Source organism: Salmo salar, chromosome ssa04 (genome assembly GCF_905237065.1).
Source record: "Salmo salar chromosome ssa04, Ssal_v3.1, whole genome shotgun sequence".
Taxonomy (NCBI): Eukaryota; Metazoa; Chordata; class Actinopteri; order Salmoniformes; family Salmonidae; genus Salmo; species Salmo salar.
This window is the reverse complement of record NC_059445.1, coordinates 35,230,365-35,302,453: the sequence shown is the minus strand read 5'-3', so window position 1 is coordinate 35,302,453 and position 72,089 is coordinate 35,230,365. Positions and strand designations below refer to the sequence as shown.

The 72,089-nt window shown below is 41.5% G+C and overlaps 1 long non-coding RNA gene across 2 annotated transcripts; it reads left to right on the top strand.

Moving 5' to 3' along the window:
• Positions 1-35,295: 35,295 nt before the first annotated feature.
• Positions 35,296-67,157, top strand: LOC106602998 (uncharacterized). Of its 2 annotated transcripts, XR_001328337.1 has the most exons (5): positions 35,296-35,783; positions 37,051-37,193; positions 38,402-38,540; positions 41,330-41,401; positions 41,536-41,937. It is a non-coding gene; the product is annotated as an uncharacterized lncRNA (long non-coding RNA). The 2 variants fall into 2 exon arrangements; XR_001328338.2 differs by lacking the exons at positions 41,330-41,401; positions 41,536-41,937 and adding an exon at positions 66,686-67,157.
• The last annotated feature ends 4,932 nt before the right edge of the window (positions 67,158-72,089 follow it).

Genomic DNA, 72,089 nt, shown 5'->3' with positions numbered 1-72,089 from the left:
AGTTAAATCTTATTTAGAAATTATATTAAATAAAAATAAATTGTTTCATGGGCTTTTTCCAAATAATAATCTTTACAATTACTGAATTTAAGCAGGAATACGATATTTTACTTCTGAAGAGAGCCAACAACTAAGGTTCATCTCAAATAAACCATACTTCTAAATGGCAAATAAACCTGGTAAATACCTTGCATCTCTCACAAAACGAATACATGCTAAACCAGTTATAATTTTAAAAGATGAAGATACAAAAGTGGTAATTAGAAACAACAATGTGATGAATTACAATTTTAAACATTGCCATGAATATGTCTATAAATCAGAATTAAACAGTAAGTGGGACAGATCCTATAACCTTCTTAGACATAACTCTGAAGCAACTATCAGCAGACAAAAAATACAAATAAAAAACAGAGATCACCCAAGAATAAATTTGAAATACTGTTAAAAAATTCTCACTGAGAATTAGACAGGACTAGGGCTGTTACGGTGACCATATTACTGCCACACCAGCAGTCATGAGTCATGATGGCAGTCAAATTCCACGTGACTGTTTAGTCACAGTAATTAGGATTCTCCAAGCTCTGATGCTGCTGATGGTCATTAGTAGCCTAGAAGACTTGCTAACTGCCTGGTACTCAGCACTCTATTGTCCCTCTAATCACTGTGACACCAATGCAAATGTAATTGAAAATCTAATCAAACACTTCATGAGAGCCCATGAGCTCATGTTGGGGAACATTTCTATAGACTATGCAATTGCTCGAGAAAACAGTGATGGCCTCTTAAAAAGAGAAGGATCCCATTAAAAAGAGAAGGATCCCATCAAATTTCCATCGGCTAGGGCTACTATATTTATTTAACAACTTTCCTAATATGAATCACATTTCTTCTCTTTACAACAGGAGTATAGCCTCCCTGGCTGGCATGAAAATGAACCACGGGAAAAGCGTCCTCCATTCGCTATTTAAGTGAATAGACTTTTTTCTCCCCCAGCCCCGATTCTGACAGGTGGATGATAATGGTCCATTCTAAATAAAAAATTATTTCACACATATTATTTAGGATATTTAAAAACAAGATTAAATCAAGAATAGTCTGATGGGTGACAATTTTAGCCTAACTGGCATACATACACAGGAAGTTGGTTTCTTTGTTAACTGCTCAAAACAGAATAGCCGCCGCCCGCATGTGTGCACTCACTCAAATCGTTTGGAGAAAATATCCTTTCTATTTTATTCAGCTATGTTCAATTGTATTCTTCATTCTATAAAATAATGCCACGGAATTCTAAGCAAATCTTGTCTGCTAAATGAACTAGTGTAGTTCACAGCCATATAGCATAGCCAGATCAGGGCCTAATATGAGGACAACTCAGAATATAATGTTCTGTTCTTCTGAAATAGACTACATTTTCTTCATATCATGTTTCTTTAGACCTGTCTAAAATAAATAATGGCTTCATTGTGATAGTGTAGGCAATATTACATGGATTTATTAGACTTTTAAAACGTAGATGTTCCAAAGGTCTGCATCAGTGGCTTGTAGGCTATGCGTGGAAGACAGGAGATGCTAAATGTGTTAATGTTAATTAACGGTCAATTACCATGAATTACCATGAGACCGGCAGTTATTTGCTTGACAATCACCGGCAACAGTCCTAGACAAGACCCAAACATGAATATAAACTAAATTTATTTTGCAGATATTCTCCTGATATACCTGACCAATATTGAAAACGTAATGCCCCCTTTTCATAATAATAAAAAATATGTATAAGGATAACTCACAATCTACAGCAATCCTTTAACTTCTATGGGCTATGTGGGACGCCACCTGCGGGACACAGCCAGTGAAATATCAGGGCGGCAAATTCAAAACAACAAAATGTCATAATTCAAATTTCTCAAACATACAACTATTTTACACCATTTTAACTTCTATGGGCTAGGTGGGATGCAAGCGTCCCACCCCTGGTACACCCTATCAACAGCAGGTGAAATATCAAGAGCTCCAAATTTGAAAACAATTAACCTGTTAGGGCTAGGGGGCAGTATTTGCACGGCTGGATAAAAAAAATGTACCCGATTTAATCTGGTTACTAATCCTACCCAGTAACTAGAATATGCATATACTTATTATATATGGATAGAAAACACTCTAAAGTTTCTAAAACTGTTTGAATGGTGTCTGTGAGTATAACAGAACTCATTTGGCAGGCAAAACCCTGAGACATTTTCTGACAGGAAGTGGATACCTGATGTGTTGTATTACCTTTAAACCTATGCCATTGAAAAACACAGGGGCTGAGGAATATTTTGGCACTTCCTATTGCTTCCACTAGATGTCACCAGCCTTTACAAAGTGTTTTGAGTCTTCTGGAGGGAGATCTGACCGAACAAGAGCCATGGAACGATGATGGCCCATTAGACACCTGGCGCGCGGGTTCATGTTGGGTACCCTCGTTCCAATACGTTATAAAAGAGAATGCATTCGTCCACCTTGAATATTATTCATGTTCTGGTTAAAAAGGCCCTAATGATTTATGCTATACAACGTTTGACATGTTTGAACGAACGTAAATATATTTTTTCCCCTCGTTCATGACGAGAAGTCCGGCTGGCTTAGATCATGTGCTAACAAGACGGAGATTTTTGGACATAAATGATGAGCTTTTTTGAACAAAACTACATTCGTTATGGACCTGTGATACCTGGAAGTGACATCTGATGAAGAGAATCAAAGGTAATGGATTATTTACATAGTATTTTCGATTTTAGATCTCCCCAACATGACGTCTAGTCTGTATCGCAACGCGTATTTTTCTGGGCGCAGTGCTCAGATTATTGCAAAGTGTGATTTCCCAGTAAGGTTATTTTTAAATCTGGCAAGTTGATTGCGTTCAAGAGATGTAAATCTATAATTCTTTAAATGACAATATAATATTTTACCAATGTTTTCTAATTTTAATTATTTAATTTGTGGTACTGACTTGACTGCCGGTTATTGGAGGGAAACGATTTCCTCAACATCAATGCCATAGTAAAACGCTGTTTTTGGATATAAATATGAACTTGATAGAACTAAAAATGCATGCATTGTCTAACATAATGTCCTAGGAGTGTCATCTGATGGAGATTGTAAAAGGTTAGTGCATCATCTTAGCTGGTTTTATGGTTTTGGTGACCCTGTCTTTGAATTGACAAAACATTACACACAACTCTTGTAAATGTACTGTCCTAACATACTCTAAATTTATGCTTTCGCCGTAAAACCTTTTTGAAATCGTAAAACGTGGTTAGATTAAGGAGATGTTTATCTTTCAAAGGGTGTAAAATAGTTGTATGTTTGAAAAATTTGAATTTTGACATTTATTTGGATTCAAATTTGCCGCTCTTGAAATGCACCTGCTGTTGATGGAGTGCACCACGGGTGGGACGCTTGCGTCCCACCTAGCCCATAGAGGTTAAATGTCATAGTTATATGTTTGAGAAATTTGAATTATCTTACACCCTTTGAAAGATAAACATCTCCTTAATCTAACCACGTCCGATTTCAAAAAGGCTTTACGGCGAAAGCATAAAGTTAGATTATGTTAGGACAGTACATTGAAAATAGCTGTGTGTAATGTTTTGTCAATGCAAAGACGGGCGTCACCAAAAGCAGAAAACCAGCTAAAATTATGCACTAACCTTTGACAATCTTCATCAGATGACACTCCTAGGACATTATGTTAGACAATACATGCATTTTTTGTTCTATCAAGTTCATATTTATATCCAAAAACAGCATTTTACAATGGCGTTGATGTTGAGGAAATATTTTCCCTCCAATACCGCCAGTCAATCAGCACAACAAATTAAATAATTACTATTCGAAACCATTGGTAAAATATTATATTGTCATTCAAAGAATTATAGATTAACATCTCGTGAACGCAACCGCATTGCCAGATTTAAAAAGAACTTTACTGGGAAATCACACTTTGCAATAAACGAGGTCCTGTCCTCAGAAAAATAGGCTTGGCGATACAGACTAAGCGCCATGTTGGAGAGATCTAAAATCCAAAATACTATGTAAATATTCCCTTACCTTTGATTATCTTCATCAGAAGGCACTTCCAGGAGTACCAGGTCCATAACAAATGTAATTTTGTTCGAAAAAGCTCATAATTTATGTCCAAAAAGCTCCGTGTTGTTAGCGCGTCCTGTAGGCTACTCAAAAACATGAACGTTGCCCGCCGGACTTGTCTTCATCAAAGAGGGAAAAAAAAATATTTACGTTCGTTCAAACATGTCAAACGTTGTATAGCATAAATCATTAGGGCCTTTTTCAATCAGAACTTCAATAATATTCAAGGCGGACGATTGCATTCTCTTTTAAAACGTATTGGAACGAGAGTACCCAAACATGCACTCGCGCGCCAGAGTAGTATTGGCCATCAGCTTATGACCAACATTCCAAGTCTCTTGTTCGGTCAGTTTTCACAGTAGAAGACTCAAACCACTTTGTAAAGACGGGTGACATCTAGTGGATGGCGTAGGAAGTGCTCAATGATTAATATGTCCCTGTGTGTTTCAATGGCATAGGCTTAAAAGCAATTCAACACATCAGATATCCACATCCTGTCAGAATTTGTCTCAGGGTTTTGAATGCCATATGAGTTCTGTTATACTTACAGACACCATTCAAACAGTTTTAGAAAATTCAGTGTTTTCTATCCAAATATGTTAACCTGTTATGGCTAGGGGGCAGTATTTTCACGGCTGGATAAAAAACATACCCGATTTAATCTGGTTACCACTCCTACCCAGTAACTAGAATATGCATATACTTATTACATATGGATAGAAAACACCCTAAAGTTTCTAAAACTGTTTGAATGGTGTCTGTGAGTATAACAGAACTCAAATGGCAGGTCAAAACCTGAGAGATTCCTTTACAGGAAGTGGCCTGTCTGACCATTTCTTGAACTTCTTTTCCATCTCTATCTTTTACTAAGGATCTCTGCTCTAACGTGACACTTCCTACGTCGTCCATAGGCGCTCAGAGCCCGGGAAAAAACAGAATGTCGTCATCCCAGCCCCAGGCTGAAACACATTATCGCCTTTCTCAAGTGGCCGATCAAGGGACTCTGGGCTTAGGCGCGTGACCCGACCGCCCCCGCCTTTGTGATTTTTTCCTCTGTTTGCCGAAAAGGAGATTCCCTGTCGGAATATTATCGCTTTTCTACGAGAAAAATGGCCTAAAAATTGATTTTAAACAGCGGTTGACATGCTTCGAAGTACGGTAATGGAATATTTAGAATTTTTTTGACACGAATTGCGCCATGCGCGCGACCCTTCTTTACCATTTCGGATAGTGTCTGGAACGCACGAACAAAACGCCGCTATTCGGATATAACGATGGATTATTTTGGACCAAACCAACATTTGTTATTGAAGTAGCAGTCCTGGGAGTGCATTCTGACGAAGACAACAAAAGGTAATGAAACTTTTATAATAGTAAAGCTGATATTGGTGAGTGCTAAACTTGCCGGGTGTCTAAATAGCTAGCCCGTGATGCCTGGGCTATGTACTTAGAATATTGCAAAAAGTGCTTTCACCAAAAAGCTATTTTAAAATCGGACATATCGAGTGCATAGAGGAGTTCTGTATCTATAATTCTTAAAATAATTGTTATGCTTTTTGTGAACGTTTATCGTGAGTAATTTAGTAAAATGTTAGCGAATTCCCCGGAAGTTTGCGGGGGGTATGCTAGTTCTGAACGTCACATGCTAATGTAAAAAGCTGTTTTTTGATATAAATATGAACTTGATTGAACAAAACATGCATGTATTGTATAAAATAATGTCCTAGGGTTGTCATCTGATGAAGATCATAAAAGGTTAGTGCTGCATTTAGCTGTCTTCTGGGTTTTTGTGACATTATATGCTAGCTTGAAAAATGGGTGTCTGATTATTTCTGGCTTGGTACTCTGCTGACATAATCTAATGTTTTGCTTTCGTTGTAAAGCCTTTTTGAAATCGGACAGTGTGGTTAGATAAAGGAGAGTCTTATCTTTAAAATGCTGTGAAATAGTCATATGTTTGAAAAATTGAAGTTTTTGTATTTTAGAGGAGTTTGTATTTCGCGCCACGCCCATCATTGGATATTGGAGCAGGTGTTCCGCTAGCGGAACGTCTAGATGTAAGAGGTTAATAATATGCATATCCTAGCTTCTGAGTTAGTGTAGGAGGTAGTTAAAAATGGGCACACATTTTTTTCAAAATTCTCAATACTGCCCCCTAGCCCCAACAGGTCTAGACGTTCCGCTAGCGGAACACCTGCTCCAATATCCAATGATAGGCGTGGCGCGAATTACAAATTCCTCAACAATACAAAAACTTCAATTTTTCAAACATATGACTATTTTAAAGCATTTTAAAGACAAGACTCTCCTTTATCTAACCACACTGTCCGATTTCAAAAAGGCTTTACAGCGAAAGCAAAACATTAGATTATGTCAGCAGAGTACCCAGCCAGAAATAATCAGACACCCATTTTTCAAGCTAGCATATAATGTCACAAAAAACAAAACCACAGCTAAATGCAGCACTAACCTTTGATGATCTTCATCAGATGACACACCTAGGACATTATGTTATACAATACATGCATGTTTTGTTCAATCAAGTTCATATTTATATCAAAAACCAGCTTTTTACATTAGCATGTGACGTTCAGAACTAGCATACCCCCCGCAAACCTCCGGTGAATTTACAAAATTACTCACGATAAACGTTCACATAAAACATAACAATTATTTTAAGAATTATAGATACAGAACTCCTTTGTGCAATCGAGGTCTCCGATTTTAAAATAGCTTTTCGGTGAAAGCACATTTTGCAATATTCTGAGTAGATAGCCCAGCCATCACGGCTAGCTATTTAGACACCCACCAAGTTTAGCCCTGACCAAACTCCGATTTACTATTAGAAAAGTTTGATTACCTTTGGTGTTCTTCGTCAGAATGCACTCCCAGGACTTCTACTTCAATAACAAATGTTGGTTTGGTTCAAAATAATCCATTGTTATATCCAAATAGCGGCGTTTTGTTTGTGCGTTCAAGACACTATCCAAAGTGTAAATAAGGGTCACGAGCATGGCGCATTTCGTGACAAAAGATTTCTAAATATTCCATTACCGTACTTCGAAGCATGTCAACCGCTGTTTAAAATCAACTTTTATGCCATTTTTCTCATAAATATGAACTTGATTGAACAAAACATGCATGTATTGAATAACATAATGGCCTAGGAGTGTCATCTGATGAAGATCATCAAAGGTTAGTGCTGCATTTAGCTGTGGTTTGGGTTTATGTGACATATATGCTTGCTTGAAAAATGGGTGTCTGATTATTTCTGGCTTGGTACTCTGCTGACATAATCTAATGTTTTGCTTTCGCTGCAAAGCCTTTTTGAAATCGGACAGTGTGGTTAGATAAAGGAGAGTCTTGTCTTTAAAATGCTGTGAAATAGTCATATGTTTGAAAAATGGAAGTTTTTGTATTTTTGAGGAATTTGTAATTCGCGCCACGCCTATCATTGGATATTGGAGCAGGTGTTCCGCTAGCGGAACGTCTAGATGTAAGAGGTTATTAACGCAGGGAAACTTAAATCAGTTCTACCAAATTTCCATCAACATGTTAAATGTGCAATCAGAGGGAAGAAAATCTAGATCACCTGTACTCCACACACAGAGATGCGTACAAAGCTCTCCCTCACCCTCCATTTGGTAAATCCGACCACAACTCTATCCTCCTGATTCCTGCTTACAAGCAAAAATGAAAGCAGGAAGCACCAGTGACTCGGTCTATAAAAAAGTGGTCAGATGAAACAGATGCTAAACTACAGGACTGTTTTGCTATCACAGACTGGAACATGTTCTGGGATTCTTCCGATGGCATTGAGGAGTACACCACATCAGTCACTGGCTTTATCAACTCTAACCTGGAAGCTTACAAGAAATCCTGCAACGCCCTGCAACGAACCGTCAAACAGGCAAAGCGTCAATACAGGACTAAGATTGAATCATACTACACCGGCTCCGACGCTCGTCGTATGTGGCAGGGCTTGCAAACTATTACAGACTACAAAGGGAAGCACAGCCGCGAGCTGCCTAGTGACAAAAGCCTACCAGACGAGCTAAATGACTTCTATGCTCGCTTTGAGGCAAGCAACACTGAGGCATGCATGAGAGCATCAGCTGTTCCAGGTGACTGTGTGATCATGCTCTCCATAGCCGACGTGAGTATTAAACAGGTCAACATACACAAGACTGCGGGGCCAGACGGATTACCAGTACGTGTGCTCCGGGCATGTGCTGACCAACTGGCAGGTGTCTTCACTGAAATGTTCAACATGTCCCTGATTAAGTCTGTAATACCAACACGTTTCAAGCAGACCACCATAGTCTCTGTGCCCAAGAACGCAAAGGCAACCTGCCTAAATGACTACAGACCTGTAGCACTCACGTCTGTAGCCATGGAGTGCTTTGAAAGGTTGGTAATGGCTCACATCAACATCATTATCCCAGAAACCCTAGACCCACTCCAATTTGCATACCGCCCAAACATATCCACAGATGATGCAATCTCTATTGCACTCCACACTGCCCTTTCCCACCTGGACAAAAGGAACACTTACGTGAGAATGCTATTCATTGACTACAGCTCAGCGTTCAACACCATAGTACCCTCAAAGCTCATCACTAAGCTAATCCTGGGACTAAACACCTCCCTCTGCAACTGGATCCTGGACTTCCTGACGGGTCGCCCCCAGGTGGTGAGGGTAGGCAGCAACACATCTGCAACACTGGAGCTCCCCAGGGGTGCGTGCTCAGTCCCCTCCTGTACTCCCTGTTCACCCACGACTGCATGGCCAGGCACGACTCCAACACCATCATTAAGTTTGCAGACGACACAACAGTGGTAGGCCTGATCACCGACAACGACGAGACAGCCTATAGGGAGGAAGTCAGAGACCTGGCCGGGTGGTGCCAGAATAACAACCTATCCCTCAACGTAACCAAGACTAAGGAGATCATTGTGGACTACAGGAAAAGGAGCACCGAGCATGTCCCCATTCTCATCGACGGGGCTGTAGTGGAGCAGGTTGAGAGCTTCAAGTTCCTTGGTGTCCACATCAACAACAAACTAGAATGGTCCAAACACACCAAGGCAGTCGTGAAGAGGGCACGACAAAGCCTATTCCACCTCAGGGAACTAAAAAGATTTGGCATGGGTCCTGAGATCCTCAAAAGGTTCTACAGCTGCAACACCGATAGCATCCTGACTGGTTGCATCACTGCCTGGTACGGCAACTGCTCAGCCTCTGACCGCAAGGCACTACAGAGGGTAGTGCGTATGGCCCAGTACATCACTGGGGCTAAGCTGCCTGCCATCCAGGACCTCTACACCAGGCCACCCCAGTCATAGACTGTTCTCTCTACTACCGCATGGCAAGCGGTACCGGAGTGCCAAGTCTAGGAGAAAAAGGCTTCTCAACAGTTTTTACCACCAAGCCTTAAGACTCCTGAACAGGTAATCAAATGGCTACCCGGACTATTCGCATTGTGTGCCCCCCCACCCCAACCCCTCCTTTTACGCTGCTGCTACTCTCTGTTTATCATGTATGCATAGTCACTTTAACTATACATTCATGTACATACTACCTCAATTGGGCCGACCAACCAGTGCTCCTGCACAGTGGCTAACCGGGCTATCTGCATTGTGTCCCACCCACCAACCCCTCTTTTACGCTACTGCTACTCTCTGTTCATCATATATGCATAGCCACTTTAACCATATCTACATTAACATACTACCTCAATCAGCCTGACTAACCAGTGTCAGTATGTAGCCTCGCTACCTTTTTTGCACTATTGGTTAGAGCCTGTAAGTAAGCATTTCACTGTAAAGTTTACACCTGTTGTATTCAATGCACGTGACAAATAAACTTTGATTTGATTTGAAGAAAGACAAGTACAACAACTCCCTCGTATAGTTCAACTCGCTCTGCTCTGTTCTCTCCCAGCGGGCCCAGAGGAGCCACATTAACATTCTCCTCAGTAGCACCACAGGATCTAACTTCAATGCTGTCTGACCCCAAACAAAAGACAGAATGTGTGTGGCACCAAGACAGGCTGGGAGTGTGGGACTGTGTGTGGGACTGAGAGTCAGTGAGAGTGAGAGTGAGAGAGAGAGAGAGAGAGAGAGACGGACAGACGGACGGACAGACAGACAGACAGACAGACAGACAGACGCTCCTGAGTTCTTCTGCAAAAAAAAACGGATTTAGAGTTGGAATAACAAACTCCGCAAAGATCGAAACGTCCTCTCACTGTCAACTGCGTTTATTTTCAGAAAACTTAATATGTGTAAATATTTGTATAAACATAACAAGATTCAACAACTGAGGCATAAATGACTAACAGAAATTGAATAATGTATCCCTGAACAAAGAGGGGGGGTTAAAATCAAAAGTAACAGTCAGGATCTGGTGTGGTCACCAGCTGCATTAAGTACTGCAGTGCATCTCATCCTCATGTACCAGATTAACCAGTTCTTGCTGTAAGATGTTACCCCACTCTTCCACCAAGGCAACTGCAAGTTCCCGGACATTTCTGGGGGGAATGGCCCTAGCCCTCACCCTCCGATCCAACAGGTCCCAGACGTGCTCAATGGGATTGAGATCTGGGCTCTCCTGCCTTGCAGGAAATCACGCACAGAACGAGCAGTATGGCTGGTGGCATTGTCATGCTGGAGGGTCATGTCGGGATGAGCCTGCAGGAAGGATACCAAATGAGGGAAGAGGATGTCTTCCCTGTAACGCACAGCATTGAGATTGCCTGCAATGACAACAAGCTCAGTCCGATGATGCTGTGACACACCGCCCCAGACCATGATGGACCCTCCACCTCCAAATTGATCCCGCTTCAGAGTACCGGCCTCGGTGTAACGCTCAGTCCTGCGACGCAGATGAGCAGGGACCCTGGTCATCTTTCTTTTGCCGTTTTTCAGAGTCAGTAGAAAGGCCTCTTTAGTGTCCTAAGTGTTCATAACTGTGACCTTAATTGCCTACTATCTGTAAGCTGTTAGTGTCTTAACGACCGTTCCACAGGTGCATGTTCATTAATTGTTTATGGTTCATTGAACAAGTATGGGAAACAGTGTTTAAACCCTTTACAATGAAGATCTGTGAAGTTATTTGGATTTTTACAAATTATCTTTGAAAGACAGGGTCCTAAAAAAGGGATGTTTCTTTTGTTGCTGAGTTTAGATCAAAGTGGATTTTTTCACAAGGACTTATACAGGATACTACCCTCTTCATCAAAACTTTCACTCCAAATCCAAATAACAAACCTAAAACCTTGATTTTGGACAAAATTACCTGGAAGGATTCTTACTACCAAGGACTATCAAGAAAAAACTCATAGCAAACCAAAACCTGCATAAGAAACACAGCAGAAACCTGGAAATACCATCCAACCCAAAACGGAGTTGGTAATGTTCAGTCTGAAGCTACTTCTGAATCCAAAAAGTTAAAGGAAATAATCTCTAGGTAATTTTGTTATATATATCAAAGTACAAAATGGCTACTAAGCTACCAAGCTGCAATGACAGAACAGACCTTGCTGCAACTTCAGATTAACCTGTTAGGGCTAGGGGGCAGTATTGACACGGCCGGATAAAAAACGTACCTGATTTAATCTGGTTACTACTCCTGCCCAGTAACTAGAATATGCATATAATTATTGGCTTTGGATAGAAAACACCCTAAAGTTTCTAAAACTGTTTGAATGGTGTCTGTGAGTATAACAGAACTCAATTGGCAGGCCAAAACCTGAGAAGATTCCATGCAGGAAGTGGCCTGTCTGACAAGTTGTGTTTTATCTGGGCTCTTTTTATTGAAGACTGAGGATCTTTGCTCTAACGTGACACTTCCTACGGCTCCCATAGGCTCTCAGAGCCCGGGAAAAAGCTGAACGATATCGAGGCAGCCTCTGGCTGAAACACATTATCGCTTTTGGCAAGTGGCCGATCAGAGTACTATGGGCTTAGGCGCGTGCCCGAGTCGACCGAATGCTTTATTTTCTTTCGTCTGTTTACCTAAACGCAGATTCCCGGGGGGAATATTATCGCTTTTTTACAAGAAAAATGGCATAAAAATTGATTTTAAACAGCGGTTGACATGCTTCGAAGTACGGTAATGGAATATTTAGATTTTCTTTTGTCATGAAATGTGCCGTGCTCGTCACCCTTCTTTACCCTTTCGGATAGTGTCTTGAACGCACGAACAAAACGCCGCTGTTTGGATATAACAATGGATTATTTGGGACCAAACCAACATTTGTTATTGAAGTAGAAGTCCTGGGAGTGCATTCTGACGAAGAACACCAAAGGTAATAACATTTTTCTTATAGTAAATCTGACTTTGGTGAGTGTAAAACTTGCTGGGTGTCTAAATAGCTAGCCCTGTGATGCCGGGCTATCTACTGAGAATATTGCAAAATGTGCTTTCACCGAAAAGCTATTTTAAAATCGGACATATCGAGTGCATAGAGGAGTTCTGTATCTATAATTCTTAAAATAATTGTAATGCTTTTTGTGAACGTTTATCGTGAGTAATTTAGTACATTTTTAGTAAATTCACCGGAAGTTTGCCGTTCTGAACGTCACATGCTAATGTAAAAAGCTGGTTTTTGATATAATTATGAACTTGATTGAACAAAACATGCATGTATTGTATAACATAATGTCCTAGGTGTGTCATCTGATGAAGATCATCAAAGGTTAGTGCTGCATTTAGCTGTCTTCTGGGTTTTTGTGACATTATATGCTAGCTTGAAAAAAGGGTGTCTGATTATTTCTGGCTGGGTACTCTGCTGACATAATCTAATGTTTTGCTTTCGTTGTAAAGCCTTTTTGAAATCGGACAGTGTGGTTAGATTAACGAGAGTCTTGTCTTTAAAATGCTGTAAAATAGTCATATGTTTGAGAAATTGAAGTAATAGCATTTCTAAGGTATTTGAATAAAGCGCCACAGGATTCCACTGGCTGTTACGTAGGTGGGACGATTTCGTCCCGCCGGCCCTAGAGAGGTTAATAATGTTTACATACTGTTTTACTCATTTATTATGTATATACTGTATTCTATTCTACTGTATTTTAGGCAATGCCACTCCGACATTGCTCGTCCTAATATTTATATATTCCATTGTTTTATTTTTAGATTTCTGTGTATTGTTGTGAATTGTTCGATTCTACTGCACTGTTGGAGCTAGGAACACAAGCATTTCGCTACACCCGCAATAACATCTACTAAATATGTGCATATGACCAATAAAATTTGATTTGATTTGACTTAGCACTGAAGTGTGAAGTGAGATGTGTGAAAACTCTTGAGCCCAATTATGGCAGCAGAGTTTCACAGACTCCCCCACCCAAATGCAGAGGCCTTTGAAGCTCCCTACTCCATGGCTTCCTGCTGTGCAGAGGTGACCACAGTACAGTGCCCCATGGATATAAAAAAATAACACTGCATGCAATAAGTACAAAAAAAAGCTCCTCAAAAACAATCCAGAGACACTATTTGCTGGCTGCTACAAAGAGGAGAATGTAAGTAACTTAATTTTCCACAAAGACCATCCCCTGGCATGGCACAGTGCTATAAGAGCACACTACCCCTATGTCAAGAGAGAGGGTATTGGCCCTGGGTGAAAATTCAGAATACTATACACTGAGGAAATTGACACAACCTCTGTCAACATGTACAAGTCTTAGACAGTAATGGTGCAGGGCATCCTCATGCATTTTCAGCAGGACTTTTACGGAATCAAAGAGAGAGCACAGCAGGAAAAGCTCTCTCTCGGTGATGACTCCGCCATCCTGAGTGAGTCTGATCACACCTCATCCTCAAACTGCCCTGCAGATGAGAAGCCACAAGAGGAGAGTCAGCCCCCCAGCACTGAACAGACCCAGGTCCCACAACTGCACTGCTCCTCCATTGTTGAGAGAGACAAATTCACAGAGCTGGAGAGAGAGGTGGTGGAGGTTAAAGAGCTAGTCCACACACTCCAAACAACTTTTGCCAGGACCCTGAAGGACATCACCCTCAACTGCAGCCTAGCACCTCACACAGGAGCAACAGATCAACGGACTCCCTGCCCAGACCAGCAAATCACCCTCCCAGACCTGTGAGACCCCTCCTGAAGGATCTACACTGAGAGAACCCACGCCAAGAGTACCTTCACCCAGACCACAGCATCACCAGCCATATCCCCACCGCAACCAGCCGAGTCCCCCTCACACAAAAAACAAACCCAGGCCACAACCGATATACAATAGGCCCCCCCCAGATCAGAACATTGCCCCTTCTGCCCCCCCACCCATGCTCCCCGCCCATGCAACAAGGACCTCAACATGACAGCCGCACATATTCCCAGACCGTGAGCAGAGCAACAGGCCCAACCCCCACTAAAACACCTGCCCAAGCCCCATCCTGCGACCTAAAAGCTATGTATCAGATTCTCAACATGCTCTGCTCACACCTACTGTAATTGTCTAAACCTAAACCACACAAAAACAACACTGGAAACTATGGAACACAAAGCTTTTACTATCTCATACTAGAATATTCAAGGTCTGAGGTCATCTGCCTTTGGCCTAAAAAGCTGAAACCCAGACTTCATCAAATAAATTGGAAATACAGATATTGTCATCCTACAAGAAACATGGTATAGAGGAGACGGACTCACTGGTTGTCCTCTAGGTTACAGAGAGCTGGTAGTCCCATCCACCAGTCTACCATGTGTGAAACAGGGAAGAGACTCAGAGGGGTATGCTAATTTGATATAGAGCAGTCCTAACCCACTCTATTAAATTAGTCAAAACAGGAACATTTTACATCTGGCTAAACATTTATTAGGAAATTGTCTCAGAGAAAAATGTCCTCATGTGTGCTACCTATATTCCCCCAATAGAATCCACATACTTTAATGATGACAGCTTCTCCATCCTAGAGGGGGAGATCAACCATTTAGAGGCCCATGGACATGTCTGTGGTGACTTAAATGCCAGGACTAGACAAGAACCTGACACTCTCAGCACACAGGGGAACAAACACCTACCTGGAGGTGACAGTATTCCCTCCCAAAATACCCCCGAGACACAACTATGACAAAACAACCAACAAAAACGGGTCACAACTCCTGCAGCTCTGTCCACTCCAAACTGTCAATGCATAAATCATGAATCCAAATGTTGTCAATGTTGCAAAAATGTATTGGAATTTCACATAACCATACCACAAGGTAGCTACCCTACCTGCTTCATTCAAGTCTCAACACACACACATCATACCTGTCTCAAGCGTGACTGCACTCTATAAAGTTCACCCCCACATCGCTCTCACTCCCCCCAACCCACCCATAGTCCATGACGTTACCTCCACCCCATCATCGTCACCAGTCATCTCATCACCTCACACCAAATCATATAACCACGACACCAGGTCAGCTTCTTGTCTTTTCAAGCCTACAGATTATAAAGCCCCATCACTCTGTTGGGAATAAAGGCAGATCTGGACACATCTAGCTCAGTACTCAGTGGCTGTTTGTCTTGTGTGTTTATGTTTTGCCAGCCTCTATGTCTAAGCCTTAAACTCACGGTCACTCAATGTGTCTTATAATCCAGTGTTCTCACAGACGGGTGGATAGACAAATACACGCACGCACACATGCACGGACGGATAAGTACACACAGTGTTCACCCTTCAGTGCTAGTCTTAATCCTTTTGCCATGCAGGTACGTACATCACAGCACCTTTCCACTGGAATACACTTCTTATCTTCTAATCAGAGGACATTTCCATGGAGGTAGGCTCCTCTCCACTAACCCTCTCTTGGCCTTGCCTGATTTCAGAATAAATGAAAGAAGGGACTATGGCATTGCCTTTTGACCAAAAATGTCTGGTAGACACAGAGCTCTGTGCTTATTGGTATGTCAGCCACTATAATATTCCCTGCAGGAGAGAGACGATGATGATTGTAATCATTCTGAACCGTGACACAATTTACACCATGCTGAGAGGATTCATGACTGGTATTTTTGCAAAACATACACAATGTGATGCTTATAAACTGATACCAGGCTGAACTGGAAGAAGCATTAATTCTGCTATCAGTCTGTCATCAATGACATTTGACTGTATTGTAAAAAGTAATTTTGCCTTTTAGTTGTTTCAGCTCATTTTCCAACATCAGCTCAACTGAAAAATTCTGAAGATGTTGGGATGTTGACTGAAGGAGTAATGTTGCCCAGTGAATTAACCAATAATTGTTGACTGAACTTTAATGAAATCTCTGAATATCTTGCGAGTGGATGCTCAAAACTATCCGTATGTGGAATTCAAATTTGAAATTTGAGGTTATCCACCATCTTTGTTTCTCGGGTTCACTGTGGTCTGATTCGGTGGTGATTTAACCATGAATTTCAGCATTTGGTGAGTACATTACCATTAACACACTTTGTGTCATTTTTGTTGTTGTTGTTGAAACAGTTTCCATCAATATATGATTTTAACTGTTTCTTTGCTAACGTTGGCCAAGGCTAGCTAATATTAGCTATCTAAACGTACATCAGTCAGCCACGTTTAGATCGCTAATGTTAGTTAGTTCCAGATTAGTTATATGTTATACCGCCATGTGTGAAAAATATGTTGTTTTAAAACTGTGTATTTATATAGCTTTTATCAAATGAATGTAAACCTAACCAGGACTCAGCAGGCACTAGGATAGTAAAGTCATGGGTCTGGGCTGGACAGTAATATCGAGGCCTGTAACCTTTGAATGAATTTTGACGTTTGATCTCAAGCTTTCCGTGCTGTCTGCCATTGAAAATTAGTTATTCTGCACCGCAGTCATTACTGCATTTTGTGCTCCATAGCGGAGTTTCTGCAGCCCCCAACAGCTGTGTGTGTGTCTTGACCAGTGATGTAGTGGTAAAACAATAGCTGGGTAAACTCTGATCACTGGTTGCGGTGAAAAAAGTAACACTCCCAATACTCCCTAACTTACTCCTCAGCCTGAAATGTCCCCAATTGTGCAATCGGTTAGCTAGCTTTTAGTGTGGCACCGACGAGTAAGACGCTTCAGGAGGGTGGTCACGTGTGCTAGCAAGTACCATGTGCTAAGTAGAGGTCCCGAGTTCGCGCCAGGTATGGGCCGAATCGGGAGGATGTGGTACTCGCTAAGCAAGCAGCGTGACGTCCTTCACACATGCAGAGAGCAAAGCGCCTTTTCTCTGGAAGAGCTTTCCTCCTGTATTTTTTGCTAGTTAGAAAACTTGTCAATTCGGCAAAACTTCAAGAAAAAAAACATTAGAGAAAGGCAGTACACATCCTCTTTTCTATAAACATGGTTTTATAAGCTCCTAATATGGGATGCAAATGAGACAATTTTCAGTAAGACCAACTGTCCATCAAATAATCCAACCATAGCTGCAGGTATAGAGACACGAATTGGTAACATCATAAACCTAACGTTAATGTGTCTGATTTAATGGGTTATCCCTGTATTTCACATGGACAAATGTTGAAAAACAAATAGTAATTAACCATTGTTTTATGATTTTTTTTAATGAAAGAAGTGATTACTAGCAAGTGAATAAATACTGATGTTCAAGCAGTGACATGCAGTCAGTGTAGGCAGGGTAGGCAATGATGACCCTGTGATAATCTAATAATATAAAGCTGTTGTGAAAAGCAAAAAAAAAATTCTCAATAATTCTGGGGGTTTTTATGCTCAAAACCTACAAATCTGCCAAAACTGCCTCAGAACCTCAGGAAAGAGCCCATGGTATTCATGCCTTTCTTTCCATCCATTCCAATCAATTAAAATCTATGATGCGCACTGCCTTTCCTGACTCCAGTCATTGTTAATGGACAGGGTTAGTGTCCCTTCATTGCACTGCTTTGACTAGCTAGAAGTATCTTCATTGCATTGAGACGATTTCATATTTTACGCATTGCGCTTCGCTAAACATGTTGTGTGGGTATTGCCTAGGGTAAGCTTTGCACATTTGGGAATGTCTACATACTTTGGGGCTTGCATCCCTTGAACTAAATAAAGCTAGCTAGCTAGCAAAAACAACTAGACAAATGGACACTACTACTGCACCTCAAAATAAATTCCTAGTCGAAATAATGTAACAAATTTGCTATTTGGACGGTTTGAAGAGTTAATGACAGGTAAGGCAACCATCATCTCCCTCACTGCCAGCTGTCAGGCAGGCTGAACATGATTACTGGACTGTCCACTTGTCTGAAATGTCATTACCAATGAATACTTTTTACCCAGACTTTTACAAATCTTGGATTTACTTTTGCTTTGTGGACGTAATGGGAATGGGGCTTCTCCCGCCACTCAATGCCTTGGCTTCTACAAGATGGAGCTACTAACTACTCTACAACCATTCTACTTTGGTGGCTGCCCTGCTGTGTGCATGCAGAAAAAAATATTCTATGACTTCTACAACGCTGTCACTGAGAAGTTCACCAGACAAATGGAATTCATTTACAAGTAAACGTAGGCCTAAATGTATTTCCCTTTGAAATGTGCGGGTTAGGCTACTGTTGAATCATGAGAATAGACGGCATCCCTTTGAATGCATTTGATGTATCAAGCAAGAATTTTGTTTTGATGAGACACTTTTTAGAAATTTCATTATGACCTTATTTATTATACACTGAGTGTACAAAACATTATTAACACCTGCTTTTGGACCCGGAGAAAGGTCAATCCGGACCGGATAACATAGCATTTTGTTATATAAAAGTTAATTATTTTTAGACAGCTTTAAAAAATCAACCCGGGCGCAGCGGGCTCTTTAACTCAGGAACCTCTCTTTCTTGCGCTCTCTCAAAGCAATGCCCACCTCTACTAGTGCCCCGTCTAATCCAATTGCGTGGTTATATGCAAATACAAGTGGCCGTGCCTTACCCAATCACATCAATCTAAACATCCTCTCCGGAACCTTGGGACAAGAAGGCAGAAAGAAATATAAATATTTGACCGCGGTTCAACTGTTAATATCAGACATAGAAGGAGCTTAGTTAACAATATCTTTGTATGTGACTTTAGATTCAGTCTTAAGTAGCAACATTTTAATATGTTTTTTTACATTGGATAAAGGTAGAGACTCAGAGCTACAAAATGGTATATCATACACTGCATTTGAGGAAATAATGGGAAAGTAATTCTGCTTTGAAAGCTGATCAACTTGTAAACTCACTTTTGAGAAAACTCTTTCAATGTTTTGGAACTACTATTGGGGTACTGCAGAGGGTTGCAAAGGGACGGAAGGGTTGCAAAGGGACGGAATTTTTCCTGAACATTTCCATGGGAAGTTAAGCCCAGGAATTTGGGGAATTTTGCTTAAATTCATCAAAAAAGTTAGCTTATAACAGTGAACCTTCTTTGTGGGATACACATAAGGCAATTCTAGGTCTTGTGGGATAGTTTGGTTAAACTATCCCCAATTCAATGGAATTGCAACCCTCTGCATGCACAGTGCATTCTTTCATCACATATTCAGTGCACTCTTCCATCACTTGTACAGCTGATTCTCAAGATCTTGAGATGCTATTGGGATGCTATTGAGCCCACACTACAACACTGTCTGAGCCAAGGACTACAGGCTTTCTGGTAAGTTTTGATTACAATACTGGGTGGGGTGAATATATTTTATACGACATACAGGATTTTTTGTTAACTAGTAAATAGTAGCCTACAGCAAAGTGTGTTTAAATAATTTCTAACTTGTTAATAACAATTTCTGCTAGCTAGTTTTGCTACCATGCAGGGTTTAGCTTGCTTGAGCCTGCTAACTGAGGAGTGGTAATTCACCTGTTTCCATACATGTTTCATTTTAAAACATTTATCTTACAACGGAGTTGTTTAATCTAACTGCTTAACTATTTATCTGTACAGGGAATTTTATTTTTTATTTTTTTACTCATTTGTTTTCTAATCTTTACAGGAAAATGCCACGGGCACTATCTGATGTGTGGAGACATTTCACTGCAGCTAATGTAGAAGGGAAAGCTTTGTACATTTGCAAATACTGTGCCAAATCATATGTGAAGAATGCAACAAAGATGCAGAATCATCATTTACTATGGTGTTGTCTTGGGTCTCTCTTTATGTAGTGTTGTGTTGTCTCTTTTGTCATGATATGTGTTTTGTCCTATATTTATATGTTATTTTAAATTTTATTTTTAATCCCAGCCCCATCATTGTAAATAATAATTTTTCTTAATTAACTGACTTGCCTAGTTAAATAAAGGTTAATTAAATAAAATAAAAAATTAAAATCTGGCCAAGTTCCCTCAGCACGCACAACCTCTGACAAAAGTCCCTCTACTTCTATTCGAGTTGAAAATGATGGATCAGACACCTTACCGATAGCAACAGCTCATGGTCCTCCTGGAATCAGAAGTTTTTTTGACTCAATGGAGGAACGTAGTCAGAGAAATGCTGATGAATGTCTTGCTCGAGCTGTGTATGTAACTGGTTCACCTCTGATGCTCACAGGTAATGTGTATTGGAATAGATTTCTGAAAGTTCTTCGCCCAGCATACACCCCTCCAACCAGACATGCTTTACCTACTAATTTGCTGGATGCAGAGTTCAAAAGAGTTCAAGTGAATGTCAAGCAAATCATAGAGAAAGCAGACTGTATTGCAATCATCTCTGATGGGTGGTCGAACGTTTGTGGGCAAGGAATTATTAACTACATCATCTCCACCCCTCAACCAGTATTTTACAAGAGCACAGACACCAGGGACAACAGACACACTGGTTTCTACATTCCAGATGAGCTGAAGGCAGTCATCAATGGCCTTGGACCACAGACGGTATGTGCACTGGTGACAGACAATTCTGCGAACATGAAGGCTGCTTGGTCTAAAGTGGAGGAGTCCTACCCTCACATCACACCCATTGGCTGTGCTGCTAATGCATTGAATCTGCTCCTCAATGACATCATGGCACTGAAAACAATGGAAACACTACAAGAGAGCCAAGGAAATGGTTAAGTATGTGAAGGGTCATCAAGTTATATCAGCAATCTACCTCACCAAGCAAAGTGAGAAGAATAAGAGCACCACATTGAAGCTGCCCACCAACACCCATTGGGGTGGTGTTGTCATCATGTTTGACAGTTTCCTGGAGGGGAAGGAGTCTCTCCAGGAAATGGAGATATGGACAGCCCATCAAGAGGATTCTCCTGGATTATGTATTTTGGGAGAGAGTGGTAAGCAGCCTGAAACTCCTGAAACCTATAGCAGTAGCCATTGCACAGATTGAGGGAGACAATGCCATCCTGTCTGATGTTAAGACTCTGCTTGCAGATGTAAGAGAAGAAATCCATACTGCCCTGCCCACTTCACTGTTGCTCCAAGCAGAGGAAACTGCAGTTCTGAAATACATCAAAAAGTGTGAAGACTTCTGCCTGAAGCCCATACATGCCGCAGCATACATGCTGGACCCCAAGTACGCTGGAAAGAGCATCCTGTCTTGTGCAGAGATCAACAAGGCCTATGGTGTTATCACTACCGTGTCTCGTCACTTTGGCCTGGATGAGGGCAAGGTTCTTGGCAGTCTGGCGAAGTACACTTCCAAGCAAGGCCCAAAGCCCTTGGATGGATGGAGATGCAATATGGCAGTCGTGCCAACATATTTCATCAGCCACCTGGTGGAAGGGACTTTGTGGATCTGAGGCTCTTTCCCCTGTTGCCTCCATCATCCTCCAAATCCCACCAACATCAGCTGCCTCAGAGCGCAACTGGTCCTTGTTTGGGAACACACACACCAAAGCATGCAACAGGCTGACCAATACAAGAGTTGAGAAAATGGTGGCCATCCAGGCAAATTTTGGCTTTTTGAGCCTGACAATGAGCCATCCTCAACAAGGTTGGAAGGTGACAGTGAAGGTGAGGCCTCAGAGTCTGATGTTCAAGAGGTGGACATTGAGGAGGTCCAGGGAGAACACATTGAAGCCTGAGAGGAAGACAACCAAAGCTTTAGTTTCTAGATTATCATTTTACAGATGTATGTTGAAAATGTTTTTGGGAGATGCGATGGATCATTGGGGATCTGTCACGACTTCCACCGAGGTCAGTCCCTCTCCTTGTTCAGGCAGCGTTCGGTGGTCGACGTCACCGGTCTTCTAGCCATTGCTGATCCATCTTTCATTTTCCATTGGTTTTGTCTTTATTTTCTAATTCCCTGTTCATGTATTTAACCCTCGGTTTCCCCCATGTTTGTTGCGCGTGATTATTTCTATGCTCAGTTCAGTTCATGATGGCTGGTTTTTCTGTGCTGTGTTCACCCGTGCGTAATGTTTACCGTTGGTTATTGGTCTACTGTATTTGTTTACCTTGTGCCTTTATTTTGTAAGTAAAGTACGTTGCTCACTCATTTTGCTCTCCTGCACCTGACTTCATGCACCAGCTACACTCACCTTCTGACAGGATCATTCAATATTCCCTTTCTTTTGTTGTTCAGCGAAATCATCCCATGTGAAGAGTCAACTCATTTAATTAATGTTCAATTCGTAACTAAATTATATATTTTTTCTATTGGAAGGATTTAATAATTTGCCATTTGTCTACTTATGATAAGGTAAAAGGTTTATTTTTCTGTCTCCATATGATATGGTAAATATATCCAACGCAAAAAACATCTACTTTTAAATGGTATTAACATTCATTTGCATATATTTCCGTGAATTCCCATATATTCCCATTAATTCCCACAAAAGGTTGCCACCTCTGAATATTCCCCAAAATGTGCAAACCTAGCAATAACACAAGGATAACCCTGATGAAAAAGTTTCAAGACAAAGTTTCATACTTCTAAACATCTTGAAGGATGAAACTACATGAGTTTTCATAGCCTACTGTTATATTACACAAAGACAAACCCAGTTGGTCAGATGATCATCATTTTTCTCTGGATGATGCAAAGCACACATTGAGCAGTCTTGCTTCGCATTGAAGACTGTAAAAAAAGAGGACCACATTTTTATGCATTGTTGACACATTTAAAGACGCTTTCTGGAACCCATAGTTCTAAAGGTTGTGTTTCAAAGACAAAATCTGCCCCTCACAGTTGGATACTAAATTGTTCTGTCACTGTCTGTGCTTTTCCCCCTTCCCACATCCTGTAGCAAAGGGTTCCCCAAAAGATCGTCTTTCTGCTTTACATGATCCATTGGAGCCAAATGTTTACCTTGAAAACACTTAGTCAACCTTGTTGTAAGCTAATGTAAGTCTGAGTATTCCCTCCTTTTTTTATGTATTTCCTGTAAGCCTAATGCAGAATAAAAAATAACACCTCCCCCTAATGGCTAAGACATAAAAAGAGCAAGGTTCCATGAGATCACCATGTGGGATTTAGAAATATATGTAACATGAATTACAATAACTACAGTAGGTACATCAAACTTACATCAAAGTACATTAAACCTCCCAAAATGTATTTTCCAGTATCAGTATTTAATTTTTCTGGCTTTTTTCCTGAGGTAATAGATTCAACTGTTCAACACTTACAGCCAAATGTTTAATTACCCAGGTATTCCCAAAACACATTCTGGAAAGTATATAGATAACAGTGGTCACTTTATTAGGTACAACCCCCTTTGCATCTGGAACAGCGTGAATTCAAACCGTTGTTGAAACTGGAAAAGGAGATAGACTGTTCAAGTTTTTAAGTCCAGTTGGTTTATTACAGTCAGTACAAGCTGAGTGTTGGAATTATAAAAATAAAAAACTGTTTTGGAACTTTTCTGAGTTACAAAGACCATCACAGACTGTGCTGTCATTTTGCACATTCTTAAGTTCAAACAAACAGTAACAGAATACCTGAATACCCGAATAAGCATACTCTGCATGCTCTAGTGTCTAGCAAGCCAAGACCACTGGACTTGGTGTATGTAGGAGCAATTTATTTTTGTGAATAGGGTGGTGAACCTAAGAAAGTGGCAACTGAGTGTAGAAATCACAAACAACTCATTTTGAGCAGTGTCTGTTATACGTTTGATCAATGAGTATAATGGTAAATCTGATCCCCAAGGTCCTCATAGGCTCACTTGGATATATAGAGTTGGAGGTAGAGAAAATAATATGAAACTAGGACATTAAAACACTGGCAGAATTCTTTCATCCACATTCATTCACAGACAATATGTCTTTTAATGTATAAATACACTTCTAAAACCACTGTCTTTCTGGACGTTTTAAAAGGTTTGCAAATAGTTTTTTCTGCAAGGAATGTGAATTGGTAAGGGATTTGGTAATACCTATGTAGGTGACGAAGCTTCTACGCTGGTATAATGGGTAAAATGTGTGGTAGTTGCACACATACAGCTGTGAATATGCCTTCTCCACAATGAACTTTATGAAAAACAAATACCGCACCAGTGAACCACTGAACATCTGCACCAGTGTCTCAGAGTGGCCCTCACACCGTTTGCACGACCCACAGTGACGTTCTGTGCATTCAGATTATTATTTTTGTTCAACTCTTCTTTGTTCTCAAGAAAACATGCACTTTATGTTATAATAATAATAAAAACATTTTTATTGAAGGCCCATGTACAATGGTTCATTGTACACTTTTTGCATAGAAAACTATGCGACCACTTTTGTTCTTCAGCAATGTTGATGCAATATTGCACATTTACATTCAAAATAAGTTGTAATTAATTTGAGTTCATAGTCTCATTTAATGTATTTAATGTAAATTTTTTTAATCTGTGTATTCCTCCAAAGCTCCATTGTCCTGAGTCTGCACAACTCTGCCAGGACCTAGGATCAAGGGAAATAGTAAAGTGTTTTAGTACTATATCTCTTGACACAATGAAAATAATCATGGCCTCTAAACCCTCAAGCAGCATACTGGACCCTATTCCAACTAAACTACTGAAAGAGCTGCTTCCTGTGCTCGGCCCTCCTATGTTGAACATAATAAACGGCTCTCTATCCACCGGATGTGTACCAAGCTCACTAAAAGTGGCAGTAATAAAGCCTCTCTTGAAAAAGCCGAATCTTGACCCAGAAATTATAAAAAAAACTATCGGCCTATATCGAATCTTCCATTCCTCTAAAAATTTTTAGAAAAAGCTGTTGCGCAGCAACTCACTGCCTTCCTGAAGACAAACAATGTATACGAAACGCTTCAGTCTGGTTTTAGACCCCATCATAGCACTGAGACTGCACTTGTGAAGGTGGTAAATGACCTTTTAATGACGTCAGACCGAGGCTCTGCACCTGGCCTCGTGCTCCTAGATCTTAGTGCTGCTTTTGATACCATCGATCACCACATTCTTTTGGAGAGATTGGAAACCCAAATTGGTCTACATGGACAAGTTCTGGCCTGGTTTAGATCTTATCTGTCGGAAAGATATCAGTTTGTCTCTGTGAATGGTTTGTCCTCTGACAAATCAATTGTACATTTCGGTGTTCCTCAAGGTTCCGTTTTAGGACCACTATTGTTTTCACTATATATTTTACCTCTTGGGGATGTCATTCGAAAACATAATGTTAACCTCTATGGGCTAGGCGGGATGAATTCGTCCCACCTACGTAACAGCCACTTGAAGCCTGTGGCGCGATTTTCAAAACCTTAAAAATCCTATTACTTCAATTTCTCAAACATATGACTATTTTACAGCTATTTAAAGACAAGACTCTCGTTAATCTAACCACACTGTCCGATTTCAAAAAGGCTTTACAACGAAAGCAAAACATTAGATTATGTCAGCAGAGTACCAAGCCAGAAATAATCAGACACCCTTTTTTCAAGCTAGCATATAATGTCACAAAAACCCAGAAGACAGCTAAATGCAGCACTCACCTTTGATGATCTTCATCAAATGACAACCCTAGGACATTATGTTATACAATACATGCATGTTTTGTTCAATCAAGTTCATATTTATATCAAAAAACAGCTTTTTACATTAGCATGTGACGTTCAGAACCAGCATACCCCCCGCAAACTTCCGGGGAATTCGCTAACATTTTACTAAATTACTCACGATAAACGTTCACAAAAAGCATAACAATTATTTTAAGAATTATAGATACAGACCTCCTCTATGCACTCGATATGTCCGATTTTAAAATAGCTTTTTGGTGAAAGCACATTTTGCAATATTCTAAGTACATAGCCCAGGCATCACGGGCTAGCTATTTAGACACCCGGCAAGTTTAGCACTCACCATAATCATATTTACTATTATAAAAGTTTGATTACCTTTTGTTGTCTTCGTCAGAATGCACTCCCAGAACTGCTACTTCAATAACAAATGTTGGTTTGGTCCAAAATAATCCATTGTTATATCCGAACAGCGGCGTTTTGTTCGTGCGTTCCAGACACTATCCGAAATGGTAAAGAAGGGTCGTGCGCATGGCGCAATTCGTGACAAAAAAATTCTAAGTATTCCATTACCGTACTTCGAAGCATGTCAACCGCTGTTTAAAATCAATTTTTACGCCATTTTTCTCGTAGAAAAGCGATAATATTCCGACAGGGAATCTCCTTTTCGGCAAACAGAGGAAAAAATCACAAAGGCGGGGGCGGTCGGGTCACGCGCCTAAGCCCAGAGTCCCTTGATCGGCAACTTGAGAAAGGCGATAATGTGTTTCAGCCTGGGGCTGGGATGACGACATTCAGGTTTTTCCCGGGCTCTGAGCGCCTATGGACGACGTAGGAAGTGTCACGTTAGAGCAGAAATCCTTAGTAAAAGATAGAGATTGAAAAGAAGTTCAAGAAATGGTCAGACAGGCCACTTCCTGTAAAGGAATCTCTCAGGTTTTGACCTGCCATTTGAGTTCTGTTATACTCACAGACACCATTCAAACAGTTTTAGAAACTTTAGGGTGTTTTCTATCCATATGTAATAAGTATATGCATATTCTAGTTACTGGGTAGGAGTGGTAACCAGATTAAATCGGGTATGTTTTTTATCCAGCCGTGTCAATACTGCCCCCTAGCCATAACAGGTTAAATTTCACTGCTATGCGGACGACACACAGCTGTACATTTCAATGAAACATGGTGAAGCCCCAAAACTGCTCTCGCTAGAAGCCTGTGTTTCAGACATAAAGAAGTGGATGGCTGAAAACTTTCTACTTTTAAACTCGGACAAAACAGAGATGCTTGTTCTAGGTCCCAAGAAACAAAGAGATCTTCTGTTGAATCTGACAATTAATCTGGATGGTTGTACAGTCGTCTCAAATAAAAATGTGAAGGACCTCGGCGTTACTCTGGACCCTGATCTCTCTCGTTTGAAGAACATATCAAGACTGTTTCAAGGACAGCTTTTTTCCATCTACGTAACATTGCAAAAATCAGAAACTTTCTGTCCAAAAATGATGCAGAAAAATTAATCCATGCTTTTGTTACTTCTAGGCTGGACTACTGCAATGCTCTACTTTCCGGCTACCCGGATAAAGCACTAAACAAACTTCAGTTAGTGCTAAATACGGCTGCTAGAATCCTGACTAGAACCAAAAAATGTGATCATATCACTCCAGTGCTAGCCTCCCTACACTGGCTTCCTGTTAAGGCAAGGGCTGATTTCAAAGCATTACATGGGCTTGCTCCTACCTATCTTTCCGATTTGGTCCTGCCGTACATACCTACACGTACGCTACGGTCACAAGACGCAGGCCTCCTAATTGTCCCTAGAATTTCTAAGCAAACGGCTGGAGGTAGGGCTTTCTCCTATAGAGCTCCATTTTTATGGAATGGTCTGCCTACCCATGTGAGAGACGCAGACTCAGTCTCAACCTTTAAGTCTTTACTGAAGACTTATCTCTTCAGTAGGTCATATGATTAAGTATAGTCTGGCCCAGGAGTGTGAAGGTGAACGGAAAGGCTGGAGCAACGAACCGTCTTTGCTGTCTCTGCCTTGCCGGTTCCCCTCTCTCCACTGGGATTCTCTGCCTCTAACACTATTACAGGGGCTGAGTCACTGGCTTACTGGTGTCACTGACGTGGTCTTCCTGTCTGGGTTGGTGCCCCCCCCCCCTTGGGTTGTGCCGTGGTGGAGATCTTTGTGGGCTATACTCGGCCTTGTCTCAGGACGGTAAGTTGGTGGTTGGAGACATCCCTCTAGTGGTGTGGGGGCTGTGCTTTGGCAAAGTGGGTGGGGTTATATCCTGCCTGTTTGGCCCTGTCCGGGGGTATCATCAGATGGGGCCACAGTGTCTTCTGATCCCTCCTGTCTCAGCCTTCAGTATTTATGCTGCAGTAGTTTATGTGTCGGGGGGCTAGGGTCAGTCTGTTACATCTGGAGTATTTCTCTTGTCTTATCCTGTGTCCTGTGTGAATTTAAATATGCTCTCTCTAATTCTCTCTTTCTTTCTTTCTCTCGGAGGACCTGAGCCCTAGGACCATGCCTCAGGACTACCTGGCATGATGACTCCTTGCTGTCACCAGTCCACCTGGCCATGCTGCTGCTCCAGTTTCAACTGTTCTGCCTGCGGCTATGGAACCCTGACCTGTTCACCGGACGTGCTTGCTGCACCCTCGACAACTACTATGATTATTATTATTTGACCATGCTGGTCATTTATGAACATTTTAACATCTTGACCATGTTCTGTTATAATATCCACCCGACACAGCCAGAAGAGGACTGGCCACCCCTCATAGCCTGGTTCCTCTCTAGGTTTCTTCCTAGGTTTTTGGCCTTTCTAGGGAGTTTTTCCTTGGGAGTTTTTCCTAGCCACTGTGCTTCTTTCACATGCATTGCTTGCTGTTTGGGGTTTTAGGCTGGGTTTCTGTACAGCACTTTGAGATATCAGCTGATGTACGAAGGGCTATATAAATACATTTGATTTGATTTGATAACAACATGTTTCCGAAGTCGTAGACAACTATGTTTGTTATTACGTGTCACGTCCTGACCATAGTAAGATGTTATTTTCTATGGTAGAGTAGGTCAGGGCGTGACAGGGGGTGTTTTTCTATGTTTTCTATTTCTATGTTCATGTTCTAGTTTTGTATTTCTATGTTGGTTTTGTTTGGGATGATCTCCAATTAGAGTCAGCTGGTCCTCGTTGTCTCTAATTGGAGATCATACTTAAGTAGGGTTTTTTTCCACCCGAGTTTGTGGGAGATTATCTTTGAGTCAGTGTATGGTTCACTGCTGCATCACGGTTGTTTGTGTCATTCAGTTTATGTATTGCATAGTTTCACAGTGTAAATAAAATGTGGAACGACACACACGCTGCACTTTGGTCCGCACCTTCCTACGACAACCGTGACATTACACTGTACCACAGCGCCAAAAAAGGACGATATCCCTCCAGGCCTTTGCCGCCTAAGAAATCGGTGTCACTGGACCTTCTCAAATAGTAGTTGTGTATCCCTGACAGACTGACCAGGTGAATCCAGGTGAAGGCTATGATCCCTTATTGATGTCACTAATTAAATCCACTTCAATCAGTGTACTGTAGATGAAGGGGAGGAGACGGGTTAAATGATTTTTAAGCCTTGAGACAATTGAGACATGGGATGTGAATGTATGCCATTCAGATGGTGACTTTGAATATTGACTTTGAATGAGGTATGGTAGTAGGTGTCAGGCGCACCGGTTTTAGTCTGTCAAGAACTGCAGCGCTGATGGGTTCTTCACGTGTGCATCAAGAATGGCCCTCCACACAAAGGACACTGAGCCAATTTGACACAACTGTGGGAATCATTGGGGTCAACATGGGCCAGCATCCCTGTGGAACGCTTTTGACACCTTGTAGAGTCTGCCCAGACGAATTGAGGCTGTTCTGAGGGTGAAAATGGAGTGCAACTCAATATTAGGAAGGTGTTCTTAATGTTTTGTACACTCAGTGTATACATTAAATGGGTGCTGTTTTGAAGCCACCACTTCTCCAATAGCAATAGAAATGCATTTATTAATGTCTACATTGTTTTTTTGCCACGTTTATTCTATTACAGACAGCTTAACGCATACTTTCACATTATGCAATGTGAACTAAATATACAAATATAATATAAAATAGTCTAATGTTTTGGAAGTTCTAATGTTACTTTCCCCACTACAACAACAAAATCCTTAAAAACATGTAGTTTTGTCCATGATACAGTTCATTGAAATACTGTAGAATTCAATTAATTCCTATCGAGGACTACTCCTTCTGGGGTGTGCCAATATGGCCAACTAGAGCCTTCAAAGTCTCTCACTGGCCAATACATATCATCAGCAATGCAGTGTTTATATAAATCATTGTATGTACAGTAGCTCTATAGTCAGGTCCAAAATTGAATATTTGTCACCGTTGATAAAGATGAGCAAAAAAGACTGTATAAAATAAATACTACAAATATTGAGCTATATTACTCAAAACTATTGAACAATTATATTATTTTATACTAATGCAATTGATCATAGAAAGAGATTTTGTTAAACAAGAAATCATTTTCTCTCTCAAAAATATAGGTGTAAAATATATTGGCACCCTTAATCCGTAAAGATTCTTATAAATAAAATCAAACAAAATGTAATCTGCGTTAACATTCTTCTTGTTTAATTGATCTCAGATTAAGGAACTGTATTGTGACCTTCCATGGCTTCCTGTTTCACTGGGGTATAAAAATTTGGTAACACACATGTAAAATTCCTATGTCGAAAAGAAAAAAGATGCATGTGGAGAAAAGAACCTCATACCTACTGTAAAATATGGTTGTAGATATTTGATGTTATGGGGCAATTGTGCTTCCACTGGTCTTGGGGCCCTTATTAAGGTCAAAGGCATCATGAACTTGACCAAGTACCATGACATTTTAGCCAAAAAACTTGGCCACAAGTGGATCTTCCAGCAAGACAATAACCCCACAACCAGCCTTGATCGGCAGTCCCAAAGGGCGGAACACAATTAAAATGTATTGGTCACATACACGTGTTTAGCAGATGTTATTGCAGGTGTAGCAAAATGCTTGTGGTGTAGCGAAATGCTTGTAAAAACTGTTTTTGAAGAACATGGTTTCAAGCCGTCAACCTCTGGGTTATGGGCCCAGCACTCTACCACTGCACCACACTGCTTTCAACCACCCCAGATGAGACTTGAACCCACAATCCCTGGCTAAGAAGTCCAGAGCCTTATCCGTTAGGCCACTGTCTAATCAGTATGAACAATTGGCCCAGCGTCGTCCGGGTTAGGCATGTTTTTGTTTTTTTACCTTTATTTAACCAGGTAGGGCAGTTGAGAACAAGTTCTCATTTACAACTGCGACCTGGCCAAGATAAAGCATAGCAGTGCGACAAAAACAACAACATAGTGTTACACATAAACAAACGTACAGTCAATAACACAAAACAAAAGAAAAATAGAAAGAATCTATGTACAGTGTGTGCAAATGTAAAAGAGTAGGGAGGTAGGCAATAAATAGGCCATAGAGGTGAAAATAATTACAACTTAGCATTAATACTGGAGTGATATATGTGCAGATGATAATGTGCAAGAAGAGATACTGGGGTGCAAAAGAGCAAGAGGGTAAGTAATAATATGGGGATGAGGTAGTCGGGTGTGATATTTACAGATTGGCTGTGTACAGGTACAGTGATCGGTAAGCTGCTCTGACAGCTGATGCTTAAAGTTAGAGAGGGAGATAAAAGACTCCAGCTTTATAGAATTTTGCAATTCGTTCCAGTCATTGGCAGCAGAGAACTGGAAGGAAAGGCGGCCAAATTAAGTGTTGGCTTTGGGGATGACCAGTGCAATATACCTGCTGGAGCATGTGCTACGGGTGGGTGTTGCTATGGTAACCAGTGAGCTGAGATAAGGCGGAGCTTTACCTAGCAAAGACTTATAGGTGACCCGGAGCCAGTGGGTTTGGCGACGGATATGTAGTGAGGGCCAGCATAGAGGTTGCAGTGGTGGGTAGTATATGGGGCTTTGGTGATAAAACGGATGGCATTGTGATAGACTACATCCAGTTCGCTGAGTAGAGTGTTGGAGGCTATTTTGTAAATGACATTGCCGAAGTCAAGGATTGGTAGGAGAGTCAGTTTTATGAGGGTATGTTTGGCAGCATGAGTGAAGGAGGCTTTGTTGCGAAATAGGAAGTCGATTCCAGATTTAATTTTGGATTGGAGATGCTTAATGTGAGTCTGGAAGGAGAGTTTACAGTCTAACCAGACACCAAGGTATTTGTAGTTGTCCACACATTCTAAGTCAGAACCGTCCAGAGTAGTGATGCTAGTCAGGCGGGAGGGTGTGGGCAGCAATCGGTTGAAGAGTATGCACTTAGTTTTACTTGCATTTAAGAGCAGTTGGAGGCCACGGAAGGAGAGATGTATGGCATTGAAGCTTTAGTTAACTTTAGTTAACACAGTGTCCAATGAAGGGCCAGAAGTATACAGAATGGTGTGGTCTGTGTAGAGGTGGATCAGAGAATCACCAGCAGCAAAAGCGACATTATTGATATATACAGAGAAAAGAGTCGGCCCGAGATTTGAACTCTGTGGCACCCCCATAGAGACTCCCAGAGGTCCGGACAACAGGCCCTCCGATTTGACACATTGAACTCTTTCTGAGAAGTAGTTGGTGAACCAGGCGAGGCAGTCATTTGAGAAGCCAAGGCTACTGAATCTGCCGATAAGAATGCGGTGATTGACAGAGTCGAAAGTCTTGGCCAGGTCGATGAAGATGGCTGCACAGTACTGTCTTTTATCGATGGCGGTTATGATATCGTTATGGACCTTGAGCGTGGCTGAGGTGCACCCATGACCAGCTCAGAAACCAGTTTGCATTGTGGAGAAGGTACGGTGGGATTCGAAATGGTCGGTGATCTGTTTATTAACTTGGCTTTTGAAGATTTTAGAAAGGCAGGGCAGGATGGATATAGGTCTATAACAGTTCGGGTCTAGAGAGTCTCCCCCTTTGAAGAGGGGGATGACTGTGGCAGCTTTCAAATCTTTGGATAGGCTAGTAATAGGGGTTGCAACAATTTTGGCGGATAATTATAGAAAGAGTCCAGGTTGTCTAGCCCAGCTGATTTGTAGGGATCCAGATTTTGCTGCTCTTTCAGAACATCAGCTGTCTGGATTTGGGTGAAGGTGGGGGGGGGGGGGCTTGGGCAAGTTGCTGCAGGGGGTGCTGAGATGTTGGCCGGGGTAGTGGTAGCCAGGTGGAAAGCATGGCCAGCCGTAGAAAAATGCTTATTGAAAGGATTGATTATCTTACATTTATCGGTGGTGACAATGACGATGTTTTTGTGCTGGTTAAGGGCAGTAAAGTCTGGGGTGAACCAAGGGCTATATCTGTTCTTAGTTCTACATTTTTTGATTGGGGCATTCTTATTTAAGATGGAGAGGAAAGCACTTTTGAAGAGCCACCAGGCATCCTCTACTGACGGGATGAGGTCAATATCCTTCCAGAATACCCAGGCCAGGTCGATTAGAAAGGCCTGCTCGCTGAAGTGTTTTAGGGAGCGTTTGACAGTGATGAGGGGTGGTCGTTTGACCGCGGACCCATTACGCACGCAGGCAATGATTGCTGAGATCCTGGTTGAAGACAGCAGAGGTGTATTTAGAGGGCAAGTTGGTCAGGATGATATCTAAGTGCCCATTGTTACGGATTTAGGGTTGTACCTAGTAGGTTCCTTGATAATTTGTGTGAGATTGAGGGCATCTAGCTTAGAATGTAGGACGGCTGGGGTGTTAAGCATATCAATGAACTTTTTCAGTAGCAGTAGGAATACATCCACATTGATGGAAATAGCAGAACAAAAGCTTTCCAGACAGACATGAAACATCTTGAGTGGTAGACTGCAGGCGAAAGGTTGACCAGAAGACTGTCCAGAGTTGGAATGCAGTCTGGACACAGAGGAGCGCAGGCCCTTGTAGAAAGACTGGAAATCACATATCTCGAGCAGTACATAAACAATTATGAAGGACACTGTCTACTGGAAAGCTTAGAATATTGTCTTCAATGCATGTTCATAGCAAAAATTTTTTAAATGTGTTCTGTCTTTTGAAATAATATATTGGTCAATGTCAGAGGAGGCTGGTGGGAGGACGGGCTCATTGTAATGGCTGGAATAAATTAATGGAACGTTATCAAACATTTACAAACCACTTGTTTAACTCTGTTCCATTAATTCCATTCCAGCCATTACAATGAGTCCGTCCTCCTATAACTCATCCCACCAGCCTCCACTGATTACTGTATATACGCCTAGAACCTATGAGACTAGCTAACTAGGCTACATACCAGCTCAAGATGAAAGTTTCATTCACTGTACATTTACATATTCAAACATTTCTTACAGTACTCCTCATTTCAAACTTTTCCAAAGTTCTCTAGACCAATCAATACCAGTTGTAACCAGTGGTGACCCGTCATTCAGGGCAGGTGGGGTAGAGCTCCACCTGTTTTGAGCCCCACATTTCCCAAAGCTTTAAATGATAACCATTCAACATTGTCCATGCTGTCAATTCAGCATGATTTCTGTCACGCTCAAAACATCTGTTAACTCTGAACTGGGAAATCTGACTTCAGTGAGTTCAAGACAACTGGGAACTCTGGAAAAAATGAGCTCCGACTGGGAAAATACGCTTTGAACGGTCATCCTACTCGGAATTGTAAGTCTGGAACTCGGGCTTCTTTCTAGAGCACCGACCTGAAGATCACTGACGTCATCATGATTCAACCATGTTTTTTTTCCAGAGTTCCCAGTTGTCATGAAAGCACTATTCATCCAGAGAATGCCAGACTTTGATAATAAAGTTAATGACAAAATTTGCCCACGAAGGACCGCCGCACCACCTTCATGTTCAAGTGAGCAAAGCACAAGGTGAGTCCAAACATGTCTTGTATGCTTCTGCATAAATTATGTAATATGCCAGGGAGATATGTATACTGTAGCTAAGAAAGTAATACTTAGTGTATGTTGTGTAGTAAGCTGTTAGTAGCCCATGTGCCCCACCCTAATAATTTGGTCTATTTTCTTCTCTTAACTTTGCCTACTGTTCTGACTTGGTGGTGCACATGTAGCCTATAACCTGTTTTAGAGAAATGTCATCATCAAATATTGTAAGAGCTTTCATTGTCTGCTTATATGCCCCCTTTATTTATCCTATGGTTCAGACTTGGTTTACAGGGAGAACACTGTAAGAACGGCCCATGTTCTGAATTCTGTCGCTGTACTGTTGGGACTCTGCTGTTGGGACAACTTTGTGTAGGCCCTAACAGTTTGTGGGCAACGTTTGTCACCATTTTAGTGAAATTAATCTATTGTTTAGTGTTGTGTTGTTGCTTTTCCGGCATTCATCCCTCTTTTTTTGGTTTATCCCACCAAGCTTTACATGCTAAAATCGTCACGGGTTGTAATATTAACTTACCATATGTATCCATCTTTGCACACATGCCAGTACATTTTCTGATAGGACACCTTGAGCAGGCCTTTCTTCTGGAGGTATTTCACCTTTTAAGCTGTTTTTTTGGCTACAATATATGACTTAGCACACGAGCTATTTTCAATTAAAAATCCTTGGGTCAGGTATTGGATTTGGGTGCGCACTTTAAGAGTAAAAATTTGTATCCAGCTGGAAATTGGACCAAAAAAAAGAGAGTTCACTTGTTCACATGTTGTTTAACGTCATCGAGGACAAAACGCAGTGACAGTCAACGCTGACCAAGGCCAACCATGGTAAGTAAATAGTAAGATATTATTGTAGTTACGATTTTGAATTGAATTTGTCTTGATAATCGGTGGATTTCATGTGACAACTCAGTGCAAATGAGGCGCCTTTTGTGGGACCATCTCGTTCTCGGTCCCAGTCTGTCTTTAGCAACATAGCTAGCTAGCTAACGTTAGCTAAGGACTAAGTGACAGCTGGAATTTAGCTGGTTTACACAAACAGTAGCTAGCTAGTTGTATTTTGCAAATTATATTATCTAGCTAACAATGTAACAGACGCAAAAGGCATGTTAATCGTTGCCATAGCAGGATAAGCCAGTTTGCTGACAGTTGTTAGGCAAGCCAGCTTACATTGGTTACCCAACTGTCAGTTAACTTTTTGATGGCTAGCTAACTACAGTAGGTAGCTAGCTAAATACAATATAATAGTATTAGCTAGGAGCCTGGCTATAGCTTTTTCATGTGTAGCCGAATAGAAGCCCACTCAAATAGTCCGGATCTAATTTAGATGTTCTTCATAAGCAAATGTAAAGTCACTAGCCTAACAACCTCAGTTAATAAGCTAACTAAGGTTAATATTAATAGCTTAGCCAAACCATTTGCTGGGAGTTACTGTTAGCTAGACAAGCTGGCTGCTTTAGCTTGCTATCTAGTTGTATGCAAGGGCTCTAGCCAGCTCATTATGTGACCTTTATTTAACTAGGCAAGTCAGTTAAGAACAAATTCTTATTTACAATGACAGCCTACACTGGAAGACGCTTTGCCAATTGTGCCCCACCCTATGGGACTCCCAATCACAGCCAGATGTGATGCAGCCTGGATTCAAACCAGGTACTGCAGTAATGCCTCTTGCACTGAGAAGCAGTGTCTTAGACCACTGCACCACTTGGGAGCCAATAGAAATTGTTACCAACATTGGAGTTACTTAAGAAGTGATAACCTAATACAACCAAAATGATATACAATGTAGACAAATAGTAATAGCTCCTATGTGATAATATCTGTAATTACATTTGCATTCCTACAATAATACCTGATGCATTAATTTATTATACAGTGTTGCACTTGTAATAGCCATAGCGGGAATGAACACCTGCAATTAGATAAACGTACATTTTAGTACCATTTTAGATGAGAGCTCACTAGACCCTTAGTGATTCTGAAAACCATGTTTGTATGTCCCACACATTTATAATGGGTTCCTTTTGGAGTGCAAGAGACATTTTTCAACAGCACTTTGGTTTACACTGAAAATGTGTTCTTTGTTCATCCATAGAATGTCTTACAAACAATGTAAGAAGATGGCCTCATCAGCAGAGATTGATGCCATAACTGAATTGGTAGATGTCGAGATCCCTAAGTAAGATGTATGGGAACCAACTGTGGTTGCTGTAGATGATTATGTACCTCCCATAGATGGTAAGTATTGCTTGATTCATCATCATTTTTGGTTCCAGTAGAAACAACAATACAATTATTTGGGGGAGAATGTTAAATATCTGACCTGACAAAAGTACCAGACTCTGCTGGCTTTTTGATATTGTTTATGTGACGAATCTGTAATGTTGACACTGCAAAGTGCTAGCTAGTAGGTAGAACCTTGGTAAGTAAGCTTCAAATTAGGCAAATATGACTATGTGTATGCGACATGAGCACAGCTAGTCATGAATGTGTCATTTCACATCACAAAAGGGGTAGGCCCAAGTACGCAAACTCATTCATTCATGATAACATTTTGGCAGAAATGTGCTGCCTGTGTAGACTACTGCCTGATTGGCTTGGCTGCATCCATGCACAAAGGAAATTAGTTAATATAATGGAGGTATTATGATAAGCGTGCTTGCTGAGAGCAAGAACACTCTTGTTATTCCGCATTCTTAATTTTATTATTCCTCTTCCGTCCACTTTCTTGTGCTCCCTATCTACTTTAAAAACCGTTTAAAGTATTATCACCACTGTATTCAGTCCAGGGTTACATGCTATTTCTAGCTATGACTTTTCTTCTTCATACTACTTTTACTTTTTATGCTACAGACCTTTTAATACCCCAAAGCTCCCATAGACTCCTATTCAATTTCCTCAACATTCCAAACTGGCCATTGTTAAGTCTGCTGAATTCGATCTCTTGTAATTTCAAATTCAAGCAGATGCTGAGTACTTTAAGGGCTGCTTAACACCCACTTTGATACCATTTATTTTATTTCTATCTTTCACTACCCTAAATACCCCAACTACCAATGAATGGAATTCTATGGGAGATATGCGTTTACATCGGCACATGCTCATTGTTTAAGCTAGATACTCCATTTATCTTTCCAGAGCCTTTAAGAGTCTTTAAATAAAAAATAACCGTTAACAATCCAATTCCTCAATGATTCTGTTAAGTATAGGAATCAATTCAATCTTATCAATACAAAACCATAGCATGTGTGTGAGTGCCAGTGAGTGGGAAATGGAGGGATTCAAGTCAATGCCTTGATAGCTCTATTGTTTAATTACCTTAACACAAACCATGTGGGGAAAAAATGACTTGTCTAACTGCACAGTCAGGTTCAGTATAATTATCTTCATGTGTAACTGGAAAAGGTTTGTTCTGTAACATATGACTAACTCCTTTTATGTTTCAGGGGACAACGTTGACAAGATGTGTGAGTCGGACAATAGCTCAGATTTTTCAAGCTCAGACGGCTCGTCATCCACTGACAGTGAATATGAAAAAAAGAAGAAGAAGAAGAAGGGGAAAAAAGGAAACAGCTAAATCCAGAGGTGTGTCATGACACTGCACACATTTAAATAATATATTCCTTGAAATCAACGAACATTAGACACTTTTTGTGTGTTTAAAGGCAAGCTAGCATACTTAAGCTGTCATATGGCATGTATATTCATGGAACACAAATGAAAAAAAGTTTCAATTTAAAGTTCTTTCAATACTACAATAGAGTGGAAATTCAACAATAATTGCCCACACCCACGGAAAATCCCAATGTCAGGTCGGAAAGGCCCGACGATTGAAAAGGGGGAAAAAATGGCCAGCTCCCCCTCTCTTCCAGAAAAATTACTATGTTTTACAACTAAGGTCGTACAGTTGAAGTTGGAAGTTTACATACACCTTAGCAAATTACATTTAAATTCAGTTTTTCACAATTCCTGACATTTAGTCCTAGTAAAAATTCCCTGTCTTAGGTCAGTTAGGATCACCACATTATTTTAAGACTGTGAAATGTCAGAACATTATTATTTATTTCAGCTTTTATTTCTTTCATCACATTCCCAGTGGGTCAGAAGTTTACATACTGTACACTCAATTACTATTTGGTAGCATTGCCTTTAAATTGTTTAACTTAGGTCAAACATTTCGGGTAGCCTTCCACAAGCTTCCCACAATAAGTTGGGTGAATTTTGGCCCATTCCTCCTGACAGAGCTGGTGTAACTGAGTCAGGTTTGTAGGCCTCCTTGCTCGTGCACACTTTTTCAGTTCTATCCACAAATGTTCTATGTGATTGAGGTCAGGGCTTTGTGATGGCCACTCCAATACCTTGACTTTGTTGTCCTTAGGCTATTTTGCCACAACTTTGGAAGTATTCTTGGGGTGATTGTCCATTTGGAAGACCCATTTGCAACCAAGCTTTAACTTCCTGCTGATGTCTTGAGATGTTGCTTCAATATATCCACATCATTTTCCTGCCTCATGATGCCATGTATTTTGTGAAGTGCACCAGTCCCTCCTGCAGCAAAGCACCCCCACAACATGATGCTGCCACCCCCGTGCTTCATGGTTGGGATGGTGTTCTTCAGCTTGCAAGCCTCCCCCTTTTTCCTCAAAACATAACGATGGTCATTATGGCCAAACTGTTCTATTTTTGTTTCATCAGACCAGAAGACATTTCTCCAAAAAGTACGATCTTTGTCACCATGTGCAGTTGCAAACCGTAGTCTGGCTTTTTTATGGTGGTTTTGGAGCAGTGGCTTCTTCCTTGCTGAGTGGCCTTTTCAGATTATGTCGATATAGGACTTGTTTTACTGTGGATATAGATACTTTTGTACCTGTTTCCTCCATCATCTTCACAAGATCCTTTGCTGTTCTTCTGGGATTGATTTGCACTTTTCGCACCAAAGTACGTTCATCTCTAGGAGACAGAACGTGTCTCCTTCCTGAGCGGTATGATGGCTGTGTGGTCCCATGGTGTTTATACTTGCATACTATTGTTTGTACAGATGAATGTGGTACCTTCAGGTTTTTGGAAATTGCTCCCAAGGATGAACCAGACATGTGGAGGTCTACAATTTTTTTTTCTGAGGTCTTGGCCGATTTCTTTAGGTTTTCAAGCGAAGAGGCACTGAGTTTGAAGTTAGGCCTTGAAATACATCCACAGGTACACCTCCAATTGACTCAAATTATGTCAATTAGCTTATCAGAAGTTTCTAAAGCCATGAAACAATTTTCGGGAATTTTCCAAGCTTTTTAAAGGCACAGTCAACTTAGTGTATTTTAACTTTGACCAACTGGAATTGCGGTACAGTGAATTATAAGTGAAACAATCTGTCTGTCTGTTGGAAAAATGACTTGTGTCATGCACAAAGTAGATGTCCTAACCGACTTGCCAAAACTATAGTTTGTTAACAAGAAATTTGTGGAGTGGTTGAAAAACTAGTTTTAATGACTCCAACCTAAGTGTATGTAAACTTCCGACTTCAACTGTAATTGCAAAAGGGTTTTCTAATGATCAATTTGCCTTTTAAATGTTAAACTTGGATTAGCTAACACAACGTATAAGTATATAATGTTTAAGTGCATAATGTTATATGGACGTATGTCTACAGTTCAGGAAAAAAAAGACTGAAAAAGCAGAGGGTGTTCAAGGTCGTGGGCTACCTTTCAATATAATAATATAACATAGGAGTGATGATTGCTGATAATGGGCCTCTGTATGCCTATGTAGATATTCCATTAAAAGTCAGCCGTTTCCAGCTGCAATAGTAATTTACAACATTAACAATGTCAACACTGTATTTCTGATTTATTATGTTATTTTAATTGACCACGAAAATGTTTTTCTTTCAAAAACAAGGACATTTCGAAGTGACCCCTAATATATTTTTAAATGCTTGTAAGACTATTCTTTGACACACTTTCTCTTACAGAACATGGACACAATGCAATTGGGATCAAGAAGAATATTAGGATATGTTGCATTTGAAGTGTACATTTAATATAAACTGAAATCTTTTAGCATACAAATGTGTGCAAATTATCTTTTCAGATCTTCTCAGGAATGAATCATGTCCGTGGAATGGATATAGACAAAAATAAAATTCAAGGACTCCGCAAGGCTAGTGGCAAAATGATAGCAGAGGTAGAGAGGCGAGGCAGGGGTTAGGACATCATCCTGCTATTTTGACAGTCCCTGAAGGACAATGCAGAAGAGGCACACAGGGGTATTTTCTCTTATTCCTTCCCTTTCTCTAATGTAGCCAATACATAGCACATAAAAAATATGTATTTTGTAATAAAATTAGCAAGTGTAGGAAGATCATTGCTTTACTTTACTAGGACTCGAGACCACAGCAGCGATCCTGCTCTTGCTCTACTTCTTCAATGAGGACCCGTGATGTCCTTGGCAAGGTATGCCTATGCACAAATAATCTGTTTCTTCATAAACATAAGTGTGCATGCTTATATAAAACTACAGCTGAACATTTGTTATGTTCTTTGAAAATTGTATGTGTATTAATCTTTTCTTTCTTTTGTTGACACAGATTTTACCGCTCCCTACTCCTTTACTGCACATCGGCGGAAATCCATTTCACCATGAGAGTGAAATCATGCTGGCCTTTGATGGGGAGAACATCCACGCCTTCGAGGACGTCCCCTTGGGACTTGGGGCTCTGCTAGGGCTGTATTTTTTATTCTCAGTTAAATTTCCCCAAAATGTCAGAAAAACACTTATGTTCTTAAGTTACTGTGTTCTGGGGATAAGAGAAGTTGGGTGAAGTTACCAAGGGCCGGTCATAGAGATGGCAAACTTGCAAACTTCCTAACATAACTAAGTGGTTGTTGGGCAAGTGGTTGTTGGACACACACACACACAAAAGCAAAAAAAGCTGTATTTAGCATCACGTCTACAATATTGTTAGTTTACCTATGATTCATTTTTAACGTTTGTTGTTTTTGTTGTACAACATTATTTTATAAACAAATTAATTGTAATGAAAAGCACTATACAAAGTACATTTATTATTTATAATGGTCTGACATGCCTGCAAAAATGTTGCAATTTTGTAACATGTTTTGTTTGATCAATTGTTTTGTAAATATGAATTCACATTTGTGGTGCCACTAAATAAACAATGAGTTATTTAAATCCATGTTGTCAATATTGTTATAATTATTAAAATATTGGAAAGGTAGTTAAACAAATGAACCCCAAAAGGTTCTTAGAGGAACCATTATAAGGGGTTCTTCGAAGAACCTTTTTCAAGGGTTCTTCGAAGAACCTTTAGGGGTTCCCCCACAGTTTCAATTTGAAGAACCCCTAAAGGATACTCCAGGAACCTTTACTTTTTAGTGTATACCGCTAGACCCTTATTACAGTGTAATTACATGTAACTACTATGTTCTAATACACTTACTATTTGGTTACATATTAATGAATGCACACTTACGGTAAAGTGTTACCATTGTTATCTATCTACATCCTTGTCATTAGAGAGAGAAAAAGAGTGAGAGAGCAGCTGAAAAAATAATAAACATTTAAGTTTTTTCCTGTGTTTTAAGAAGGGGAAGAGTGGACCCGAAGGTCCCAAGTTCAAATCCAGCCTTAGCCAGAAATAAAATCTCTTAACAACCGCTATAGTTTCTAAAAGTGATCTTATAATTATAACATACATGTATAGAAGTGTTGTTCTGAGGTTTGTTACCTTGCTCATGCAATTATCTTGAATCAGTTATTGTTTCTTGTTGACTGCTTATTACCTGCTATACTGTAAGTATAAAGATGTAAAATATCTGACAATTTTAGGTATTAAAAATGAAGAACGATTGACCTACAAAGTAATTCAAAGAATTACATGAAATATTTCTTTTTCTTAATGACAAATGTGAAACACACGCGCGCGCTCACACACACACACACCCTAGGGGCCCAATGTAATGAGTGGGCATGGCAACTGAGTGATTCTGAGTGAATGACAACATTATCCAAACATAGGACAGCATCCATCCAAACAGAGGAAACAACTCCTAAAAGTTCTAATTTCAGGAAGAATATAAAAAAGGGGTGGAGTATGGCTAGTAACAACCAATCAAGTATTTTGCATGGGTGGGGTTGGCTAGCAGTAGACTGGTATGGGGGTGGCTGTAGACTTTGGCTCAGGAGGACATGCACTGGACGTGGTCTGGCCCACCGTTCTTTTCTCCACGAATCATCAGTTTCTTCCTCTGCACCCTCATGACGTGTTTGAGAGCGAAAGAAAGAGAGAATGTCGTATACCTTCCAACGCCACAGCGAAAATAACTCTTCTATTGGGTTTAGAAATGGAGAATATGGTGGCAGGTTGAGCATCAAAACTTGCAGATGGTCAATGAACCAATTGCGGACCAGAGCAGCCTGGTGGCAATTGACGTTGTCCCAGATGACAACAAACCTGGACTGTTCTGGCCCAATCCTCTGGTCATTGGGAATGAGTATAGTATGCAGGGTGTCAAGGAAGGTGATTATGTGGGCAGTATTGTAAGGACCAAGAGTTGCATGATGAAGGACACCGTTCTGGCTGCACACATTGTGATGTTGCCACCACGCTGTCCAGGGACATTGACGATGGCGCGGTGTCCTATGAGGTTTCTTCCCCTGCGTCTTGTTTTGGCTAGGTTAAAGCCGACCTCATCAACATAGACAAAATCATGATGCTCTGCAGCAGCATCTAGTTCCATAACTCTCTGAAACAGATAAGACAAAACATTATTGTATGAGAGTATGAATAGACATAGAGCAGTCAATATGTAGCATTGGAATACAGTACCAATGACAGGATAGTATAGCTTACTTGTATGTATTCATAGCGCAGTTGTTTCACTCTGTCAGAATTTAGCTCAAATGGTACTCTGTAGAGCTGCTTCGTACGAATCTGATGGCGTTTCAGGAGACGGCCAAGTGTGGATAAACTCACGCTATTTATGTTACTGAATGTTGTGTTGTCAGTCATGATGTAGTGTTGCAGTTGTCGTAAACGTATGCTGTTGTTTGAAATTACCATATTCACTATATGTTGTTCCTGCTCTGCTCTCAACAGCCGGTTTCTTCCTCCATTGAAGGGTTGTCTAGCAATTCTGAAAAAACATGATGTGAATGGTTAGGGTGCAAGATTTTTTTCAGTATGTAATGAAGTGTTACTGTAGTGCTGTAAGTGCTGCAGTGCTGTAATTACAGTAGCATGGTATAGAGGGTACGTTTACTTACCTGTTCTCATTTCGAAATGTCCGGATGACACTTGCTCCAGTGTAGCGGCTCAAGTTAGGCTGGACCCTCTGAAACTCCAACCATGGTTGACCACATGGTCAACCAAAGTGGCCCGGATCTCATCTGTGATTGTTCGCCTATCTCTTATTCCTTTTCCTACTCCTCGTCTTCTTTCTCGTCCTTGTCCTTGTCCTCTTCCTCCTCGTCCCCCTCTTACTCTTACTCCTCTTCATCTAACTCTCTCTCCAAAATTGGCCTCCATTTGTTGTCCAAACCAAGAAGCCAACCTGAAGCCTATTTATAGTGCTCAAGCTCTGATTTCTAAGTGAGGAAATTAGTTGTAAGTGATTTCACACGTGAGCACTGGGTGTAGGTAATCGGTTAATGAGTGTGGCATTTGGAATGGCAGTGTTTTCCAAACAAAACACAAGACCTGTTAGTTTTGAATGATGTATCTAATGTAGAGAACTGTGTTTGGTGTTTTACAAAAAGTGTGTTTTACAATTGCAAACTGAGTGTAAAGCAGATAATGTGCTTGCAGTTTTGCAGTCTTGGTCTGAAGATACAAGAGTTAATGGTTTCACTGAGTGTTCCTCAACTACCACTTTTAGTGTGTAAGCAATTGTTAAAAACTGTAAGATATTAGTTATATGTTGAGATTTGTATGAGTAGAATGATAAGTAACTTATGCCTTCCTGGCCCTTGAGCCCTGTGGGGTTTTCAGCAGTGGGGCCACACAATGTCATGATCCAGACCACTGCGCCAGAACGAATCAGTTAGATGAGCAATTGATTTCCATAGGCAGGCCCATTTCTTCACCGGATCTCCTGTGTGTGCGCGCACATGCACACATTTTTTAAATAATAAAAACTATAGCCAGCTCATGAGTTTCAAGTTTGAAGAAGCTTACAATTTATCCTACCATTTATACCGATCTACAGTGCATTCAGAAAGTATTCAGACCCCTAGACTTTTTCCACATTTTGTTATGTTGCAGCCTTACTCTGAAATTGATTTGATTGTTTTTCCCTCATCAATCTACATACAATAACCCATAATAAAAAAACAAAAAATGTTTTTTTGAATTATGTGCAGATGTATTAAAAATTAAAAACGGAAATATCCTATTTACATAAGTATTCAGACCCATTACTCAGTACTTTGTTGCAGCACCTTTGGCAGTGATTACAACCTCGAGTCTTCTTGGGTATGATGTGACAAGCATGCCACACCTGTATTTGGGGAGTTTCTCCCATTCTTCGCTGCAGAGCTGTTTTCAGGTCTCTCCAGAGATGTTTGATCGGGTTCAAGTCTGGGCTCTGTCTGGGCCACTCAAGGACATTCAAAGACTTGTCTGCCACTCCAGCATTGTCTTGGATGTGTGTTTAGGGTTGTTGTCCTGTTGGAAGGTGAAGTTTGGCCCCAGTCTGAGGTCCTGAGCGTTTGGAAAAAGGTTTACATCAAGGATCTCTGTACTTGGCTCTTTTCATCTTTCCCTCGATCCTGACTAGTCTCCCATTACCTGCATCCCCACAGGATGATGCTGCCACCACCATGCTTCACCTAAGGGATGGTGCCAGGTTTCCTCCAGACTTGAGCCTTGGCATTCAAGCCAAAGAGTTCAGTCTTGGTTTCATCAGACCAGATAATCTTGTTTCTCATGGTCTGAGAGTCCTTTAGGTGCCTTTTGTCAAACCCCAAGCTGGCTGTCATGTGCCTTTTACTGAGGAGTGACTTCCGTCTGGCCACTGTACTATAAAGGCCTGATTGGTGGAGTGCTGTAGAGATGGTTGTCCTTCTAGAAGGTTCTCCCATTTCCACAGAGGACCTCTGGAGCTCTGTCAGAGTGACCATCGGGTTCTTGGTCACCTCCCTGACCAAGGCCCTTCTCCCCCGATTGTTCAGTTTGGCTGGGTAGTCAGCTCTAGGAAGAGTGTTGGGGGTTCAAAACTTCTTCCAGTTAACTTCTTGGGGCTATGTGGGACGCTAGCGTGCCACCCGTGGTGCACCCTATCAACAGCAGGTGCATTTCAAGAGCGGCAAATTTGAAACCAAATAAATGTCAAAATTCAAATTTTTCAAACATACAACTATCTTACACCCTTTGAAAGATAAACATCTCCTTAATCTAACCACGTTGTCCGATTTCAAAAAGGTTTTACGGCGAAAGCATAAAGTTAGATTATGTTAGGAGAGTACATTGACAATAGCTGTGTGTAATGTTTTGTCAATTCAAAGCCAGGCGTCACCAAAACCATAAAACCAGCTAAAATGATGCACTAACCTTTTACAATCTCCATCAGATGACACTCCTAGGACATTATGTTAGACAATGCATGCATTTTTAGTTCTATCAAGTTCATATTTATATCCAAAAACAGCGTTTTACTATGGCATTGATGTTGAGGAAATCGTTTCCCTCCAATAACCGGCAGTCAAGTCAGCACCACAAATTAAATAATTAAAATTAGAAAACATTGGTAAAATATTATATTGTCATTTAAAGAATTATAGATTTACATCTCTTGAACGCAATCAACTTGCCAGATTTAAAAATAACCTTACTGGGAAATCACACTTTGCAATAATCTGAGCACTGCGCCCAGAAAAATATGCTTTGCTATACAGACAAACGGCCATGTTGGAGAGATCTAAAATCGAAAATACTATGTAAATAATCCATTACCTTTGATTCTCTTCATCAGATGTCACTTCCAGGAATCCCAGGTCCATAACGAATGTAGTTTTGTTCAAAAAAGCTCATCATTTATATCCAAAAAGCTCCGTGTTGTTAGCACATGATCTAAGCCAGCCGGACTTCTCGTCATGAACGAGGGGAAAAAATATATTTACGTTCGTTCAAACATGTCAAACGTTGTATAGCATAAATCATTAGTGCCTTTTTTAACCAGAACATGAATAATATTCAAGGTGGACGAATGCATTCTCTTTTATAACGTATTGGAACGAGGGTACCCAACATGAACTCGCGCGCCAGAGTCTAATCGGCCATCACCGTTCCATGGCTCTTGTTCGGTCAGATCTCACAGTAAAAGACTCAAAACACTTTGTAAAGGCTGGTGACATCTAGTGGAAGCAATAGGAAGTGCCAAAACATTAATCAACCCCTGTGTGTTTCAATGGCATAGGCTTAAAGGTAATTCAACACATCAGGTATCCACTTCCTGTCAGAAAATGTCTCAGGGTTTTGCCTGCCAAATGAGTTCTGTTATACTCACAGACACCATTCAAACAGTTTTAGAAACTTTAGGGTGTTTTCTATCCATATATAATAAGTATATGCATATTCTAGTTACTGGGTAGGATTAGTAACCAGATTAAATCGGTACGTTTTTTTATCCAGCCGGGAAAATACTGCCCCCTAGCCCCAACAGGTTAACCTGTTAGGGCTAGGGGGCAGTATTGACTAGTCACATGCTAGTCACATGCTAATGTAAAAAGCTGGTTTTTGATATAAATATGAACTTGATTGAACAAAACATGCATGTATTGTATAACATAATGTCCTAGGGTTGTCATCTGATGAAGATCATCAAAGGTTAGTGCTGCAATTAGCTGTGGTTTGGGTTTATGTGACATTATATGCTAGCTTGAAAAATGGGTGTCTGATTATTTCTGGCTGGGTACTCTGCTGACATAATCTAATGTTTTGCTTTCGTTGTAAAGCCTTTTTGAAATCGGACAGTGTGGTTAGATTAACGAGAGTCTTGTCTTTAAAATGGTGTAAAATAGTCATATGTTTGAGAAATTGAAGTTTTTGCATTTTTGAGGTATTTGAATATCGCGCCACGGGATTACACTGGCTGTAATCCTAGCCCATAGAGGTTAAGAATGATGGAGGCACTGTTTTCTTGGGGACCTTCAATGCTGAAAACATTTTTGTTACCCTTACCCATACAGTGAGAGAAAAAAAGTATTTGATCCCCTGCTGATTTTGTATGTTTGCCCACTGACTAAGAAATTATCAGTCGATAATTTTAATGGTAGGTTTATTTGAACATCTAATGTTTTGCTTTCGTTGTAAAGCCTTTGTAAAGCCAGAATAACAACAAAAACATCCTGAAAAACGCATGTCAAAAATGTTATAAAATTATTTGCATTTTAATCAGGGAAATAAGTATTTGACCCCTCTGCAAAACATGACTTAGTACTTGGTGGCAAAACCCTTATTGGCAATCACAGAGGTCAGACGTTTCTTGTAGTTGGCCACCAGGTTTGCACACATCTCAGGAAGGATTTTGTCCCACTCCTCTTTGCAGATCTTCTCCAAGTCATTAAAGTTTCGAGGCTGACGTTTGGCAACTCGAACCTTCAGCTCCCTCCACAGATTTTCTATGGGATTAAAGTCTGGAGACTGGCTAGGCTACTCCAGGACCTTAATGTGCTTCTTCTTGAGCCACTCCTTTGTTGCCTTGGCTGTGTGTTTTGGGTCATTGTCATGTTGGAATACCCATCCAAGACACATTTTCAATGCCCATTCTCCCATTGATGTGGTGAAGTTGTCCTGTCTCCTTAGCAGAAAACACCCCCAAAGCATAATGTTTCCACCTCCATGTTTGACGGTGGGGATGGTGTTCTTGGGGTCATAGGCAGCATTCCTCCTCCTCCTCCAAACACAGTGAGTTGAGTTGATGCCAAAGAGCTCCATTTTGGTCTCATCTGACCACAACCCTTTCATCCAGTTGTCCTCTGAATCTTTCAGATGTTCATTGGCAAACTTCAGACGGGCATGTATATGTGCTTTCTTGAGCAGGGGGACCTTGCGGGCGCTGCAGAATTTCAGTCCTTCACGGCGTAGTGTGTTATCAATTGTTTTCTTGGTAACTATGGTCCCAGCTGCCTTGAGATCATTGACAAGATCCTCCTGTGTAGTTCTGGGCTGATTCCTCACCGTTCTCATGATCATTGCAACTCTACGAGGTGAGATCTTGCATGGAGCCCCAGGCCGAGAGAGATTGACAGTTCTTTTGTGTTTCTTCCATTTGCGAATAATCGCACCAACTGTTGTCACCTTCTCACCAAGCTGCTTGGCGATGGTCTTGTAGCCCATTCCAGCCTTGTGTAGGTCTACAATCTTGTCCCTGACATCCTTGGAGAGCTCTTTGGTCTTGGCCATGGTGGAGAGTTTGGAATCTGATTGATTGATTGCTTCTGTGGACAGGTGTCTTTTATACAGGTAACAAGCTGAGATTAGGAGCACTCCCTTTAAGAGTGTGCTCCTAATCTCAGATCGTTACCTGTATAAAAGACACTTGGGAGCCAGAAATCTTTCTGATTGAGAGGGGGGTCAAATACTTATTTCCCTCATTAAAATGCAAATCAATTTATAACATTTTTGACATGTGTTTTTCTGGACTTTTTTGTTTTTATTCTGTCTCTCACTGTTCAAATAAACCTACCATTAAAATTATAGACTGATCATTTCTTTGTCAGTGGGCAAACGTACAAAATCAGCAGGGGATCAAATACTTTTTTCCCTCACTGTATATGTGCCTCAACACAATCCTGTCTCGGACGTTTACGAACAATTCCTTTGACCTCATGGCTTGGTTTTTGCTCTGACATGCACTGCCAACTGTGGGACAGTATATTGACAGGTGTGTGCCTTTCCAAGTCATGTCTAATCAATTGAATTTACCACAGGTGGACTCCAATCAAGTTGTAGAAACATCTCAAGGATGATCAATGGAAACAGGGTGCACCTGAGCTCAATTTCGAGCCATATAGCAAAGGGTCTGAATACTTATGTAAATAAGGTATTTCTGTTTTAAATTTTTTATACATTTTCAGAATTATATAAAAACATGTTTTCGTATTTGTCATTATGGGGTATTGTGTATAGATTGATGTGAATTTGTATTTATGTATTACATTTTAGAATAAGGCTGTAATGTAACAAAATGTGGAAAAAGTCAAGGGGTCTGAATACTTTCCGAATGCACTGTACGTGCCAGTTATGAATATTAATATATACCCATTTTCATGGAACAGTTTTATTTTAATAAAAACGTGTTCGTTTCTCAAAATCATTGTCATTTGGTTAATCATACAAATCTGAAGTAAAATGATAAAAATCTAAAAGATCAAATTCAACTATGGAGAGAGCACTAGCCTCTGCCATATGGACTCATTGATACACTGTGATCCATTGTGAAGAGGCGACTCCGGGATGCTGGCCTTCTAGGCAGATTTCCTGTGTCTGTGTTCTTTTGCCCATCTTCATCTTTTTTTTTTTTGTTGCCCAGTCTGAGATATGGCTTTTTTTTATCAACTCTGCCTAGAAGGCCATTTTGAGCCTGTAATCGAACCCACAAATGCTGATGCTCCAGATACTCAACTAGTCTAAGGAAGGCCAGTTTTATTGCTTCTTTAATTAGAACAACAGTTTTCAGCTGTGCTAACATAATTGCAAAATGGTTTTCTAATGATCAATTTGCCTTTTAAAATGAACTTGGATTAGCTAACACAACGTGCCATTGGAACACAGGAGTGATGGTTGCTGATTATGGGCCTCTGTATGCCTATGTAGATATTCCATTAAAAAAAATCTGCCGTTTCCAGCTGCAATAGTAATTTACAACATTAACAATGTCTACACTGTATTTCTGATCAATTTGATGTTATTTTAATGGACAAAAACAAGGACATTTCTAAGTGACCCCAAACTTTTGAGCGGTAGTGTAACTCAGAGATAGCCTATAGGCCAATGCAGCAGTAGGCCCATCAACTAAGTAAAATACATAGGCCTAAAGCCGACAAATAAAAACAGTATGTCACAGCGGTTGATGAATGGAGACCAAGACGCAGCGTGGATAGTGCTCATTTTCAATAATTTTAACGAAGACACTACAAAATAACAAAAACGACCAGAACGGAAAACAACTACCCACAACCCCAAAGGAAAAACAGGCTGCCTAAGTATGGCTTCCAATCAGAGACAACGAAAGACACCTGCCTCTGATTGGAAACCATACCCGGCCGATCATGAAAACCAACACATTGAAAATGACAACTAGAACAAACCCACATAGAAACAGAAAACCCAAAATACATTCAAAACAAACCCTCATGCCACGCCCTGACCAATCTACTATGGCAAATGACCTCTTTCACTGGTCAGGACGTGACACAGTAGAAAATATCCTGATGAAAATTCTGGTTCTTTCAATCACATTCATCTCTCTTCTCCGCTTGTCTGCCTCCCTTTCCATCTGTCTTGACATGAGCTATTGGTAGTGAAGTTCAACATTGTATCAAAGTATCATTCGGCAGTGAGCTCGAGACAGAAATGTCGTTTCCACTGGATATATGGGATCATAAGATCATTATATTTAGATCTTTCACACTGAGGCTTGGTGATTATGGAGGCCGGAATATTTTTCAAATAATGAGGAACTATCATCCGTAAGAAAAAATATATACACTTTGTTGACTTGTGTGAGGCGAATGAAAAATTTGTGGTGTACATGGTGCGTTAATTAAGACAATCAGAAATAAGACATTCCCAAATCGGCACTTTCCTACATACAGTATGCATGCATTCTGAAGACGCACCATATCTTCAACACACCTCCCTTCCCTTCATCTTGATTCAACGTTTTAAATTATACTCAAAAAACATTATCTTCACACATATTTTTGACGCTTTTCACTGATAGCTGCAACTCATCAGCTAGACCTATAGTCACGCGCACTACCAAAATTGAGGGCTTCCCAAAAACAATTGTGATTTGGAACAATCAACAGCTATTTTTTTAACAGAAGCTAGTGATCCTCTGTGGCTAAGTCATGCTCCCTGGTGGAGATTTTTGAATGATTTTATTGAATTAATTATATAATTTTGGCTAAACATAAATTCACTTTAGGGCAATCCAGCATCCAACTTTCTTTTCCAATTCACAAGCGGTTTAAACCATAGATCTGTATATAATGACAAGACGATAATGTCTCCACCCTAACAATGGTAGTCATGTCCCAAAGGCAGGAAGGAGGCGACAAGCTTAGATCTGCATATTATTCCCATAGAAACGCATTGGGCTTATACTAGATAGATTTGGGCGAGAGCCTTATTGCTTCGCCTCTTCCTCTCCACTGAACGTTTATCACCATAGAAAGCATCCAAGCGAGCAAAACAGCGCCCCTTTATATGTAGCCCATGTATCTCATGCTGTCTGGCCAGAAATAGTATGACATGCCATACTCTTTCGGTCCAGACAACATCAGATACATGGTCTACACATACTGAGACAGAGAGGCACAGTTTCGCTAGGATGCTTTAACTGAGATTGATGCATCTTTCTGTCAGCATGCGTCTCGGTCAAATCTTTCACGACTATGACGAGTCCGAGGCGGAGGATATATACGGCTCCCTCGGGAACAGGCCCAGAGCCCCGTGACCTGCGTGAAGAGGAGGCGGAGAAAGAGAGGCCGGAGAGCGGGCTGCCTGCTGAGAAGTTGGATTATCAAATAACCCACTTCCCTCAATTCTGCAAGCAAACATGACTAAGATCGAGTAGCTCTGATGCCCGTCGGATGTGGCAGGGCCTGCAAACCATTACAGACTATAAAGGGAAGCACAGCCGAGAGCTGCCCAGTGACACAAGCCTACCGGACGAGCTAAACTACTTCTATGCTCGCTTCGAGGCAAATAACACTGAAACATGCATGAGAGCACCAGCTATACTGGAAGACTGTGTGATCACCCTCTCCACAGCCGATGTGAGTAAGACCTTTAGACAGGTCAACATTCACAAGGCTGCAGGGCCAGACGGAACACCAGGACCTGTACGGCGAGCATGTGCTGACCAACTAGCAAGTGTCTTCACTGACATTTTCAACCTCTCCCTGTCCGAGTCTGTAATACCAACATGTTTTAAGCAGACCACCATAGTACCTGTGCCCAAGAACACTAAGGTAACCTGCCTAAATGACTACCGACCCGTAGTTCTCACGTCTGTAGCCATGAAGTGCTTTTAAAGGCTGGTCATGGCTCACATCAACATCATTATCCCAGAAACCCTAGACCTACTCCAATTTGCATACTGCCCCAACAGATCCACAGATGATGCAGTCTTTATTGCACTCCACACTGCCCTTTCCCACCTGGACAAAAGGAACACCTATGTGAGAATGCTATTCATTGACAATAGCTCAGCGTTCAACACCATAGTGCCCTCAAAGCTCATCAATAAGCTAAGGACCCTGGGACTAAACACCTCCCTCTGCAACTGGATCCTGGACTTCCTGACGGGCTGCCCCCAGGTGGTAAGAGTAGGCAACAACACAGGGGCCCCTCAGGGGTGTGTGCTCAGCCCCCTCCTGTACTCCCTGTTCACTCATGACTGCACGGCCAGGCACGACTCCAACACCATTGTTAAATTTGCCGATGAAACAACAGTGGTAGGCCTGTTCACCGACAACAACGAGACAGCCTATAGGGAGGAGGTCAGAGACCTGGCCGTGTGGTGCCAGGACAACAACCTCTCCCTCAATGTGATCAAGACAAAGGAGAGGATTGTGGACTACAGGAAAAAGAGGACCAAGCACACCCCCATTCTCATTGACGGGGCTTCAGTGGAGCAGGTTGAGACGTCACTAACAAACTAACATGGTCCAAGCACACCATGACAGTCGTGAAGCGCCCATGACAAAACCTATTCCCCCCCCAGGAGACTGAAAAGATTTGGCATGGGTCCTCAGATCCTCAAAAGGTTCTATAGCTGCCCCATCGAGAGCATCCTGACTGGTTGCATCACTACCTGGTATTGCAACTGCTCAGCCTCCGACCACAAGGCACTACAGAGGGTAGTGCGAACGGCCCAGTACATCACTGGGGCCAAGCTTCCTGCCATCCAGGACCTCTATACCAGGCGGTGTCAGAGGAAGGCCCTAAAAATTGTTAAAGACTCCAGCCACCGTAGTCATAAACTCTTCTTTCTGCTACCACACAGAAAGCGGTACCGGAGCATCAAGTCTAGGTCCAAGAGGCTTCTAAACAGCTTTTACCCCCAAGCCATAAGACTCCTGAATATCTAGTAAAATGGCTACCCAGACGGTTGTTCCAGATGGTGGAACAATACAATAACAAAAAACATATTTTTCTTTGAATTATCTTTAACCAGATCTAATGTGTTTAGTCTCTTACATTAATTTCACATTTCCACAAACTTCAAAGTGTTTCCTATCAAGAATATGCATATCCTTGCTTCAGGTCCTGAGCTACAGGCAGTTAGATTTGGGCATGTCATTTTAGGCGAAAATTGAAAAAAAGGGTAAGATCCTTAAGTGTGTTGAAGTGTAATGATATTATAGTATACTTCAGATATACTCGAAAAAAACATGTCATTTGACAGAACCTGTCATAAGTTTGGACACACCTACCCATTCAAGGATTTTTCTTTATTTTTACTATTTTCTACATTGTAGAAATGTAGTGAAGACATCAAAACTATGAAATAACATATATGGAATCAAGTAAAAAACAAAAAATATATTTTATATTTGAGATTCTTCAAAGCAATCACCCTTTACCTTGATGACAGATTTGCACACTCTTGGCATTCTCTCAACCAGCTTCACCTGGAATGCTTTTCCAACAGTCTTGAAGGAGTTCCCACACATGTTGAGTACTTGTTGGCTACTTTTCCTTCACTCTGTGGTCCAACTCATACCAAACCATGTCAATTGGGTTGAGGTCGGGTGATTGTGGAGGCCAGGTCATCTGATGCAGCACTCCATCACTCTCCTTCTTGGTCAAACAGCCCTTACACAGCCTGGAGGTGTGTTGAGTCATTGTCCTGTTGAAAAACGAATGATAGTCCCACTAAGCGCAAACCAGATGGGATGGCGTATCACTGCAGAATGCTGTGGTAGCCATGCTGGTTAAGTGTGCCTTGAATTCTAAATAAATCACAGACAGTGTCACCAGCAAACACCCCACATCATCACGCCTCCTCCGTGCTTCACGGTGGGAATTACACATGCGGAGATCATCCGTTCACCTACTCTGCATCGCACAAACACACGGCGGTTGGACCCAAAAATCTCAAATTTGGACTCTTCAGACCAAAGGACAGATTTCCACCAGTCTAATGTCCATTGCTCATATTTCTTGGCCCAAGGAAGTCTTTTATTATTGGTGTCCTTTAGTAGTGGTTTCTTTGCAGAAATTTGACCATGCTGGCCTAACAGTAAATGTTGAGATGTGTCTATTACTTGAACTCTGTGAAGCATTTATTTGGCTGGTAACTCTAATGAACTGATCCTCTGTAGCAGAGGTAACTCTGGGTCTTCCTTTCCTGTGGCGGTCCTCATGAGAGCCCGTTTCATCATAAGCGCTTGATGGTTTTTGCGACTGCACTTGAAGAAACGTTGAAAGTTCTTGAAATGTTCCGGATTGACTTACCTTCATGTCTTAAAGTCATGATGTACTGTCGTTTCTCTTTGCTTATTTGAGCTTGCAATAAAATGGACTTGGTCTTTTTCCAAATAGGGATATCTTCTGTATACCACCCCTACCTTTTCACAACACAACTAAATGGCTCAAACTCATGAAGAAGGAAAGAAATTCCATAAATTAACTTTTAACAAGGCACACCTGTTATTTGAAGAAGAGTGAAGTGACAGATTGAGATTAGTGAGTGAGAATAAAACTGTGAAACTGATACTATATAGTTTTATTTCAGGGTATTACTTGTGCCCGCCCATTTCCTCAAGCAGCGAGGTCCTTTTTATCATCATATATTCATCTTAACACCCACCATCCCTCCCTCTCCCTCACCACTCCTATGTCTCCCTCCATGAACTGGACTATGCAAGCAGAGTTTGTGGTTAGTGGCAGCGACTGTGCTGCCACTGACCACAAACTCACTCCTAGGGCCATTGAAATTCACCCCCTTCACTGTGAGATGGAGAAATAGAGAGGGAGAAATAGTAGGAAAAGAGTGACATTGAGAGCGAATATTACACTGGAATTATATTATCCGTTATATTATACACTGGAATTATAACATGGTAACACACTGGTCACTGACAGACATGGTCACTGATGGGAAGGGCAGACATGAGAAAAGATACGAGGAAAGAGAGCATTTAAAATATTAATAAAAGTGTGTTTCACTCATTGTGTTTTAGCTGTGTCGTTTGTTTTGGACTAGCTGGACTACAGGTGAGATGGACAGAACTTCTTCAGTATGCCATCATTCTCATTAGTTTTCCTCTGGTCATAGATACTACAGAGGTAGAAGGTAAGGAGAGGTAAGAGAGAATCCAAGACAATTCACTTTCTACTTATGTCTTACAAAACACCTGTGAGAGGGTCTCAGCTGACATAGTGATTTCTCCCACCCACAGCAAAGTGAAGAACAATAAGCAGTACATAACAAACCTAATGTAAACTAGGCTAATACAGTCAGCCTACAAGAATACATGGTGTTATTGGGAAGTTAGTCTGTAGTCAAGCAATTAGGCTAATCAAGCATCATGGCAAATGAGTGAACTTAGCCTATATCAGCTATGTGAGGCTATATTATGGATGCATTGTAATTCATAAACAAATACATTATTAGTAGCTATGGGTAGACATGTTTAAAACAAGATACATGTTTGTCCCCTGGATGTCAAAGCAAACGATGGCCACAGTAGCTATTTTATACAGCTGTATCTTCCACTAAAGTTTTAGCTGGCTTGATATTTAACTTGTCATGTCAAAATGAATGCAGATTTCAATTCTCTGTAAATCTGATAGCTGCCAGTGTGTCACCAAAAATGATTTCCAGCTTCAACTTGTGTCATGACAAATCAACTAGCTAGCTAACTTAGGTGCTACTGGTTAACTAGTGAACTCATTAGCTAGATATAGCAACTTCACAGAAGTGAAATAACAACCATAGCTAGCTGGCTTAATATTTTACCTTGTCATGAAATCCAAACGCAGATGACAATTTCATTGCTACATAGCTACAGTGGCGATTTTAGCATGTACATCTTGGTGGGGCAAAAAAACAAAAGTGGGATACATGCCAGCAAAGCCACAAAACATAAAAACATAGCTGATATGGCAGATTTGCGTAACCTCTCAGCGAGTAAGGCTAGTTTCCTGAATTTTCGCCTGTCTGATGTGCCCAAAGTAAACTGCCTGTTACTCAGGCCCAGAAGCTAAGATATGCATATAATTGGTATAATTGGATAGAGAACACTGAAGTTTCTAAAACTGTTAAAATAATGTCTGTGAGTATAACAAAACTGATATAGCAGGCAAAAACCCGAGGTTAATCGATCCGGAAAATGTTTTTTTTTTGTTCCTAATGACTTCCAATGCAATGCTATTGAAAGATCTAATTTCCGCCTCCCAGATTGCAGTTCCTATGGCTTCCCGTAGATGTCAACAGTCTTTATACAAAGTTTTAAGCTTGTCTTTTGAACAATGAAGAAATATTTGTAGTCTTTCCAAGTTGAGTGCCAGGGCAAAAGTAGTCTTTTTTGCGCACGTGAATGTGGGCGCGGTCTTCGTTCTTTTCCTTTGCTATTGAACATAGTAATCTCCGTCTGAAATATTATAATTTCTTTAGATATTAGACAACCTGAAGATTAATAAAAAACATCGTTTGACTCGTTTGGATGAACTTTGCTGGTAACTTTTTGGAATCCTTTGTATGCATGTTGAAGGACTGGATTATTGAATTCAATGGAGCCAATTAAACAGCGTTTTTGGGATATAAAGAAGGACTTTATCACACAAAACGACCATTCATTGTGTAGCTGGGACCCCTAGGATTGCAAACAGAGGAAGATCTTCAAAAGTAAGTGATTTATTTTATCGCTATTTGGCTGGTTTGGAAAATATGCTAATGTGAGGCGCTGTCCTCAGACAATCAAATGCTATGCTTTCGCCGTAAAGCCTTTTTGAAATCTGTCAACGCAGTTCAATTACCAAGATTCGAAGCTAAAGGATCATGTATGACACTTGTATTTTCATGAATGTTTAATATTACAATTTTGTATTTTGAATTTGGCACCCTCTGATTTCACTATGGCAAAAGGTGATGAAAAGTGGATGAGAGGCAATCCGTAATTTCGATTAAGACATTAATGAGCAAGCGACGACGGATGTACTGTAGTAAATATAGCTGTGTGTTCAGCACATTTGAAATGTACAGCGACAGAATTCAGAACATGGGTCGTTCTTACAGTGTACTCCGTGTACACGTCAGAACCATAGGATAAATAAATGTGGCATATTAACAGATAATGAAACTCCCAGGACTTCTATTTCAATAACAAATGTTGGTTTGGTCCAAAATAATCCATCGTTATATCCAAACAGCGGCGTTTTGTTCGTGCGTTCTAGACACTATCCTAAAGGCTAAATAAGGGTGACGAGCATGGCGCAATTCGTGACAAAAGAATTCGAAATATTCCATTACCGTACTTCGAAGCATGTCAACCGCTGTTTAAAATACATTTTTATGCCATTTTTCTCATAAAAAAGCGATAATATTCCGACCGGGAATCTGCGTTTAGATAAACAGACAAAGGAAAAGAAAGCATTCGGTCGAAGCGGGCACGCGCCTAAGCCCATAGTACTCTGAGTGGCCACTTGCCAAAAGCGATAAAGTGTTTCAGCCAGAGCCTGCCTCGATATCGTTCAACTTTTTCCCGGGCTCTGAGACCCTATGGAAGACGTAGGAAGTGTCACGTTATTGCACAGATCCTGAGTCTTCAATAAAAAGAGCCAAGATGAAACACTACTTCTCAGACAGGCCACTTCCTGCTTGAAATCTTCTCAGGTTTTGGCCTGCCATAGGAGTTCTGTTATACTCACAGACACCATTCAAACAGTTTTAGAAACTTTAGGGTGTTTTCTATCCAAAGCCAATAATTATATGCATATTCTAGTTACTGGGCAGGAGTAGTGACCAGATTAAATCGGGTAAGTTTTTTATCCAGCCGTGTCAATACTGCCCCCTAGCCCTAACAGGTTAAGACTTCTGCCAGTGGTCCTCCCAACACCAGTCTACAAGAAAGGCAGGAAGACATTCCGACCCAGCTTCAATGCAGTGGAGGATCCTCAGAGGAGGAAGGGACCATCCTTCTCAGTAAATCTTATAAAAATAAAAATGGTAAAACATGAAAAAATTATCCATTTTAGATAAAACTACAATAAATATAATCCCGTCACCAAATAATTGATTAAAACACACTATTTTGCAAAGAAGGTCTACAGTAGCCTGAACAGCACTCTGTAGGGTAGCACCATGGTGTAGTCGGAGGACAGACATATTCCGTCCTCCTCTGGGTACATTGACTTCAATACAAAACCTAGGAGGCTCATGGTTCTCCCTCCTTTCCATAGACTCACACAGTAATTATGACAACTTCCATAGTACGTCCTCCAACATATCAGAGTTCTTTCAGCATGAACTGACTTGTCCACCCAATCGAAGGATCAGAGAATTAGTCTAGTACTGAAAGCATAAGCTAAAGCTACCTAGCACTGCAGTGCATAACATGTGGTGAGTAGTTGACTCAAAGAGAGAGAAAGACAATAGTTGAACAGTTTTGAAGAATTATAGTTCTTACAAAATGAAGGAGAAGCAAAAAAGAAATAGAGAGAGAGATTTCGTAATTTTTTCACATTCAGTTTCACTTACTTAGCTAGCAACTGCAACTAGCTAGTTTAGCCTACTGCATCACCCTGCTCAAACAGATTAATTCTATGTTAGCTAGCTGGCTGTGACTGTCCAACACAACACTTGAACTCTTCCAAGTCAAGGTAAGCTTTTGGTTTTACTAATTTATTACAACCTGGGCTCACCGGTGTAACTACTTACTGACTACACTAACATTACTGAAAGATTGTAGCGGGTTTACTAACATGTTAATTCTACTAGCTATGCTGACTATGATGTTACTTTAGCTAATATGGTGACAATGATATAGGCTGTGTGTAGCGGTTTGGCTTGGAAAGGTTTTTTCGCCTGGTCACATGCAGCTGATGTGCTGTGCATTGAAGTCCAAGGGACAAGGTGAGAGGAGGAGAGCACATAGAAATACAACGTGGCTGTTATGAAAGTGAACTGTGTTTACGTGTGGTCAGGGGTGTATTCATTCCGCCGATTCTGTTGAAAAATATTTCTTAAATAGAAGCAAATGGAACAAAACGGGGATAAACATAGCTGCATTTGTCCAATAGAAACGTGTTTGCAACTGTTGGACTAAGGATAACAACCTATATTAGCTAGATGCAGGCAAGAGTGTGTGCATGGCGGTATTGAATGTCACTGTCTGCCCATGTGTCAGTCTGTCACCTCTAATTTTTCTCTCGACCTGTGTGCTCCTACATTGTAAACTTTCATTCATAGGTTGTAGCAACCATACATTGAACTGGGTGAATGGAATATGAATGACAGTCATCCAACATGGCATAATAGAAATAAGGCCATTCTCATGAAAATAATTATCGTCCTCCCTTATATTACGGCACTGACCGCCACTGACCTTTTGTCACCAAAGCCCTATATACTACCCACCACTGCGACCTGTATGCTCTCGTTGGCTGGTCCTCGCTACATATTCGTCACCAAACCCACTGGCTCCAGGTCATCTATAAGTTTTTGCTAGGTAAAGCTCTGCCTTATGTCAGCTCACTGGTCACCATAGCAACGCCCACCCGTAGCATGCGCTCCAGCAGGTATGTTTCACTGGTCATCCCCAAAGCCAACACCTACTTTGGCCGCCTTTCCTTCCAGTTCTCTGCCGCCAATGACTGGAACAAATTGCAAAAATCACTGAAGTTGGAGACTTATATCTCCCTCACTAACTTTAAGCATCAGCTGTCAGAGCAGCTTACCGATCGCTGCAGCTGTACACAGCCCATCTGTAAACAGCCCATCTGTAAATACAATTTTTCTATTGTGTTATTGACTGTACGTTTGTTTATCCCATGTGTAACTCTGTGTTGTTGTTTTTGTTGCACTGCTTTGCTTTATCTTGGCCAGGTCGCAGTTGTAAATGAGAACTTGTTCTCAACTGGCCTACCTGGTTAAATAAAGGTGAATTCTTTTTTTTTATTTTTTAAACACAGTTATGGACAATGTTAGCTAGTTATAATCATTTAGCTCAAGGGAACAACAAACTGCCTGGGTTTTGTGTCTGCCTGGATGTTTTTCTGTGTGCTGGTTGGAAGAGAGCGTATCACTGCATTGCAGCTCTCTCATTCTCCCATCTCTCCCACCTCTGAGTTCTCTCTTTCCTCTTTCCTCTCTCTGGCCCCCTCAATTCTATTTTTCCTCTTTCCCCCCGTTTTTTCCTTCCTTTCTTTTCTCCCCCTTCTTTCATCTAGTTGAACTCGATTGCCTTCTCTTTTCATTACTCTCCAAAATCCGCAAACCGCTTCCGTTCTTCCTCCTCCCCAGTCTTCACCCCCCCTCCGCCCCCGTCCCCACTCCATGTTCTCACAACGCCCTCCCTACCTTATTCCCGCCCTCCCCACACCTCTTTAACACTTCAAAGCCCACCCATTTTTCTCTCATTACTGTACCTTTCCATCAATTCCTCATTTCTTCCTCTCCTGTTACTCTATACTTCCATACATGATTCCTCCTATTTCCTCCTCCTCCTTCTTCTCTTCCTCATCCTCCTTGTCTCCTCTCTCTGTCTAATCATACATGATGACAGGCCATGCCAGTGAATTGCCCAGTGAAGTGGCAGGTCTAGGAGGGCATCATATAAAACAATGAAGAGGTAAACTCTGTTTCTCTTGCAGGTACTGTAGATGTTCTATACACAATAAACACCTGTGCAAAAAGAGAGAGTCAACAGATGAACAGATGTCAATACACTTCATGACCAAAGTCTATGGACACCTGCTTGTCGAACATCTCATTCCAAAATCATGGGCATTAATATGGAGTTGATCCCCCCCTTTGCTGCTAAAACAGCCTCCACTCTTCTGGGAAGGCTTTCCACCTGATGGAACATTGCTGCGGGGACTTGCTCCATTCAGCCACAAGAGCACAAGAGCATTAGTGAGGTTGGAAATTCATTCCAAAGGTGTTCGATGGGGTTAAGGCCAGGGTTCTGTGCAGGCCAGTCAAGATCTTTCCACACCGATCTCGACAAACCATTTCCAATGGAGGCAAGCTTAACACCACTCCAGCCCACTCTTGGCATTGCCCATGGTGATCTTAGGCTTGTGACCGGCTGCTCGGCCATGGAAACCCATTTCATGAAGCTCCCAACGAACAGTTCTTGTGCTGACATTGCTTCCAGAGGAAGTTTGGAACTCAGTATTGACTGTTGCAACCGAGGACAGACAATTTTTACGCGCTACGCTTTTCATCACTCGGCGGCCCCGTTATGTGAGCTTGTGTGACCTACCACTTTTCGGCTGAGCAGTTGTCTATCCTAGGCTTTTCCACTTCACAATAACAGCACTTACAGTTGACCGGGGCAGGGCAGGAATTTCACAAGCTGACTTGTTGTAAATGTGGCATCCTATGGCGGTGCCACTTTGAGTTCTTCAGTAAGACCATTCTACTGCCAATGTTTGTCTATGGAGATTGCATGGCCATGTGCTCAATTTTATACACCTGTCAGCAACGGGTGTGGCTGATATAGGCAAATCCACTAATTTGAAGTGGTGTCCACATACTTTTGTCCCATTCGTTTAGCTCCTCAGCCTACCTTAGTTGTCACTCACCCATAATAGCCCTGCTATCCCAACCAATCAGAGCGCTTGGAAATGTACATCTGGACACAGCACCAGCTCACTCAGGCCAGAGACTAATCGTAGTCTGAGGAGTGAAGGAGTAACTTTATTCTAAGGATTGTTAGTGTGAACATTATTAAGAATGCTCTGGAATGTTGTGCGTACATCTACCTGTAAATTGTAGCTGGTTTATTATATATGTGCAATTATAATTAAGCACCAGTACCAGCCTTTCATATGTGCACACTACCGCAGTGCTGTGCGATTATAATTCATTAAGTACCAGTACCAGACTTGTATATGTGCAGGCTACCGCAGTGCTTTTCATAGTGGCCTTTGCTAGAGTGTTTTATTGCGCTATCATGTGCGAACTTCTGGAAGCTTCGAAAAAAGTTTCAATGATGGATCTCGGGAGCTTGCATGCACAGAGTGATTTATGACTCTGTTACACCCAGGCAGATCTGATAAGATCTCAGCCTGGCAGATTCAGAGCTGCACCAGGTCAGAGGGAGTCATAAATCTTCTCTTGTCTATCTCAGTAATAAGTTTATCTCTCTTCAGCGATATGTGAATGTTTAGGTTAATGTTTATGCTGCTCTGTTTATAGCCCTTTATAGTTGTGCTATAACTGTAATGCCATATGCCATTATTTCATGTATATAACCTATTTATATTGCGGAGTTAAAACATCTTACTAATACTGTTTGTATGCTGTGCATATCTTTGCCATATAGAACCACAACAGTTCACTACTGCTATTCCAAGTCCAATTATCAATCCAATCAAGATCCATTGTATGTAACCAAAGTGTGTGTGAGTGTGTGCTTAACCTGTTGGGGGTAGGGGGCAGTATTGACACGGCCGGATAAAAAACGTACCCGATTTAATCTGGTTACTACTCCTGCCCAGTAACTAGAATATGCATATAATTATTGGCTTTGGATAGAAAACACCCTAAAGTTTCTAAAACTGTTTGAATGGTGTCTGTGAGTATAACAGAACTCATATGGCAGGCAAAAACCTGAGAAGATTCCATACAGGAAGTGGCCTGTCTGACAAGTTGTTGTTCAATTTGGCTCTTTTTATTGAAGACTGAGGATCTTTGCTGTTACGTGACACTTCCTACGGCTCCCATAGGCTCTCAGAGCCCGGGAAAAGCTGAATGATATCGAGGCAGCCCCAGGCTGAAACACATTTACGCTTTTGGCAAGTGGCCGATCAGAGGACAATGGGCTTAGGCGCGTGCCCGAGTCGACCCCATGCTTTATTTTCTTTCGTCTGTTTACCTAAATGCAGATTCCCGGTCAGAATATTATCGCTTTTTTACGAGAAAAATGGCATAAAAATGGATTTTAAACAGCGGTTGACATGCTTCAAAGTACGGTAATGGAATATTTAGACGTTTTTTGTCACGAAATGCGCCATGCTCGTCACCCTTCTTTACCCTTTCGGATAGTGTCTTGAACGCACGAACAAAACGCCGCTATTTGGATATAACAATGGATTATTTGGGACCAAACCAACATTTGTTATTGAAGTAGAAGTCCTGGGAGTGCATTCTGACGAAGAACACCAAAGGTAATAACATTTTTCTTATAGTAAATCTGACTTTGGTGAGTGCTAAACTTGCTGGGTGTCTAAATAGCTAGCCCTGTGATGCCGGGCTATCTACTGAGAATATTGCAAAATGTGCTTTCACCGAAAAGCTATTTTAAAATCGGACATATCGAGTGCATAGAGGAGTTCTGTATCTATAATTCTTAAAATAATTGTTATGCTTTTTGTGAACGTTTATCGTGAGTAATTTAGTAAATTCACCGGAAGTTTGCGGGGGGTATGCTAGTTCTGAACGTCACATGCTAATGTAAAAAGCTGTTTTTTTGATATAAATATGAACTTGATTGAACAAAACATCCATGTATTGTATAACATAATGTCCTAGGTGTGTCACCTGATGAAGATCATCAAAGGTTAGTGCTGCATTTAGCTGTCTTCTGGGTTTTTGTGACATTATATGCTAGCTTGAAAAATGGGTGTCTGATTATTTCTGGCTGGGTACTCTGCTGACATAATCTAATGTTTTGCTTTCGTTGTAAAGCCTTTTTGAAATCGGACAGTGTGGTTAGATTAATGAGAGTCTTGTCTTTAAAATGGTGTAAAATAGTCATATGTTTGAGAAATTGAAGTAATAGCATTTCTAAGGTATTTGAATAACGCGCCACAGGATTCCACTGGCTGTTACGTAGGTGGAACGATTTCGTCCCGCCGGCCCTAGAGAAGTTAACTATCTCTGATAGTGTCACGTCCTGACCAGTATAGGGGTTATTTGTGATTGTAGTTTGGTCAGGACGTGGCAGAGGGTATTTGTTTTATGTGGTTCGGGGTGGTGGTTTGTTTAGAAGGGTGTTTGATTTATTATTTCCGGGTTTTGGGTTATGTTTTATGTTTTTGTATTTCTATGTTCTTTCTAGTTTAGTAAATTTCTATGTTAGGTAATTGGGTGTTGGACTCTCAATTGAAGGCAGGTGTTTGTAGTTGCCTTTGATTGAGAGTCATATATATAAATGGATGTGTTTTGTTTGTTAATTGTGGGTAGTTGTCTTTAGCACTGCTGTTATGTGTATAGCCTGCTAAACTGTTTCCTGTCGTCGTTTCTTGGTTTATTGTTTTTCCGTGTTCACAGTCTTTATTTAAAATAAATATAATGATGAGCACGCAACCTGCTGCGCCTTGGTCCTCTCTTCACGAAGACAGCCGTTACAGATAGGAATGCACACAATGTAATTATTAGTAAGGAAAACAACAATAAAGGCAACGCTGGCGCCAGATGGAAAATGCACCAGGGGGAAAAAGTTTGGGCAGGTTTTGTTCTGACTGGAGATGCCAAATGTCTGAATACTTGACCTGGGAAAACACTGGAGGAGTGTTTGGGCTCTCATCGAAGCGAGAAGTTTGTCTGACTCATGGAGTTAATCCTCGTCTTACATTAGCAAGGGCAGTGTGGGTTAACTGTCCTGTTGCATATCAATACAATTTTGGAACAGCGTGCGCATTCTGACATCACACATTTAAAAAAAAAAACTCGTGCTGGGGGACCGTTAGAGATTTTTGGAACTCACGCATGAAAAGGTTAAAAGTACTTTTTGTGTGTGTCTGGTGTCCCTAACATTGCCAACAGACAAAGACCTGTGAATGGATCAGTGGTTCACCAATCAGGGCCTTGATGGGCTTGGCAAATTAACAAGGGGTGATGTGTAATGAAAATAGGGTGCCCGTGCCTTAGGTAGAATCAGCCGGGTACTAAACAAAAAACTCCAGGGGACCTTGACACAACATTCCCAGAACGTCCTAAAATCGTCCTCAGGAACATCACCGGACAAACCAGGAACAAGACAAAGCCTCCAGGGCCAAATTGTATCTATGATTGTTTGTTTTCCATTCATGCTTTTATATGTTCTATTTATATCTGTAAATCAACCAATGACATCAAGCCACACCCAGCCTTGATTACAGACACCTGTGTGTCCTTCTAAACTATATAAATTGGTGACCCGACGTGTTTGTCATTATACCCTGATGAAGACAGCTTGTCTGTTGAAACGTTGGTTATTAAATTATTCCATCTGAGCTCCTAGTGTGAGGCTCTCCTTTTCTTTTTCAAGTGTTCTACTCTGCTTGCCAGCACCTCGCCTAAACAGCTGTGTGATTCTTTCACCTCCAGAAAACCTCCGGGGACCATGAAACAACATCCCAGGAACATCCTGAAAACGTCCTCGGAGACATCCCTGTGACAAACCATGAACTAGACAAAATCTCCAGGGGACCGTGACACAACATCTCAAGAACGTCCTAAAAATGTCGGCGAGGACGGCCCCGGGACAAACCGGGAACTAGACAAAACCTCCAGGCAACCATGCCACAATGTCCTGACCACTTTAGGCCGACCAATTAGACACATTTTGGTGTACAAGGATAGCCTTGCTATCTCCAACCAATCAGAGTTTTTGGAAACAGGCGTCTGGACACTACACCCGCCCACTCAGGCCAGTGAGTATTTGTTTAATGAGTGAAGTCATAACTTTATCTGTAGGACTATTAGTGTAAACATTATTACGAATGCTCTGGAATGTAGTGTGTGCATCTACCTGTAAATTGCAGTGGGTTTATTATTGGGGGGGAATAAAAACCCTGAAAGGAGACGCATTCACCTTGTTCGTATCGGACATCTTGTTGGGTCAGAACCCAAGTCAAAGTCAGCATAAGTGTACTAGCAGGTGAAGGCCGACCACTCAGACGAGTGAGGGCATACCAGCCAACCGTTTTTTCACACACATACACACACCCACGCTACCGCCCAGTCACGTATTCCAACAACAGCCAAGAATCCAGTGGTTGAGGGATCAAGGTAAGTTTTCTGAGTAACCACGGCAACCCTGACCACCAACAGAATGCCACGTGTCTGAGTTCCATGCTTCAGGCCCAGCGGGGTTTCCCACCCTTCAATTAAGGGGTTCCCATGCTGCCCCATACCCCTGTAAGCCTCCCCTGCCCTCTCTAGATCAGGGATTAGAGACAGAACAGGGTACGCCACTTGACCACATTTTCACACCACTCTGGGCAGAGAAACATGCAGATGGAGAAATGTCTGCATTTTGAGAACAATTTTTTGTCTGAAGTCTGACCATACCGCCATGGTTTATGTGGGGTAAAAGCATTGTTGGGTAGAAGATTGTACCTTCTCAAGATACTTCCATGAACTTGAACACCTTGTCCTGTGTATATACCAGAGTTAGTTTTCCTCCTGCCTTTATGTAAAATGACTGTATTATGGCTTCACCAGTGGAGGGTGTAGTCAGTCTGGCATTCACTGGGATTGCTTCCCAAATGGCACCCTATTCCCTATTTAGTGCATTACTTTTGACCATGGCCCCAAAGAGACCCTCCCTGGTGCTGGTTAAGGAGGGCTGTATTTGTTCTGAGGTCTTCTAAGCTGGTCTATCCAACTGACCCGGGCTCTTTTGGCCTGGCTCCACGTAGCACAAAAGGGACGCGGCATTCATGATGTCTGCGGCTAATCTGTGGTGTCAGCTTGTGTTAACGCCGCGCAGCCAAATCTGAGGGCACGCAGGGCCGTGGAATATTAAAAACCCCAACGGCAGAATTCCTCCAGAGGTTGGAGGAGGGCAGAGCACGGGCAGGGAGGGAAGAGGAAGGGTGAGAGGCTGGGGGTCAGCTAAGGTTGAGCGGCGGGTGGCGGGCAGGCCAGGTATACTGCAATGGACAAAAGGCGAGGCGAGGTAAGGAGAGAGGGAGAAGGGGAGAGGAGAGAGGGAGGAGGGAGGAGGGGTAAGGTGAGAGGGAGGAGGGGCGTGGCAAGGTGAAGAGACAGGGAGGGGGGGCTAGGTGAGGGAGGAGGAAGGGAACGCACATAAAAGACAATGCATCTTCTTACTTGTCTTGACTCACTGCCAATAGACTAGGACTAAATTAGCCTTGTGTTTTAATAATTTTGTTCCTTCAGTTGATAACCCAGATTCACTGGATTCCACTTCCCAAACTATTTCTGCATGCTACCACAAAAGTGTCCCAGTCACAAGATATACATCCTGATTCATTTTAAACCTGTTATCCTGCTAGTTCTATCTTTCTTCTCTCCTTGTTTTCACAGGGCAAGTAGTGTGACAGATGGAGTGAGTGACTCATTCTCAAGGTTGTGTCACCAATGTCAGTGTCCGGATACCCATACTAGTGTACAACATACTTAAACTGCATACTATTTACTCCTTGTCACATACTATTTAGCACATGGCATTTAGTAAAAAGTATGCAATATGCCACAGCCGCAACGGCCTATAATGCACCCATCCAGCACTCTAACGTCCATGAGAATGGAGAGGGGCTGAGTGGGGATGCCCAGCTCAGACAACCAGAGAAATTTCGACTGGTTTCCCCACAGTAGGATGGCATGAAAAGGGGTGTGAGAAAGGGGAGAGGAAAGGTTCTGTATGGCCCACCAGAGTACTCGCCACTACCCGTGAGCCTGGTCTTTTTGTGGACAGGAGGACACAAAATGACCAGCAGTTCCACAACACAGGAAACTCTCTGTGAGAAGCTGGTGTAGACGTTCGGCTGGGGACAGCCTAGCTCTGCCTAGTTGCATCGGCTCGGGACGAGGTGAATCGGCAGACTTCGGAGACAATCGGGGGAACTCGGGTAGAATCCTTGTAATCCTTGGGTAGGCAAGTGGAATTGGACCTCTTCTCCTTCCTACGTTCCCAATGCCACTGATCGATCCGGATGGTCATGGCAATGAGCAAGTCTGTAGTTCCCGGGAAAGCTAGAAAACAGAAACTAGAGAAAGACAGGAGCACAGGGAAAACGCTGGTAGACTTGACGATACAAAACGAACGAGATCACAGCTATAAGTACACTGGGGACAATGGGAAGATGGGCAACACCTGGAGGGCGGTGGAGACAAGCACAAAGACAGGTGAAACAGATGTGACAGATCAAAATCGAATCAAACTTTATTTGTCACTTTATTTGTCACATGCGCCAAATACAACAATTGTAGACCTTACCGTGAAATGCTTACTTACAAGCCCCTTTAACGAACAGTGCAGTTCAAGAAGAGTTAAGAAAATATTTACCAAATAAACTAAAGTAAAAAATAAAAACTATGCATAGCGAGTAGCAGCAGTGTACAAAACAAATAGAGGGAGGGGGGGTCAATATAAATAGTCTGGTGGCCATTTGATTAATTGTTCAGCAGTCTCTCCTGAGGGGGATAAGGCGTTGTCGTGCCCTCTTCACGAATGTCTGGGAGGGTTTGGAACATGATAGTTCATTGGTGATGTGGACACCAAGGAACTTGAAACTCTCGACCCGCTCCACTACAGCCCCGTCGATGTTAATGGGGGCCTGTTAGGCCCGACTTTTCCTGTAGTCCATGATCAGCTCCTTTGTCTTGCTCACATTGAGGGAGAGGTTGTTGTCCTGTAGCATATGATGTAGCATATAATGCAATACTCGTGATAATTTTAAGGAAAACAGAAACTATTTAGCCTACATTTGAACCAGCGGAGGCTACTGAGGGGAGAACGGCTCATAATAATGTCTGGAATGGATACCATATGTTTGATGTATTTGATGCCATTCCACTGATTCCGCTCCAGCCATTACCACGAGCCCATCCTCCCCAATTATGGTGCCACCTACCTCCTGTGATTTTAACACCACCACAGAAGCTTTGGGCATCTTCCCAATTAACTAGCCTAATTTTGTTGTTTGGCTACTTGAAGAGAACTAGAGCCTATCCCACCTCTTCCAATGCATTGTTGAAAAGTGTGCTTTGAATTCTATTAGATAAAGATCCGAAATGAATATAACATCCTGGCTTAAATGGCAGGATCTTATACTCACCATACTCGATTTTTGAAATGTTGCATACTACTAAACGTTCTATTTTCACATACCGTCATGGGTAACTGCGTTGTTTCCCACTTTTTGTTGATTTCGGAAATATCATCCCCATATCTAATTTATCAGCTGTTGTCAAAGCTGAAATGGGTATGACATCCGGGCATTTAAAGTATACTTGATTATCGAAATGTCACATACTATAAAACTTTTTTTTTCTTCATATACTCAAACAGCCTACTATTTAGGACACTAGTATGGGCATTCGGGCATGTCCACTGATCAGAGAAAGAGAGGGGGAGAAGAAAGAGGGAGAGCAGAGGTGAAAGCACAGACAATAGTGGGTATGGGGGACAGAGGTGAGTTACTGATGTCTAGTGTATGAGGCTTTGTCAGACGTCTATAAGACTACATTGTGCTCTTATTCCAGACCAATAAGACTGGCCCCTCAATGCAGTCTTTGTACCAATAAATCGTCATTGACACTGAGGGTCATAGCTCAGCAAACACCAAGTTCAAGTTCTCACTGTATGTAGGTTACACTGTGTCCATTCTCAAAACACAGATAGTTTTATACTAAATTAACAGTATAGCAATATACATATTGTATACAGTACTGTATACAGTATGTGTATTAGCAGAGCCAGATAATACCACATGGTAGTATTGTAGTACACACAGCAAAGCACCAGCAGAGATCCCACCAGCAGAAAAGCTAGCCTAGAGTGTGGGTTGTGACTGCATGTGAGGGATAGCTTGTCTCTGGTCCTGTGGGGTGTTTGGCAGTTCACAGTACAGTACAGTATGAGACTCATGGAATACAACACAGCTTCACACACAGGGGCATGAAAGAGGTGACAACGACTTGCTGAGTGCTGTCACATTAACAGTGATTGGTGCTTGTTGACTTACCAGCCAAAAGACATGACAGACCCCTGGTACTATAGGCCAAGGCAGGCATCCAACAAGAGTCTAACTCTCCCCAGTCACAGAGGGAGACAGGCAGGCAGGCAGACGAGTTGTAGAGCAAAATGGAGAACACCATTGTGTTCGCGAGAGTGGTCATAATATACTGCTCAAAAAAATAAAGGGAACGCTTAAACAACACAATGTAACTCCAAGTCAATCACATTTCTGTGAAATCAAACTGTCCACTAAGGAAGCAACACTGATTGTCAATAAATTTCACATGCTGTTGTGCAAATGGAATAGACAACAGGTGGAAATTATAGGCAATTAGCAAGACACCCCCAATACAATAAAGGAGTGGTTCTGCAGGTGGGGACCACAGACCACTTCTCAGTTCCTATGATTCCTGGCTGATGTTTTGGTCACTTTTGAATGCTGACGGTGCTTTCACTCTAGTGGTAGCATGAGACGGAGTCTACAACCCACACAAGTGGCTCAGGTAGTGCAGCTCATCCAGGATGGCACATCAATGCGAGCTGTGGCAAGAAGGTTTGCTGTGTCTGTCAGCGTAGTGTCCAGAGCATGGAGGCGCTATCAGGAGACAGGCCAGTACATCAGGAGACCTGGAGGAGGCCGTAGGAGGGCAACAACCCAGCAGCAGGACCGCTACCTCCGCCTTTGTGCAAGGAGGAGCAGGAGGAGCACTGCCAGGGCCCTGGAAAATGACCTCCAGCAGGCCACAAATGTGCATGTGTCTGCTCAAACGGTCAGAAACAGACTCAATGAGGGTGGTATGA